The sequence below is a fragment of the Brachyistius frenatus genome, unplaced genomic scaffold (genome assembly GCF_029030835.1).
Source record: "Brachyistius frenatus isolate BFR_SWC_R1_liver_20210118 unplaced genomic scaffold, ASM2903083v1 Contig_244, whole genome shotgun sequence".
Taxonomy (NCBI): Eukaryota; Metazoa; Chordata; class Actinopteri; family Embiotocidae; genus Brachyistius; species Brachyistius frenatus.
Genome location: NW_027210843.1, coordinates 390,293 through 460,300, shown reverse-complemented (window position 1 = coordinate 460,300; position 70,008 = coordinate 390,293). Strand labels below are relative to the sequence as shown.

The 70,008-nt window shown below is 45.7% G+C and overlaps 6 protein-coding genes across 7 annotated transcripts; all 6 read right to left on the bottom strand.

Moving 5' to 3' along the window:
- Nucleotides 1-396: 396 nt before the first annotated feature.
- On the bottom strand, nt 397-4,135 carry crebl2 (cAMP responsive element binding protein-like 2). The gene is made up of 3 exons (XM_069720602.1): nt 3,943-4,135; nt 3,088-3,285; nt 397-1,560 (listed from the first exon to the last, which is right to left on the bottom strand). The coding sequence occupies exons 1-3, from the start codon at nt 3,955-3,957 to the stop codon at nt 1,405-1,407; spliced, it is 369 nt and encodes a 122-aa protein (XP_069576703.1). The 5' UTR covers nt 3,958-4,135; the 3' UTR covers nt 397-1,404.
- A 421-nt stretch (nt 4,136-4,556) lies between these two features.
- tbk1 (TANK-binding kinase 1) lies at nt 4,557-12,556 on the bottom strand. Its single transcript, XM_069720607.1, has 21 exons — nt 12,442-12,556; nt 11,945-12,051; nt 11,709-11,849; nt 11,510-11,639; nt 11,238-11,419; nt 10,984-11,144; nt 10,793-10,903; nt 9,941-10,120; nt 9,666-9,862; nt 9,516-9,574; nt 9,272-9,363; nt 8,994-9,095; nt 8,808-8,886; nt 8,054-8,175; nt 7,895-7,971; nt 7,647-7,686; nt 7,424-7,525; nt 6,434-6,530; nt 5,758-5,858; nt 5,579-5,650; nt 4,557-5,472 (listed from the first exon to the last, which is right to left on the bottom strand). Exons 2-21 carry the CDS (start codon nt 12,029-12,031, stop codon nt 5,433-5,435), a joined length of 2,172 nt encoding a protein of 723 aa, XP_069576708.1. The 5' UTR covers nt 12,032-12,051; nt 12,442-12,556; the 3' UTR covers nt 4,557-5,432.
- A 4,371-nt stretch (nt 12,557-16,927) lies between these two features.
- lrp6 (low density lipoprotein receptor-related protein 6) lies at nt 16,928-41,876 on the bottom strand. Its single transcript, XM_069720608.1, has 23 exons — nt 41,590-41,876; nt 35,482-35,878; nt 31,594-31,791; nt 30,928-31,124; nt 30,146-30,277; nt 27,843-28,239; nt 27,604-27,775; nt 25,771-25,987; nt 25,345-25,634; nt 24,884-25,110; nt 24,629-24,813; nt 24,169-24,495; nt 23,854-24,056; nt 23,551-23,762; nt 23,280-23,470; nt 21,846-22,055; nt 21,331-21,456; nt 20,997-21,233; nt 20,765-20,875; nt 20,036-20,266; nt 19,570-19,706; nt 18,957-19,054; nt 16,928-18,576 (listed from the first exon to the last, which is right to left on the bottom strand). Exons 1-23 carry the CDS (start codon nt 41,642-41,644, stop codon nt 18,276-18,278), a joined length of 4,851 nt encoding a protein of 1,616 aa, XP_069576709.1. The 5' UTR covers nt 41,645-41,876; the 3' UTR covers nt 16,928-18,275.
- A 1,634-nt stretch (nt 41,877-43,510) lies between these two features.
- Nucleotides 43,511-52,082, bottom strand: mansc1 (MANSC domain containing 1). Of its 2 annotated transcripts, none has more exons than XM_069720618.1 (4): nt 51,429-52,082; nt 48,686-48,993; nt 46,074-46,214; nt 43,511-45,477 (listed from the first exon to the last, which is right to left on the bottom strand). In XM_069720618.1, the coding sequence occupies exons 2-4, from the start codon at nt 48,918-48,920 to the stop codon at nt 44,390-44,392; spliced, it is 1,464 nt and encodes a 487-aa protein (XP_069576719.1). In that variant the 5' UTR covers nt 48,921-48,993; nt 51,429-52,082; the 3' UTR covers nt 43,511-44,389. The 2 variants fall into 2 exon arrangements, with proteins under 2 accessions (XP_069576719.1, XP_069576720.1); XM_069720619.1 differs by having other exon boundaries at nt 51,581-52,082.
- Nucleotides 52,083-53,174: 1,092 nt separating this feature from the next.
- Nucleotides 53,175-59,283, bottom strand: LOC138634017 (uncharacterized protein C11orf98 homolog). The gene is made up of 4 exons (XM_069720603.1): nt 59,205-59,283; nt 54,666-54,790; nt 54,478-54,575; nt 53,175-54,134 (listed from the first exon to the last, which is right to left on the bottom strand). Exons 1-4 carry the CDS (start codon nt 59,241-59,243, stop codon nt 54,010-54,012), a joined length of 387 nt encoding a protein of 128 aa, XP_069576704.1. The 5' UTR covers nt 59,244-59,283; the 3' UTR covers nt 53,175-54,009.
- Nucleotides 59,284-60,314: 1,031 nt separating this feature from the next.
- pthlha (parathyroid hormone-like hormone a) lies at nt 60,315-65,189 on the bottom strand. The gene is made up of 4 exons (XM_069720614.1): nt 65,107-65,189; nt 64,863-64,979; nt 61,706-62,239; nt 60,315-61,003 (listed from the first exon to the last, which is right to left on the bottom strand). The coding sequence occupies exons 2-3, from the start codon at nt 64,967-64,969 to the stop codon at nt 61,729-61,731; spliced, it is 618 nt and encodes a 205-aa protein (XP_069576715.1). The 5' UTR covers nt 64,970-64,979; nt 65,107-65,189; the 3' UTR covers nt 60,315-61,003; nt 61,706-61,728.
- Between the last annotated feature and the right edge of the window lie 4,819 nt (nt 65,190-70,008).

Here is a 70,008-nt window from a genome sequence, read left to right as displayed (position 1 = left end):
GTGACTTTCAGCAGAGCTTCTGTTCACGATGTTTTTTTACGTAAAAATTGCAGAAATAAAAAAATATACATATTGTGGAGATTGTTTGAATTTACGTTAAATATTTCTACTGACCTGAACGTTAAAGAAAGATCAGTGAATAAAAACACAAACTTGAAGCAGCGCCGACCCGTCAGCTGACCTCATAAAGGGCCGACACCCTCTGAACCTCAACATGGCCGCCGGTCACAGAGTCTGAAAACCAGGCTGAGATGGTTAAAGAGTGTTTATAAGGAGGAATATTCAGTCAGCGGATCCTCCGGAGGATCAGTTCGACAGGAAGCATGAGTCCAGCAGAGAGGAAGTTAACAAAATAAGAGTGCAACTGAACAGATGATGTTCTGATGAGGTCATCAGTGAGATTCAAACATTTTATTTTCTTTGACAAACAGAAGTTTCAACTTCTAGATTATTTTCTGAATCTTCGACAAAGTGCTTCATCAGATTTAACAAAGTGCTCAAACTTTATGGAGGAGTTTCGTCACCGTGACGACAAAACGACGGAAAGAAGAGCTTCAGATTCAAGAGACAAAAAGAAGTGATGAAGAGCGACACGCTGACTCTTCATCATCATCATCATCATCATCATCATCGTGGAACCGAGCGCAGGGACGTCGGCAAACACTCCGAAAATAATAAAACACGTCATCAGCTGGTCCTCGGACCGGTTTAACACCACGACAGGAAGTCCGCACACGTTCTTTACACGTCACAATAAAAGCGTGGAATCAGAGCTGTAAACTGTTCGACAGAATAAATATACATTAAAAAAAACTTTTTAGATTCAATTCTACAAATTAATATTTAGTTTTCAGTCTGTTGGACACGAAGTTCACTGATTATATCTGGTTTACAAAAAACTGGCGTTACTTTGAAATCCGTCTGGACTTTATTTTTAGTCAGAATTTTGATTTTTAAAGAAATTTCAAAGGAAAGTAAACAAATGATTTTAATGAGAGATTAAAAGGAAAAGTTAAAGACGTTAATCTCTCAAGGACATCAGTTTAATTTGAGTTTTAAAGAATGTTTTCTTTTTGATAAACCGACTCGGCAGGTTCCAGCTCTGAACGTTTGTTTTAAACAAACTTTAACAAATCAGTCAGAAATATCGACGACGACATGAACTGAGCTTTATGACATCATCGTTTCTCCTGCAGAGAAAGTGATAAACATCGTGAATCTTTCTTCCTCTGATCAGAATCATGTGTTTTTATAAACCAGGTAGAAATCGGATGTCTCCTGCTGAAACCATCTAAAACACTTGAACATTTTATTGATGAATGTGTTTGAGGTCCTGATGAAGGACGTGATGATGACGAGAAATAAAGTCTGTTCCTGTGAGGAAGAGGAGGAAGGTCTTCGTCTCTAACTCTGCCCGTTGCTGCTGATGTTGTTGTTCTTGCTCCTGGACGTCTTGGTGCTGCTGCCCCCTGCTGGCAGCTTCTGCTCGTCTCCGGTCAGCAGAGCTTTGATCTCGGACGGGATCTTCCCCTGATCCATCGCAGAGCACCACTGCTTGTACTGCAGAGACACAACGGAATGGATCGGATCAGGGACACGGACGACCAGCTGATCACGCCTGAGAGTCACCATGGCAACAGGTAAATAAAGATTCACCATGGTAACAAGTGAATAAAGATTCACCATAGAAACAAATGAATAAAGATTCACCATGGTAACAAGTGAATAAAGATTTACCATAGTAACAAGTGAATAAAGATTCACCATGGCAACAAGTGAATAAAGATTCACCATGGTAACAAATGAATAAAGATTCACCATAGTAACAAGTGAATAAAGATTCACCATGGCAACAAGTGAATAAAGATTCACCAAGGGAACAAGTGAATAAAGATTCACCATGGTAACAAGTGAATAAAGATTCACCATGGTAACAAATGAATAAAGATTCACCATGGTAACAAGTGAATAAAGATTCACCATGGTAACAAGTGAATAAAGATTCACCATAGAAACAAATGAATAAAGATTCACCATGGCAACAAGTGAATAAAGATTCACCAAGGGAACAAGTGAATAAAGATTCACCATGGTAACAAGTGAATAAAGATTCACCATGGTAACAAATGAATAAAGATTCACCATGGTAACAAGTGAATAAAGATTCACCATAGTAACAAGTGAATAAAGATTCACCATAGTAACAAGTGAATAAAGATTCACCATGGCAACAAGTGAATAAAGATTCACCAAGGGAACAAGTGAATAAAGATTCACCATGGTAACAAGTGAATAAAGATTCACCATGGTAACAAATGAATAAAGATTCACCATGGTAACAAGTGAATAAAGATTCACCATGGTAACAAGTGAATAAAGATTCACCATAGAAACAAATGAATAAAGATTCACCATGGTAACAAGTGAATAAAGATTTACCATAGTAACAAGTGAATAAAGATTCACCATGGTAACAAATGAATAAAGATTCACCATAGAAACAAATGAATACAGATTCACCATGGTAACATGTGAATAAAGATTTACCATAGTAACAAGTGAATAAAGATTCACCATGGTAACAAGTGAATAAAGATTCACCATAGTAACAAGTGAATAAAGATTCACCATGGTAACAAGTGAATAAAGATTCACCATGGTAACAAGTGAATAAAGATTCACCATAGAAACAAATGAATAAAGATTCACCATGGTAACAAGTGAATAAAGATTCACCATGGTAACAAGTGAATAAAGATTCACCATGGTAACAAGTGAATAAAGATTCACCATGGTAACAAGTGAATAAAGATTCACCATAGAAACAAATGAATAAAGATTCACCATGGTAACAAGTGAATAAAGATTTACCATAGTAACAAGTGAATAAAGATTCACCATGGTAACAAGTGAATAAAGATTCACCATGGTAACAAGTGAATAAAGATTCACCATGGTAACAAGTGAATAAAGATTCACCATGGTAACATGTGAATAAAGATTCACCATGGTAACAAGTGAATAAAGATTCACCATGGTAACAAGTGAACATAAAAGTCTTTAAAAGAGGACAGTAGACCTCCTCACCATCTCCAGCTCCTCCCGCAGGGCGCAGATGGCTCTCTCCTTGCTGGACACCAGTTCTTCCAGGTACTGGTACCGCAGCTTCTTCCGGGCCCGGCACTCTCTGGCGCTCTGCCGGCTGCGCTCCAGTTTGGCCTTCAGGTCGATCTTTGCCGGTTTGCGTCCACGTTTTCCCGGTTTCTTCACTTTACCAGCGACCATCTGATGACACAGCAGAAAAATATTCAACCGGAGCCACAGAGACTCGACCAGAGGGAGGTTCTCCTCCATCTGGACCACTTCAGACCTGGTCCAGATTAAAACCTGCAACGTGTGGAGGTCAGACCTGGATTTGGGAAAATTTATTCCAGGTTTGATCAGTGTGGTGGTTTTAGATTAATCCGGTTTAATGTGGTCTGGATGTTAAAAGCAAATCGCTGAAATGTCCTTTTTTTAAAAAAAAAAAATGTTTACAAACTTAATAAAGTTTTGTTAAAGTTCAGACTTTATCTAAAATATCTAAAACACAATCTGGAAGTTAACTTTCCCATCAAGTGACTAAACCATCAGATAACTAGTCTTGTTAGTCACTAACTAGCTGAACATGTTTGAGACGCCAGATGAAATGACGTCAGTTTATTGGTTTCAGATGAAATGACGTCAGTTTATTGGTTTCAGATGAAATGACGTCAGTAACGGATCAATACAAACACTGATAGTTAGCTAACATTAGCTTCAGCTAGCTTCGTCTCTTCCACCTGCAGGTAAACAGACACTAACTAGAACTAACGACGAGACTAACCGACCGTTTTAACGTGAACCAGATAACTCCGTTAACCAGCTAAGGATGGTTAGCGTTAGCAGCCGTTAGCTCCTCACCTTGTTCTCGTCCATGTTGGTTCAGCTGACGTCACCTCCGGTCCGCGGGACGATCAGATGGATCCGAGAGACACGAAGAAGAAACGAACCGAGTCGGTCCGCGGGGAAAATCTACCGAACAGACAAAACAAACAAAACGGAGATCGTCGGTGGGACGTTTTCTCTTGTTTACATCGCGTTTCCTGTCGACGTTACGCGCTTACGTCACTAATTATAGCGCTCGTTATTTTTTTTTAAAGAAATCTTTATTGACTAAAATAAACTTGGACAAACCAGAGCGTAAACAGGAAACACTCAGAACGGTAAAAAAAACACGTTCATAAAATAAATAATTTACTCATGTAAAATCCTAAAGAAATTAAATAATTTAGCTTTGTGTTTTTTCATTTCCACGTTAATTATTTTACTGTTTAAGTCAAATTAATTCATAAATGAAATTAATTGTGGTTTTATTTTTCATTTATTGTATCATAGTATTCATTTTATGTATTTGTTATCAACTAATTTAACTTTAACAATTACAAAAAATGTGTCCAGTTCATGTTTATATTACACTTCTGGTTTTAAAATAACTTTATTGAAAAAATAATTAAAAAGCACAACAGGAGGCGTCATCATTGATCAGATATTGATTTATTTACAGTCGTTTGGTTCTGAATTCTGATTATTGACAAAACAAAACAAAAACACCTTAAGAAGAGAAAAAGATGGTAGATGGGTTATTAATGACCAGTGGAGATATTTCTGTTACTGACCAGCGACAAACTTACAACCAGCAAATATGAACTGATGATGATTATTGATCTGCTATAAATAAACATCTAAATTAATCAGCACTGTTCCACTAAATTGCTTCATATTTTCACTTTAATATGACTTCAATTTACCCATTAATTTACATTTTATGAAGGTATCTGAATGAAATTAAAGCGACAATAAATGGCCTGTGATGTACTTATGTATTTAAGGATTATTTAAAGAGTTTAAGGAATTTTAAAGGGACAAAAATCCCTTTAAACTGACCAGGTGACATGAAATCCACGGTTTTTCAATTGAGGTGAATATTTAAGGATTTAATCCCTTTAAATAGATTTTCATTTGAATCTTACTGCTTTAAGGGATTTCGTATTCGTTCCTTAAACACCCCTTAATTTATGACAATACTGAATGAAAAAAACTTAAATGATAAAAAAAAAAAAAAAACCTTCAAGTTATCAGTTTTAAAGGCTTTTAAGTTGAACGTGTTCCTTTACGAGATGAAGCGGGACGTTAAACGGTTTGTGTTCTGATCTGATGAACGTGTTGCTTGGAGGTAAATTAAAGGAAACGTCTCTGCAGCGTCGAACCGACGGCAAGCCGAAGGAAGTTCACGGCTTCCAGACGAGAGCAGAGGACCGTCCGTACAAAAGCTCCATCTGTCATTATTTACAAGGTAAACAGGATATTTACAAACAAACAGCTTCAGGAGACAAATAGCAGCGAGTCATCGTTCAGCCTCTCAGACCTCCGTCCAGCGTCAGCGTCCCAAACCTGCAGCGCAAATACATCAAAATACAGTTTTATCATTTTTCTGCTCAGATTTGTGAACATAGAAAGTATTTGCAGCCTGTGAGAGTTTCTGTGTTTTGTGAGCGACCTCTCTAAGAAGTGGTTGTTCTCCGCCAGCTCCTTCACTACTCCCTCCATCTCCTCCTTCAGCTTCTTCATCCTGAAACACAGCACAGTCACTTCCTGCACAGCTGACTGATACTGATGATGATGATGATGATGATGATGATGATGATGATGATGATGAAGAGTAAAGGCAGGCCTCACCCCAGCGTCATCTCCACCAGTGTGTTCTGGCTCAGGTAGGCTTGAGGCTTCATCCCGCTGGACACCAGAGGAAGAACCTTCTGAGGCAGCTGTTCCTGCAGCTGCAACACAAACCGCTCAACATTCAATATTACATTTAACTTTACAGTTTAACTTATAATATTATAACAGATTCAACATGAATTTGAACTTGAACTCTTATTTTAATAAATCTGTTGTTGTGTGTTCATCAGTTTGTCAAATAAACAATAAAATAAACGTCAACATTCTTTTTATAAAGAAATTCTGCATTTATTTCTGTATTTAAAATCCACTAAAATACTTTATATAAATATATATTACATTAGTTTATTGCCTTTTAAAAAATTAATATGAATAAAATAGAAACATGAACATCGAAAGTTTTCTAAGGATGAAACTAAACACCTTACAATGCACCAAATACTGTTAAAAATTATTCCTTAAATTTCATCTTATTACATTTTAATGGTATTTGGTAGATTTAAAAATGTTTTAAACAAATAATGAAGCTGATGATTTGACACCTTGTGAAGACGTTTGAAGGAAAACTACAATAAAATCAGTTTTTTAAACTAAAACTACCACAAATTAGATCATCTGTTAAAATGAGCCCCTTCCACTTTGTTTGTTGTCTGTTGTTGTTGTTGTTGTTTACCTTGATGGCCCGCTCCATCAGCATGGTGACCTCCTTCTCGGTGCTGATCAGCTGACCTGACAGGCTGATCAGCTGCTTCCTCACGTGATGAACTTTCCTGAAAAAAAAAGGAGAGAAGAAGCTTCAACACTCGAGTGTTGCCGAGCAACGGAGGGCCCAATCAGAGCAAGCTGAGCCCACTTCCTGTTCGACACATCATTAACTCTTAAAACCCCCAGGCAAGATGGAGATGGTTTGGTTCGGTTAGGTTAGGTTAGGTTAGAGTTAGGTTAGGTTAGGTTAGAGTTAGGTTAGGTTAGAGTTAGGGTTAGGTTAGGTTAGAGTTAGGGTTAGGTTAGAGTTAGAGTTAGGTTAGGTTAGGTTAGAGTTAGGTTAGAGTTAGGCTGGGTTAGAGTTAGGGTTAGGTTAGAGTTAGGGTTAGGTTAGAGTTAGAGTTAGGTTAGGTTAGAGTTAGGTTAGAGTTAGGCTAGGTTAGAGTTAGGGTTAGAGTTAGGTTAGGTTAGAGTTAGGCTAGGTTAGAGTTAGGGTTAGGTTAGGTTAGAGTTAGAGTTAGGGTTAGGTTAGAGTTAGAGTTAGGTTAGGTTAGAGTTAGGCTAGGTTAGAGTTAGTTAGGTTTGAGTTAGTTTAGGTTAGAGTTAGATTAGGTTAGAGTTAGGTTATGTTAGAGTTAGTTAGGTTGGAGTTAGTTTAGGTTAGAGTTAGAGTTAGATTAGGTTAGGTAGTTACTTTATTAATCCCTGAGGGGACATTTTTTCGCTACAGCAGCATACAGGAGCAACAAGATAATAATAGAATAATAGAAAGCAATAAAATATTAAATATAAAATGCACAGTATATACAGTACATATCTATATATATTATATACAAACAACCAAGAACACAGACAACAGTGTTATTGTTGTGTGATGGATTTTGCCAGAGGTGAGTTATTGTACAGTCTGAATGAGTGACAGGTGATGGAGATGAGTGACAGGTGATGGAAACGTTACCTCATCCACTCCTCGCTCTTGGAGATGAAGAGGCGGTACTTCATGGCGCATTCCTCCGTGAACAGAGATCGAGCTTTACTGGCGTGAAGAACCAACTTCTGCCTGTCGGAGAAACGAGAAACACGGTGAGGAGGAACCCTGACGGAGGAGGAACCCTGACGGAGGAGGAACCCTGACGGAGGAGGAACCCTGACGGAGGAGGAACCCTGACGGAGTTACTTACTTATCGAACTTGTGGATCTGTTCCTCGTTGTACGGGAGACCTGAACACAGAACAGAAGACAAAATAAATAATAAGTGAAATGTAATAAAAAGTTCATTAAAAGTAATAAATAATTGACTAAATAGTAATAAATTGTTGCCATAAAGTAATAAATAGTTAGCGAAAAGTGATAAATCATTGAGATAGCTAAAATATTGGAAGAAATAATCAGTATAGCTAACTAGCATGGAGCTGCGGTGTGAACTCACGTCTCTCAGCTTTGTCCTTCTTGAACTGCTGGTAGATGGCCGTGATGGCGTCCAGCAGAACTTTGATTTTCTCCACACTGCAGAGAAAAACTCTCATCGTCAGTCTCTGGATCATCAAACATCCCATAATTTACTGTGTTTGAACACCTGCGGCCTTACTTCCTGTCCTCGGGGTGCGTCCCCACTTGTTGCGTCCAGCCGTCGGTCAGCACGCCGCCGGACAGGAACTTACTCTTGATGTCTTGTGCTGTTCGTTCGATCGGCTCCAACGAGCCGGAGATCTGCACGTAAACAGGTTATGATGTAGTAATACACATAGCAACCAACCTACACCTTAGCAACCACGTGGTAACAACCAACCTACACCTTAGCAACCACGTGGTAACAACCAACCTACACCTTAGCAACCACGTGGTAGCAACCAACCTACACCTTAGCAACCACGTGGTAACAACCAACCTACACCTTAGCAACCACGTGGTAGCAACCAACCTACACCTTAGCAACCACATGGTAACAACCAACCTACACCTTAGCAACCACGTGGTAACAACCAACCTACACCTTAGCAACCACGTGGTAGCAACCAACCTACACCTTAGCAACCACATGCTAATGTCTGAACTACCTGTAACACCTTAGCAACCATACGTTACAAACTACACAAAATACCGTAGCAACCGTAAGCTAGTTCTTTACGAACAACCCAAAACCATATGCTAATTTAAACTGAAACACTTTAGCAAACACGTGCTAGTTGTTTAGGAAGTAACGCCATAGCAACCAGGTGCTAATAAACATCATTTCTAATATTGAGGCCTTAGGAACCACCGAGCTACGTCACGTCCTTCAGGTGGAGTTTGGTTCGTGAAGTAAACCACGAACAAAGATGTAGAAGAAGACGAGGACTCACTCGGAGGACTTTCTTGTGCATGTCGGAGATCTCGTCGTACTCTGAGGACATCATGTTGGCTTGCATCAACACCTCGAACCTGAACACAGCAGCGGAGTCGTCATCTCCTCGTTAATCAATCAACTCTGGACTCGTGGTCTCAGTTCTTCGTTATTGACGGTTCATTAAAAGACGTGATTCACTCACAGCTGCTCGGTCTTCTCCAGCGTCTGCGTGCAGTAGCTGCAGAGGTGGAAGACCTCCGACTTCTTGTGCAAGATCTCGCTGTAGTCCTCCTTCATCAGCTCTCTGCATCAACCGCACAACCAAACCGCCGAGTCATCGTGAGGAACGTCTGTCTCACTGCTACTAACTTCATTCAGGAGTTGTATTGATAACTGACCGACTGACAGATTTACATAAATATTCAGATCTACTTCCTGTTTGTAAAGTTGAAGATGGTCGCCGACAGGAAGTGAACTCACATCAAACCTCGGACTCCTTTTCGCACCAGTTCCTGATAAACCAGCAGAGACTCGGACGTCTTCCACAGGTGTCCCACGTCTCCTGCAAAAGTCTGAGGAACAACACCGGGCAGTTTCAGAACACGTCATGTGACCTGCCTCAGTTCACAGGGTTAAAGACATATTTTCTGACATTTTATGGACCTAAAGTCTCATTTAAAAGAAAGGAGTCCCGAGAGTCTGATGAGCGCTGTTAGTTCGGTACCTTCGCGTAGCTGGCGTCGAGGTCGAGATCGTAACGAGGCTGAACTTTAGGAGGACTCGCTGTGAAAACAGGAAAACAGCAGTTTGAATTTGTAGCTTTCTGTGAATCAACAGAGGAACGTCGACACGGAGAAGATATGAAGGTGCGTACGGTCCTCGAAGATGAGTCCCACGGTGGCGACGGACTCGCGGCTGACCAGCATGATGGGGTTGTCCCTGGAGGTCTTGGGGAAGGTCTTGGCCTGGCGGTTGGGGTCCAGGACGAGGCGGCGGCCCTCGTACAGCAGCTCCTGGTTGTGCAGAGGGATGCTGCTCCTGCGGCTCAGCAGCTCCTGGAACAGCGCCGCCCTGCGGACGAGGAGCGGCAGCGCGTCAGTCCGACCTCCTCGGAGCTCGACGGAGGACGGCGGAGGAAACGGGACTCACGTGTTGTACTCGTGGATGTAGACGTGGTGCAGCGTGGCCTGCTGCAGGCTGAACAGGTAAACCACGGTCCGGTGCAGGATGTCGTTGGTCTCGGCGAAGAACTGGTCGAAGCCCCAACACTTCTCCTGGTCGGCCTCCAGGATGTTGGCGAGGACTGGAGTCAGGAGGCTCTGAAGACCCCTGAAACACCCGGAGACACAACGACCACATCACTTTGAAACTCATGGATGTTCGATGCGTGCACGAGAGGGCGGTGTTGTAGTTCTTAGTGTGACCTGATGGGGGCGGTGTTGTAGTTCTTAGTGTGACCTGATGGGGGCGGTGTTGTAGTTCTTAGTGTGACCTGATGGGGGCGGTGTTGTAGTTCTTAGTGTGACCTGATGGGGGCGGTGTTGTAGTTCTTTATGTGACCTGATGGGGGTGGTGTTGTAGTTCTTTATGTGACCTGATGGGGGCGGTGCTGTAGTTCTTTATGTGACCTGATGGGGGCGGTGCTGTAGTTCTTTATGTGACCTGATGGGGGCGGTGTTGTAGTTCTTTATGTGACCTGATGGGGGCGGTGTTGTAGTTCTTTATGTGACCTGATGGGGGCGGTGCTGTAGTTCTTTATGTGACCTGATGGGGGCGGTGTTGTAGTTCTTTATGTGACCTGATGGGGGCGGTGTTGTAGTTCTTTATGTGACCTGATGGGGGCGGTGCTGTAGTCCTTTATGTGACCTGATGGGGGCGGTGCTGTAGTCCTTTATGTGACCTGATGGGGGCGGTGCTGTAGTCCTTTATGTGACCTGATGGGGGCGGTGCTGTAGTCCTTTATGTGACCTGATGGGGGCGGTGCTGTAGCATGTTGCGTACTTGGACAGACTGCAGGACACCGGCATCTCGGTGCTCCACTCAATCTTCCCGTTCTCACACTTCTGGTGTCCGGAGATCGTCCCCGACGGCTTCTCCGTGATGATTTTATACCTGCGACACAAACACAGGTCAGATAACAGCGAGTTCAACCCGTCGCCGTGGGAAACGCCGGCGGTTCTCGGAGCTCCTACATGACTTCCTTGTTCCTGCGCGGCCCTTCGAACGGTCTGAAGGGGAGGCTGCCGGTGGCGGCGTGGTAGAAGGTGACGCCGATGCTCCACAGGTCCACCGTGGCGCCGTACTTCTTCTGGTGGTCCTTCCTCAGCACGGCGCGCTCGTACATGTCGGGGTGCTGCGGGAAACACACAAAGAAGAGTTAGCGCCGGGTCAAAGGTCAGCAGGCGCACACACGAGGTCACTCAACAGGTGTGTTTGTTTCCCTCACCAGGTATTCCTCGGTGCCGTACAGGGACACGAACTGCTCGTCGTCCTCCAGCTCTCTGGCGGCTCCGAAGTCGGTGAGCTTGTAGACGGAGCGTCCGTCCTCTCCGATCACCCTCATGATGTTTCCTGGTTTGATGTCCCGGTGGACGATGCCGTACTCTCTCAGGTGGTTCATACCTGCCACTGCAGGAGGAGCAACAGCCAATCAGAGAGCAGTAACAGTAATCACTTTATAAACACGCTGTAATGTGAGGACGTGAACGTGTTCCTCACCGACATCGTGGAGGACGATGAGGAACTCGTCCTCGGGGAGTCCGTAGGCGTTGGACGACTCCTCCAGGACGGTGTAGAGGCTCCCGCAGGGGCAGTACTCCATCACCAGCACCTTGTGACGGGTGTTGGACTGAGGAGGAAGACGAGGACGTTAGAGACGTGTTTTCTAACCGGAGGTGAAGTGTCTCGTGGTACCGACCTCTTCCTCCACCGCGAACAGCTTCACGATGTTCTTGTGGTTGAGTTTCTTCAGAACCTCGAACTCTCTCATCTGGACGTCGAGCGGCCGCAGAAAACTCAGGTTGTTAAAAACCTTGACGGCGTACAAGTCGCCCGTTTTCTGCAGACAAAACAAAAACAATCAACACTTTTTGAATCGTTCTTCAAGTTTCAGATCTTCAGTTCAAACACCTCTGATCCAGAAGCAGTTCGTACTTTGTGTCTCCCGCGGTAGACGTTGGCCGTGGCTCCCTGACCCAGCAGGTCTGAGATCAGCCACAGGTAGTTGGTGGTGCTCTGCATCCTGTCGGCTGCAACTGGTCCTGGAAACCGGAAAACTCAGGATCAATAAACCAGCCAGAAGTGATCAGTACATCACCACCAGCTGACCAAATCACTGATCAGCGTCATCATCTGATCAATAAACGTATCAATACATCACACCGGTAAACTAAACCCAGAAGTCCCGCCCACTTCACAAACAAACTGGTAAATAAAAAGCTGGACTGACTGACAGACGTCCATCAATCTACCGATTAACAAAAACTAATAAAAGCTTCCGCAGCGTCGCTCGGTAGGTGATGACGTCACGGTGGGAAATTCCCCTCCGAGGCTTCAAACAATAGAAAAAGGTGCAGTGAGCGCGTGACGTGGCGGTGACGTGGCGGTGACGCAGCAGACGTGAACAGTTGAACGCGTTAAAAGGTTCGAACCTGCCGTTAACGGGACGGTCCGTGATGTCAGAGGGGTCCGCGGGGCCGTTAACGGGACGGTCCGTGATGTCAGAGGGGTCCGCGGGGCCGTTAACGGGACGGTCCGAGGGGTCCGCGGGGCCGTTAACGGGACGGTCCGAGGGGTCCGCGGGGACGACACGAGCCGTTAAAATGTCGGAGCTGCTCTCTGTATTTTCACTTTCGCTCGCGCACGCTCACCGACTCCCGCGTCGAGGCGACCAGCTGTCCGTTTGAACCGTACCGGTACACCGGGGCCGTTAGCTCACGCGCCGAGTCGCCGCGGCCCGTTTCAATGTAATAAACCGTTTCGTTTCTTTTTTGTTTATTTCCTCACCGTTGTGTCTGCGGCCGAGTCCTCTTCTTCCGCTGGTCCCTGGTCACGTGACAGCTGCAGTCTAATCAGCGAGCAGAGGGCTGAAGGGGGTCATTACGTCATTACCATAATACACAGACGAGCAGCGCCATAATAATAAACTGCGCAAAATAACTCAACATGTGGGATTTGTTTTGATCGATCCGCTCTTCAAACTGTTTATATTTTCAACTGCTGCATCAAAAACAACGAACAGCTGAGAGACGCCTCCATGAAGGAGTTGATGCGCCGAACCGGATCCGTTATTACGGTAAAAGAGAAGGAAAAGGAAACCTGGAAATCAACGTCGATACAGATCACTTACATAACTAATAAATACATCTGTGCTGATGGAAAGGACACCACTACAACAACTGCAAATCCCTGCGGGATTAATCTGTTCTCCCTTATCAGGGCTGTAGCAGAGATTTTAGAAACGGTCCCCTAAAATAATTCTTTATTTAATAATTGATTTATCTGCCAATATTTTATTACTTTACCTTTTGGAAGTGTAATATTTCTATAATTCCACTGGTTTTATTTAAATTATACACCTCCAAATCAAAACATACGTTATCTCTGAGGTCGAGACTTCATGTCGTAGTTTTATATTTTTCAGTTTTGTTCCAATTAAATGTAGTTTTTCTGATTTCAGTGACTTTTCTCCTTAAAATAAAGAATCATCACACAGACACAGAGATAAAAGTTCACTCACTTTATATTTAACAAAATGAAAAAAAAAAAAATCAGCATTTGATGAGTTACAACAGCTTATGGTGGCAGCGGGACGGGCTGTCCAGGTCCGCCGGTGCTCCGGGTCATCCTGAAAACAGGCCGCAAACGTTCTCGCAAAACAGCACCGCGAGATCAAAACGGACGAAGGACGACGTTCCAGAAACTAACTTCCGTTTCCCCGCCGACGCTCCGATAAACCCGGAGACAAAAGTGCTTTTCTTTTCTTTTTTTTAATGACCTTTTCAACCGTTTCTACTTCCTGTGAACCTTTTTCATCCACGTTCATCACGACCCGAAGCTGCGACGTTTTAAACTTCACGTTTGGAAATCCGATTCGTGTTCGACGACGAAGTCTGAACGGAGTCGGACGTTTTTCTGGTAAATTATTCCCACAAAGAACTTAAAGTTGGACCTTCACGTGGTTTCCTCTTTGATCCGGTTCTTCCTGATTTAAAAACACTTTCAGGTTTTAAAGGCCGACAGTGAAAAACAAAGTTGTTTTTTTTAAATCTCATCATTTCAGATGCATTTTTTTTTAGCAAAAATTTTGTTTCTTTTGTAGAAATTTCTTTTACATTTCAAACACGGATCAATAACTCGTGATTTTATTCCCAAATATTCCATTATTTCCAAAAAGTTCCACTTTGAGCTTTTACATTTAATTTTGTTCATGTTTGACATCGAAGATCAGATTTTACACATCAAACGGTTTCACAAAAAAAAATAAAAAAAACTCGATGGAAACGGACGACGATGAGATGAGAAGTCAGAACAGATTATTGATCAGAAGGAACAACGTTCTCCGTCAGAGGAAATCATTCACGCAGAAAGTCTCCGACACCAAACAGACGTTTAAAATCAGCTTCATCTCACAAACGTCCGTCACAGTTTCTCTCATTTTGTACCGAAATCAGCTGAAACAACAAAAAGTCCCGTAAAGTGCAGTCAGGAAATGAGAACCTCTCCCAGAACAAAGATTACTGCGACGCTGAAGACCCCCCAGGGAGGGGCAGGAAGTGATCGTACCACAGGAAGTGATCGTACCACAGGAAGTGATCGTACCACAGGAAGTGATCGTACCACAGGAAGTGATCGTACCACAGGAAGCCGCGGCCGTACGGAGGCAGTGAGGCGCTAAAAATCACCGGACACACATCAACTGGACTTTGGCTTCTGGTTTGTGTTCAGATGAGCAACATTTTTTTTTTTTAATTTTCTGCACAAACTGAAGGCCTCAAAATATAAATATTTTTACACTGTAAAAAATGGCACATTTTAAAGTCAAAGCGAAACAAACGAGTCACGATTATGCCAATATTTCACCTCTGGAGGCCATCACAGTCCAAAGACACTGTTTGTTTTAAATGTGTTGTTTGTGTCCGTGACCCAAATCTATAATTTGTGGCATCAGTTATCATATTTTACACCGAAAAAAATGATTATGGACATCATCTGTTCTAAAATTACAAGATCCGAAAAACATCCAGAGAAACTTTGTTGGCTCGATCGTAACAATCGTTTCTAAACAATTTGTTAAAGGAGGAGAAACTTTACTGGAAATGTTCTTATTTAAAAAATATTTCCCCAAAGACTGAATGTTTGTGGGGGTGGGGTGGGGGGATGGGCGGGGGGTGGGGATGGGCGGGGGGATGGGCGGGGGGATGGACGGGGGGGGGGGATGGGGTGGGGATGGACGGGGGGTGGGGATGGGGGGGGGATGGGCGGGGGGTGGGGATGGGCGGGGGGTGGGGATGGGGTGGGGATGGACGGGGGGTGGGGATGGGCGGGGGGTGGGGATGGACGGGGGGTGGGGGTGGGGTGGGGACATCATTTTTCCAGCTTCAGATTTTTTTACACAAACTTCCTGTTTGTCATAAATTGAACATTTCATAATCTTTTGAAAACATTTTCAGATGCAGAAGTTATCAAATCGTGCAGGTTTGGGTTTCTGTATAAAACATGTTTCAGACTTTGGAACGAGACGGAGTCCGAACAGCGTCTGATGTTTGGTGGAGATTTTATATTTGTTAATATGAAGCCTTCATGATAATCTTATGTGCTTTTAACGTGTTTTTAACATGTTTCTGTCCGTAGAGACAGACGACAGTACGGAAAATTAAAAGTCAGAACATTTTTGTACATTTAAGGTTAAAAATGAATCAAAAAACACGAGATGGAGGTTTTTGTTCTTTTAAACGCGTCGGACAAATTCAGGCTGATAAAAATGTTAGTAAAGCGTTAAAGATTGTCTTCGAATTCATGCTGGTGTTATTTTCTTTTCTTTAACGCGACCTTCAGCAGCCGAACAACAAACCGAGTGTCCGACGACACGAAGCGACAGTCGCCTCGAAAAAAGAGCCAGCGGTCGTCACGAGCTCGAAGACACGAACAGATTCACGAAATAACGGCCTGGACGCCGCCGTCTCGTGGCCCGGTGGCCCGGTGGCCCGGTGGCCCCGACATCCGCCACCACGGTTTACAAAAGATTGATTTGGCACAACAGTCCTTCACACGTCACATTAAACCTGGATATGTTCTTCGATTGGACTGATCTGAGATTGTCGCCGTACGTTTGGAGTGAAACTCTGTAGAAAAATATAATGAGGCAATATAAAAAAAGACGGAATGAAAAGTACTGCAAGAGTTCAATGGATAGATTTACAATGATTTTCTATATAGCTTATAAATACGTTATCTACACAATTTGTGGTACAAAAATACTATCGAGCATTTCGTGGGCACTGAGTTCCTCAAAGTAACGACAGCAAAGAAACATGAAGCTGGTCAGGCACAAGGTCGGGTTCTCCACGGGAACGCCGCTTCGTCCACACCGGACGACGGGATTCAAAACAAAACAAAAACAAGTCAACAGGTGAAACTGACGGCTGCAGCCGGTGGTGCCTTCAGGTGGCGTCCGGCATGACAGCGCTTCCACGAGAACGAAACGCGTCCAACACAAGCGTACGTTTTGGTTTAAGTCCCAACCGAACAGCGACGGTCCGAGATGTGAGTCATCGCTTCGGACCGATCGGCCGATGGACCGGACCGATGGACCGGATCGATCGGTCGATGGACCGGACCGATGGACCGGATCGATGGACCGGATCGATCGGTCGATGGACCGATGGACCGGATCGATCGGTCGATGGACCGGACCGATGGACCGGATCGATCGGTCGATGGACCGGACCGATGGACCGGATCGATCGGTCGATGGACCGGACCGATGGACCGGACCGATGGACCGGATCGATGGACCGGATCGATGGACCGGATCGATCGGTCGATGGACCGGACCGATGGACCGGATCGATGGACCGGATCGATCGGTCGATGGACCAGACCGATGGACCGGATCGATCGGTCGATGGACCGGATCGATCGGTCGATGGACCGGACCGATGGACCGGATCGATGGACCGGATCGATCGGTCGATGGACCGGACCGATGGACCGGATCGATCGGTCGATGGACCGGACCGATGGACCGGATCGATCGGTCGATGGACCGGACCGATGGACCGGATCGATCGGTCGATCAGTGGAAACGGTTCCGTGTTGTGTACGGAGGCCCTGAACATGAGCAACAAAAACATAGTTTCACGTGAACGCTGCATTGTTTTGTTCATCGTGCGCTTGACGTAGTTTGTGTAGTTTGTGTAGATTGTGTAGTTTGTGTAGAACCACGTGCGCCACATTAAGTTTGTATTGTGCAACATTTACATTGTGTTGCGCAACACGTAGTCTGGAGCCGTTTGTGGTTGGTCGTGTTCAGAGTGTAGATTGTAGTTCGCTGTATGCAACTTGGAGTTTTACGTAGTTTTTAGTGCGTCTAGCTTCGTGTTTTGTGCCTCACGGAGTTCATCGTGCGCCTTGCGTAGTTTTGTTTTGTCTTGCGTAGTTTGAGTTTGTAGTAAAAGTGGATTATTCTGTGAAAACAACAAGCAGCCAGCGAAGGCGGCGACCGTGTTTGACCCGACCGTTCGTCCTAAACGTTTTGCTCACATCCTCCTCGGGGTTCTGCAGAGTTCGATTGGACCCGACCGGACCAGGTTCTGATCTCGGCAGCGTCGACGGGCTGCCGATCGGATCGATCCATAAATATGTGCCTCACAGTGTTGTTGCTCCGGCTCAGAACCGGCGTCCCGTTTTCACGACTCGGCACGTGACTCACATCTCGTCCGGTAACAGAAGAGGATTCCCGGTAAACACCGAGCTCTGAACACCGAACACCGGCTTCTTCTCCGGCCACCATCCAGTTTACATGGTAACTACAGACAAGATGGCTGCCAAAGCATTGCAGCAGTGGGAGGAGCCTGTTGTGGGAGGAGCCTCCGGTGGGAGGAGCCATTCTCCCGGAGATGTGGGTGTTTTTCATTTTTGGCATCAGATAAGTTAAACGTCCCGTCGGCGGTCTTCGTGTGCTTTTTGTCCTTCAGCCTCGTTCTCCTGCTTTAAGGCAACTTATATTTGTGATGATTTTAATAAAACCTTTTCTTAAAAAAATGTACAAATTTCTTAATACAAACCTCTATGGCGTCATCAGTAAACACTGTATAGAAAATATATAAATATGCTTTTCTCTTTAATGTACAAATGTTCTGGCGCTGCTCTTCCCTTTGTTCCTCCTCCTCTTCTTCAGTCTCTCTTTCCCATTTTTGACCTCATATGCACAATTGCTATTTACAGTGAGGGGGCGGAGCTGTGCGGAGGGTGTGGGCGTGTCTCACGAGGAGTCCGTGCAGGGCGACGGCGGCGGCGGGTAGAGGTGATGGGAGTAGCTGCGCTCGGTGTAAGGCGACGGCGGGCAGCTCTCGCAGTTCTCCTCGGCCGACAGGTACTGGCTGCGCGGCGTCGGCGGCGGCGGGAACGGCTCCGAGTCGTAGTTGAGGTCGCTGGTGTAGCCCTTAGCGGCGGCGCTGGACTTGAGCGGCGCCCGCCGGCCCGGTGTGTAGTCGCTGTCGCACACGTCGGTGCTGCAGGGGGTGGTGGGCGGGGCAAAGTGGCGGTAGGTGTAGGGCCGGTAGCTGGAACGGTTCAACACAAATCAAACATGAACAACCTGCTCGCTATCTTAAAATAAAAAATACTCGTATTGTGACAGTAATCGGTTTGAACACCACGATTATATTAAAATATCCTCCATAATTCTACATTTATCGGCCAGAAACTGTAAAAACTAAAAATTATCTTCAAGTGATCCAACGTCCGACAGTCCTTGAACTCATCAATCTGATCTGAAAACTGTGATATTTTACTTCATTGTTATTAAATGTATTTTCTTTCCCGTCATGGAAATGAGAAGTTTCAGTGAACGCTAACAGACGGAAACAAACAGGTGAGGCGGGAACATCGATCAGCTGTGAGGACGCTACTTCCTGTTTGTCTGGGTGGTGGGCGGAGTTACCTGTAGGACCTGTGTGTGGAGGGGCTGTTGGAGGAGTAACCGAACTCCATGGTGTACTGAGAGCGAACAGTGGCGGGAGACGGAGGAGGGTTCAGGATCTGAAGGAGCAGGAAACAACAGCGACACACTAATGACATCATCAGGTATGACATCATCCTCAACTCAGGAAGTGAGAATAAAAGCGGAGACGTTGTCATCAGTTTAAAGTTAAAAATACGACAAAGAAAAACTGATTAACTCGATATTTACAGACCATAATAAACAGGAAGTCAAACGGACTGTATACTGACGAGAGTTTTGTCTTTTTTTAAGCTTCAACTTAAAACATTTATTATTGAGAACTGAATGAAAGTAGAAGCAGTTCCCTAAACCACCAGCAGGAGGCGGTGATCGACAGCTCAGTGGAGCTGCTGTCAATCAGAAGTTATTCACATCGAACAAATCATAAAATAAAAATCACATAAAAACAAAGAATAATCATCTGATAACGAGCTGATTCTGATAAATCATCTTTACAGCCGATGTATTGATTATAAACAAACAGTCGCGTCTGATATCTGAATGCAGAGCAGTGAAATAAATAATGAATAAATGAAGTAAAATCAGGTCTCACCGGGGGGAAGTAGGTTCCTTTGGTGCTCGACGAGCTGCTCGACGAAGCTCCGGTGACGTGAGCTCGGTCGTACGGAGGCCCGCTGCTCCCGCCCATAATGCTCAGGGAGCCAATCACAGACTTCCCTCTGGACATACCTGTTGACAGGTGAGGAGACAGACGTCAACTAAAAGTTCTGTTCTTCTATTATTATTTATTTAATTTCTTGAACTGATTCGTCTTTTGGTTTCAAATCCAAACCTAAAAATGTTGTTTGACTTTCATGTGAAATCAGAAACTCAAATTTGAAGTTGATCAAACTTTCTATAAAATAAAACTATAAAATATTGGCGCTTTATGAGTTCCGTAGATCAGCTTCAGTTCATATTAATGCAACTTCTGTTTCTGCTGCAGTCAGTTTTAAACTGATGATCAATAACAGATCATCAGGACAAGATGAACCGCGTCTCCATGGCGACCGTCTCACCTGGCAGCGAGCTGGACAGCGAGCTGGGATGCGGGACGTAACCGAGCGGCACCGACGACGATCCGTGGACCACGAAGTCGTTGGTGACCGTTTCGCCGTCGTCCTTCATCTGCGGACACAAGACGCGCTGGCACACGAAGTAGATGGCGCCCACCACGAACAGCGCCATGACGACGCTCACAATGGAGATGATGGTGTTGTTGGGCGGAGGCGGCGGCTCCTCCGTCGGGTCTGAAACCACAGAAGAGGGACGTCAGTTTTATTTTATAGAAATAAATATGACGCCGCCGCGATGAAATGACACTTTTTGGAAAATGAGGAAAAAACTGAGAAAATGTTTTAACATAAGTGAAAAAATTGTATGATTGTTTTTTGACAAATTAATTATTTTCTAAGGAAATTAAGTTTATAGATATAAACAGACAATTTCTAACATAAAAACTGGAATTACATGTTTTTATTAAAGGACGTTTAAAAAAAATAAAGATAGAATTTGTTTTATTTTTGTGTTGATGCAAACAAACACTTTTGTAAAATAAAACTTTTTATTTGATTTTAGCTCAAATTAAATTAACTAAAGAAACTAGGACAAAAAAATAAAGCGTTTTTATTCAATAAAATGTCTGAGTTGTGTTTTCTAATCAGATGAAACGTCTCCCAGAAAACAATCAATCAATAAAAGTCCAATGGAAGTGATTAACTGATCAGCGATCGATCGATCGGACTCACAGCAGCCGATCTCGTCGGAGTTGTCCGTACAGTCCGTGTTGTGGTCGCACTTCTTGTGCTTCCCGATGCACTGACCGTTGGAGCAGGTGAACTGGTCGGCCGGACAGCGGACTGGAAGATGATTGACAGGTCACAAGTGGTTTATTGATCGTTTAAATGTCGGAGCAGAAAAACATCCTACGAATCGTTCTAGTGATTGATTGTGGTCCTGGTTGAGTCCTCCGGCTCTCACCTTCACACTTGTTCTCGTCGGAGCGGTCCTGGCAGTTCATCTCTCCGTTGCAGCGCAGGCTGAGATCGACGCACTGACGGCTGTCGCACTGGAACTCCGACTCGGAGCAGACGGGACAATCCTCCTCGTCGCTGCTGTCGTCGCACTCTGGATACCCGTCGCAGCGCCACGCCTCAGGGATGCAGTCCACCTCGCCGGAGGTGCAGGAGAACTGCTCCGGGGAGCAGGTGGGCGGTTCTGAGGAGGACACGGGGGGAGTCAACACACCTGTTCACCACACACCTGTTCACCTGTTCACCACACCTGTTCACCTGTCCCCCACCAGGTGTCTTACCTCCACAGGACAGCTCGTCCGGCAGCAGCACTAGGTGGACGGGACACGAGCAGCGAGTCGTACCGTCTCCCTTGACGATGCAGATGTGGGAACAGCCGCCGTTCTCCCACGTACACGGATGTTTACCTGCAGGACAGGTGAGTCATGTTGAAGTCAATCCAGGTCATTTTCTAAACATGTTTTAATGTTTGAATTTTTTTTTTATTGTAAATTAAGAACTTTTTTTGACTGCTTTTTATTCGACGCCAGGGTTCATGTTTTTTTAATCAGTATTTAATTTTTCTAATTTAAAGAGTAAAACGAATCAATCAGGTGTTAAAATCTGTGAATAAAAAACAAACATCCTCTCAGAGTTCGACGACGTCTTCGAATGTTTCCATTCGTTCAGTTTAAGTGAAACTATATCTTCCTCTGAGGGGGCGGGGCCAGAAAACGGTTATTTTTTCCTGGTTGTCTGATCGGTCTCCGATCAATACGATCGATGGATCGCTGGATGTCTGCGGCGGTCGACTCACTGTACTCCCTCATGTCCAGCTCGTGCACGGCGTGGATGTCGCTCAGGTAGACGATGCGCGCCTGGATCTTGGTGCGGCCCTCCCTCGTGGTCTTGTCGATGCGTTCGATCATCTGCTGCTGCTTGTCGATCCAGTACAGGTGGTTCCCGAACACCGTCAAACCGACCGGCTGCAGGATGTTCGAGTCGGCGATCACGATCCGATTGGCTCCTGAACAGAAAACAAAAGGTCGGCGGGAAAAACAAAAACTTCAGGAACAGAGGCAACAAAACGGGAGAGGAGCTGAGGGGGGGGGGGGGAAGCGGGGGGAGGACAGTGACACGCCCACGTCAGAGCACAATATTAGAAACACAGCCGTAAACAAACAAACAAACAAACAGTGCTGCTGAAAAGGACCTGAAACACCAGCGAGTTAGCATTTTTAATGTGCGACTTCTTGGCCAGCAGGTGGAGCTCCGACTGAACAGAAGCCCCGCCCACTGTGTCAGGTGATAGATCAATAAAGGTTATTCTGCTGGATTTAAAGATGCGTTTCAGTTCATCAGGAACATGTCAGACTTATTAAACAGAAGACAGTGAGACAAATCGTTTATTAAAATAAAAGATAAAAATGTAAATTTATGCATCATTTCCTCTGCTGAACTGAAACAGACTGAAATCCTTCTTCGATAACAAGTCTGAAAAGATTTCCAACATTAAAATTCGGTTTTACTTTTTAATAATTTATGTACTAATTTATTTATTTATTTCAAATGAAGTCACTTGTATTTAAAAACGTTTTGTCTATACTTCAAATCAGAGAAAACTCCAAGAGAAGAAAGTTCAGTTCAAACGTCTGTTTTTCTTTCTCAAATCCTGTCCAGATTTCTCCCCCCTCTTTTTCTGTATTTTAATATCTCACTAAAATAAATCAGATTAAAACATCCTGTTTGGGAACCAACACGATGTCATCACAGCGAGCTGCTTCCTGTCGGCTCGTTAACGTGCTGCTGTTTTGTTGAGATCCGGTTTAACCTGGATTTATTTAAACCTCCACTTCAACAGCAGCAGAACTGTGTGTGAGCAGCTCCTGACTGCAATGCATCGTGGGAGTTCAGACTAACATCACTGGGTCATTGAGACTGAAGGAAACTTAAAATCAGACAGATTCTCAGGGAGCTTCTGAACTGTCCGTCTCTCGGATTCATGGCTGTTTGTTAGTGTTCGTTTACTTCCTGCTTTGGTTTGTTTTGCTGATATCTGATGTTATTCCAGTTCAAACCGGTTTAATCCAGTTTTTTCTGTTTCAGGTTCAGTCGGTGAATAAAAGTAAAAACACTTCGTCAATCTTCACTTTTAAGTCCAGATGGTGTCAACAAACAACTTTATATCTGTTAAACTCCACCCTCTTCTTAGATCCCGCCCCTTACCTAAACCCCGCCCACTTCGACTCACCAGACAGGTCGCTGCTCTCGATGCGCCGCAGGTCCGAGTCGACCCAGAACAGCTTCCCCACCTCGTTGTCGATGGCGAGCGCGACTGGCTTCCCCAGACCGCTGAAGAACAGAACCTCGCGCTCCGTCCCGTCCAGCGCCGCCCGCTCGATCTTCGGCGAGCGCTCCAGCAGGTTGGTGAAGTACATGTACCTGCAGGACGGAGGAGCAGATGATCAACCCTCCTGGTGAAGATGATGATGGTGATGAAGCCGAGGGAACCGGACACGTACCCTCTCTCTGGGTTGACCACGATGGCCCGGGGCTTGTCGTGCTCGCCCCTCAGAACCACGCCGACCCGGCTGCCGTCGGTGCGCGTCACGTTGATGACGTTGGTGACCTCGCTGGTCCAGTAGATGAAGCGGCTGTAGACGTCGATGCTCAGGTCGTACAGCTGCAGGCCCGGACCGGGACCGCTCAGCGAGCTGGAGACCACCGTCAGGCTCTGAGGGGACCGGAAAGGGTCACACGGGTCAGAGGTCGTGACCTTAAAGAGGTGTGTCATCAGAGCCTGAGCTCCTCCCCCGACGTCCTACCTGGTTCCCGTCCTCCTGGGCCCGGCGGATGACGTTCTGCTTGGAGTCGATCCAGTAGAGCTGCTTGTCCAGCGGGTCGTAGTCAATGGCGCGGACGTTCCTCAGGCTGTGGATGGGCAGCATGATGTCGGGGCTCTGCTGCTCGTCGATCACCATCCGGTTGATGGCCGTCTTCTGGCTGAACAGCAGGAAGGACGTGGGAGCTGCAAGACGGGTGAGACGAGTGAGACGGGAGGCTCGGCGGCGCCCTCCAGAGGACAACATGACTCTCTAGGACCCAGAACCTACTGCTCTCTAGGACCTCCGGCGACTCACCGCTGCAGGTCTTGTTGTCGTAGTTGAGGGAGAAGTGGGCGGGGCATCCGCAGACGAAGCTGCTGACGGGGACGGCGAGACACAGGTGGGAGCAGTGTCCGTTGGTGGAGGCGCAGGCGTTCCAGCCGCCCTGTCGGGACGAATGGAACACCAGGATGTCCATGACGTAGTCCAGGTGGCCCTGGATGATGGTGCGGTTCTGACCGCTGGTCTTGTTGGCCCGTTCGATGCTGCGCTGGCTCCAGTCGGTCCAGTAGATGTAGTCCTGGTACTGGGTGAGGCCGAACGGGTGGGGCAGGTCATCGGCTATTACCTCCCGGTCCTGACCTGGAGAACCACAACGAAACAAGATCTTTATTATTACAGTCCAGAACCAGATCCAAAACATCCAGAACCAGGTACAGAACCAGTCCGGTCCCAACCTGGAGGACCAGAACACGGGCTGGAAGGTTTGGATTACCGAGCATGTTGGAGGACTCAATTAGCGTCGTGTCCAGGTCGGTCCAGTAGAGGCGCCGCTCTGCGTAGTCGATGGTGAGTCCGTTGGCCCGGCCCACGTCGGCCACTAGCGTGATCCGACCCGTCCCGTCCATCGCAGCACGGTCAATCTTCGGCTTCCCGCCCCACTCGGTCCAGTACATGTACCTGCGGAGAAGGAACCCGATTAATATAAAGAACCGGACCGGCAGAGCCCGAAACCGCGAACTGTCCTCACCCCTCAGCCGGATCCAGAGCCAGCGCCCGCGGACTGTCCAGGTCCTTCCAGACCAGAACCTGCCGGTGCTGCCCGTCCAGTTTTGCCACCTCGATGCGGTTGGTGCCGGTGTCGGCCCAGTACAGGTTCTTCCCCAGCCAGTCCACTGCCATCCCCTCTGGGTAGTCCAGACCGAACTCCACCACGTGTTCCAGGGCGCTGCCGTTCATGAAGGCCCGGCTGATGGTCTGCAGGGGTCAAAGGTCAAAGTTATGGACTGAGAAGACAGGTCAGTGGTCAACAACTCCTCCTGTTCTCCCAAGGTTCTCCCCATGTTTTCCCAAGGTTCTCCCCATGTTCTCCCAATGTTTTCCAAAGGTTCTCCCCATGTTTTCCAAAGGTTCTCCCCATGTTTTCCCAAGGTTCTCCCAACGTTCTCCCCATGTTCTCCCAACGTTCTCCCCATGTCCTCAGAAACCCACCTTCAGAGTGATGTCGGTCCAGTAGATGCGGTTGTCGGTGACGTCGAAGTCGAGCGCCGAGGCCTCCTTGACGCCGGTGAGCGGGATGGCCACGTTGTTGTTGTTGGTCTCCAGGGAGATGCGGCGGATGTCGGTGTGGCGGGAGAACAGCAGGAAGGCCTCGGGGACGATGCAGGTTCTCATGTCGGCGATGAGCTCCAGGCCGATGGGGCAGCCGCACTGAACGCCCGCCGGCTTGTAGAGGCAGAGGTGGCTGCAGCCACCGTTGTTTTCCACACACAGGTTGGTACCTGAGGGGGCGGGGCAACACATCACACAACGTGAAGGTAGGATCAAAAATACAAGTCGGTTCCCTGGCTCCTCCCCCAGATGACATCACTGACAGGAAGCACAGCAGACTCAGTGATCAGCTGGTCCTGGACTCACCGAAGACCTGGTGCACGTATGTGGCCTTGAGGCCCATGAGGTCGGGCAGCTGGTCGATGATGATCTCCCGCTCGGCGCTGCGTTTGTGGACGCGCTCGATGCTGCGGCGCTGCCAGTCCGTCCAGTAGATGAAGTCTCCGAGCAGCGTGAAGCCGAAGATGTGAGGAAGTTTGTCCTCCACCAGCACCCGTCGGCCCGACCCGTTCATGTTCATCACCTGCAGGTACACAGAGATGGGGGGCGGGGCTTAAACTCAGCTTCAATACAATTTGTCTGAAACCAAACAAGCTTCAAAATAAAAGTTCCTCTATGACACACCTGACAGGCTTCAAAATAAAACTGATCGATCAGTGAACATTGATCAATACTCTGAACAGAAACCGAGAGCAGGTTGTGTTTCTCTACTGAGCATACTGAGCGCGCTCAGAAGAGCTCGGCCGACCTGGCAGCACATCGCAGCGCCGCTAATTAGAAGCAAGAGCCGGAGCGAACAAACAACAGCAGCATATGGTCGCCACATTTCCTCCTCTTCTCTCCAACTCTGACATCTCACTTCTACGAACCAGCCGAGTCTCCGGAGAACTCGCTGAGGAGAAGTTTAACTGGGAGGGAGAGGAGGAAACACCGAGTGTAATACCACCAAGGGCCACCAGGGGCTGGATCCAAAAACATCTGGAACCAACAGACTCCCATTAAAAAAAACATCAAGTTCTCTCCTGAAATCCAAGGAAGGAAGGAAGGAAGGATCCTCTGATAGGCTGTGAGGCATTCAGGGGACATCAGTAAAATGTAGAAAATAACCTGTTTCTCTCTCCCCCTCTAAACTGCATGAAAACTAAAGAATAAAACTAAACTGACGTCTCGGTGAGTTGATACTTCGTACAAACTTGTTTTAACGGATTATGAGAAAATACATTTTCTTGAAATTAAAGTGATTTATTTATTTTTGTTCACTCTGACCACCTCGCTCAGACCAGTAGAGACCACATCGGTCCAGATCTTTAAAAGGACCTCCTGCTGGTTTATTAAATTCTGAAGGATCCAGTTTCATCAAGTGGATTCATTATTATATCTGTTAACTCTGATTTATTTCACACAAACTGAATAAAAGTCCATATATATTTTTCTGGCGTCAGTGATATTGTAAGAAAAGTGGGCGGGGCTCCAGCTTCTGTTTATATGGAAGTATTTCTCTCTTGTGGCGTTCGGAGGGTTAAACGTCAGAAAATGATGCGAAATATTTGCCACATTCCTCAGAGACAAGTTCAGATGTTAAATTTCCAACTAAGAGATCCAGTTTAGAATCACGTGTTTCATGTTTTTAAACTGGTTCAGACCGGCAGGAGGAGGCAATGTGGATCGGAGGCCTCTGATAGGACCTGAAACACGCAGAGAAACTCAGATGAAAAATGTGAGGAATCTGCAGCGGAGGAGAAACCGGCGAGGCCTGTAATCTGTCCTCGCTGCTATCAGCGACGCCATTGGCCGCTCGCAGCGCAGCCCCGCGTGGCCCGCTGCCATCCTCCAGGCGTCCTCGCTCTCCGGCTCGCAGGAACGCCGCGGATAAATATAAAGAAGTTTCCATCCTCGGACGGCGGCCTCAGCCAAAAGGTCTCCGCTGGTTTGGGAGCTGCGACCGCACCGCGGAGACGGATCCACTTTCTGGGTCTATTCTAAACACAACCGGCCGCAGCTGCAGCGCCGCCGCAATCACTAACAGATGGGGGAGGCAGCCGCAAGAACTGGGTCCTCTCGGGGAGGAGGGAGGGGGGGGGGAGAGGAGGAGGAGGTTCAGAATCATCAACCGGCCCGGTTGTGGACTTGGTGGATCACCTCAATCTTGTCCGTCTTGGCGTCTCCCCAGTAGATGTTGCGCTCCTCGTAGTCCAGAGCGAGTCCGTTGGGCCATCCCAGGGAGGTGTTGACCATCACCAGCCGCTCCATCCCGTCCAGATCGGCCCGCTCGATCTTCGGCACCTCGCCCCAGTCGGTCCAGTACATGTATCTGAGAGAGGAGAGCGGGTCAGAACCGAGTGAGGTGGACGTGTTCGGTCTCCGGACGGCGGACTCACCCGGCCACGGGGTCCAGGACGATGGCCCGGGGCTCGTCCAGGTCCTCCGAGATCAGGATCTTGCGCATGGTGCCGTTGAGCCGGGTCACCTCGATGCGGTCGGTCCCGGTGTCGGTCCAGTAGAGGTTCCGGGCGATCCAGTCGACCGCGATGCCGTCGGGGTGGTTGACCTGCGACGTGACCACGAACTGGGCGTCGGTGCCGTCCGGCAGCGAGCGGCGGATGGCCTTGACGTCGTCGTCCGTCCAGTAGATGTACCCGTCCACCGGGTCGTAGTCGATGGCGATGGCGTGCCGGATGTCGTCCACCTGCAGGATGATGTCGGTGAAGTCGGGCATGTCCAGAGAGATCCGCCGCAGGTCGGTGCGCCGGGCCAGCAGCAGCATCTGGGTCGCACCTGGGGTCAGAGGTCAGAGGTTAAACCTGAGGTCAGAGGTTAATCATGTCAGCTCGCAGACAGCTGATGATCATTTCTAAAACTTCATCACAGATACTTGACTTGACTTAAGTGATTGTATTTTATTGTGAAATGTCACGTCCAGATCTGTTTACTTCGTACTTTCAACTCCGAGAGAAGGACTGATGCTAGTTTGGATCCGCCGGAGGGACACTCACCACTCTCTGCTGTCATTGGTCGTTTCAACTGTCAGTGAAATCCTGACCCCTCCTACTGAACAACAACCAATCAGAGCTTCCGTCCCAATGATCCAATGTAAGATGTCATTCTCAGGTATTAAACAACAGGTAAATAAAACCTGTTATTGAACAGGTAGAAACATCATATTTAGTACAAACATCCGTTAAAGACTACTGCTGATTTATTTTGAGTATTATGCTCCTGCATTTATATTTTGCTCATAAAATGTGTATAAAGTATAATAATTCACGACTTAAACCAACAGGTTTTTGTCTTCTGGAGGTGAAAAACAACTTAAAGTATATATAAAACTAGTTAATCTGCCATTTAAACATCCTCAAACCAACAAATATTGACTTTACCGTCAATAAATCATCTATAAAATGATCCATAATAAGCCTTAAATGACTGATTCAAATGAGCTACACCTTTAAAAGCTTCATAAAAACATGACTCTGCTCCTAGAAGTATATTCTACTGTAACTGCACTCTGACTTCATGACTCTAACGAGTATTTCTACTTTAACTTCGGTGCTTCCTGCAGAGCTTCACCTGACGTGAGATTATGGAGGCTGCAGGCGAACACGCTCGGCTCCACAGAAACAGTTAAAGGCCGGCAGTGAAAGGGGGCTTTGTCTGCGGGGGGAGCATGTGATCCCATCCCTCACAAAGACCTCTCCGCCTCCGCCGCTCCGCAGGCGAGGGTTACTGAACCCAAAAAATGTAAATACAAGAGGCAGAGAGGGGGAGGAGGGGGTGTTGGGCTGCCATTCAAACAGCCAGCCCCGGTGACGGAAGGGGGGTGGGGTTACCACGGCAACAGCAGGTCAGCCCAATACCACCTTAAGCAGCTCGGAGACGAGGTGGTAGGAGGAGGAGGAGGAGAGATGCGGAGCGGGCGCTTTTTCTGAGTTTTTAAATTCGAGGAAAAGCTAATGAGGTTTGGTGCGGAGAGAATCTGCTGGTTGGCCTCCTGCTGCAGCGACACAAAGCTCACGCACACTAATGAATTCAATGTGCCTGTTTGGGCTGAATTCTTGGAAACGGTTACACAAGACAGGCCTTCTTCTGCCTTCTCCTCTTCCTCCCCGAAAATAATAGATGATCTCTGAACTGCTGCGTCGCTCGCTGACGCACAGCAACAAATATTTGGACGCTGCTCTGTTTCCACTCCGAAGCAGCGCTGCGGAGAAGTTTCCTCTTTCACCGGATTACACAGAAACAAATAGACTCAGGGAGCAGTTTATTAGGAACACCTGCAGGCCGACGGGTCCAAAACGCAGCGCTGCTTCTATAAAACACTCTTAGGTTCTGGACCGGGACGTGATGACTTAACTGGATTTTAAATGTTCCTTATATTAAAAATGGAGGGCAAAATATTAGCAGAGATCAATAATAAACATAAAGTCGAGTTTACAGGTGTTCCTAACAAAGTTGCTGTAAGTGTAGATATTTGTTGACTGAGGGTATATAAAAAAATATAGAATATAAATATAAAACAAAAACTGGACGAAATGTTTTTAGTTGTTTTTGACTGACAAAAATCAAATCGACTCAAATTGGACGAAAACTGAATGAACGCTGGAACGCGTCACTGAGCAGGTAAATAAACTGATCAAGGAAAGCGGTGGGCTCAGACTGATGATGATGAAGATGATGTCCTCACCGTCCCGGCAGGTCTTGCCGTCCTCCAGCAGCTGGACTCCGGTGGGACAGGCGCACTGGGAGAAGGGAGAGGAGGGAGACAGCAGGCAGAGGTGGGAGCATCCTCCGTTGTTCAGGGAGCACGAGCTGCCGGCTGCCGACAACAAACACACATCGACTACAGTCAGGTACACGGCAAAGACTCCACGGTAACGCCGCCGTCGCCATGACGACTGCAACCTCAGCATCACCAAATGCTTTTAAAATATCAGACGCAAAATGAGCGAAACATGAAACCACAACCCTTCATAAATCTTTACATGTCTGACTGATTCAATGAGTTCAGACTGAACACAAATGATTTTATATTTAAATATGAGACGTTGAACCGTCTGGATCGAAAAAACTTCTCGTCGCAAAATTTAAAACCTTTCAGAATTAAAAAAAACTAAACTATTTTTATGGATTTAAACTGGATCTTACATCTTAAACTGTTTTAATGTAAACAACATTTTTGAATCAAGATGAACTGCTGTTGATGTTTGAGTCTGAGGTCGACCAGTTGACGTCAAACACGTCTCCAGCTGCAGCTCCACCTGGTGCCACGTGGTACCGCGTGGTGCCACGTGGTGGCTGTTGCCACACCTGGAGGAAGGATGTGCAGCAGCGGGCAGACTGTCTGAGATCAGAGGAGGACGACTGCTGAAACACGAAGCAGCTGCTGAACATCTGGAGACGTCCACAGCGTTCAGGAGGAAGGAGAACAGGTAACCATGGTAAACACGGAGCAGGTGTGTGACTCACAGGTGAGCTGCCTCCCGGCGCTGAAGACGTGAATGTCCATAGGGGAGAAGATGTCAGAGTGGACAACGCGCTGCTTGTCCCCGGTCTGCTTCCTGCAGGCGTGGATGGAGTGGGTGTTCCAGTCGGTCCAGAACAGCGTCTCCTCGTACAGCGTCAGGGCGAAGGGGTGGGGCAGCTCGCCCTTCACCACCACCTCCCTGAGGACACACACAGAGGTCAACACAGGCCCCGCCCAGTGAGGACACACACAGAGGTCAACACAGGCCCCGCCCAGTGAGGACACACACAGAGGTCAACACAAGCCCCGCCCAGTGAGGACACACACAGAGGTCAACACAGGCCCCGCCCAGTGAGGACACACACAGAGGTCAACACAGGCCCCGCCCAGTGAGGACACACACAGAGGTCAACACAAGCCCCGCCCAGTGAGGACACACACAGAGGTCAACACAAGCCCCGCCCAGTGAGGACACACACAGGTCAACACAAGCCCCGCCCAGTGAGGACACACAGAGGTCAACACAAGCCCCGCCCAGTGAGGACACACACAGAGGTCAACACAAGCCCCGCCCAGTGAGGACACACACAGAGGTCAACATGAGCCCTGCCCAGTGAGGACACACACAGAGGTCAACACAAGCCCCGCCCCTGAGTCCCAGCCGGTACCTGAAGGACCCGTCCAGGTTGGAGCGGTGGATGAAGTTGTGCTTGGCGTCGGCCCAGTATAACTTCTGCTGGCCGTAGTCCAGAGTCAGTCCGTTGGGCCAGTAGATGTCCCGGTCGATGATCATGGAGCGGTTGGTGCCGTCCATCCCCGCACGCTCGATCTTTGGGATCTCCCCCCAGTCCGTCCAGTACATGAACCTGACAGGAAGACATGAGCACCAACCAGTCAGAGAGGAGGACATCAGCGTGAAACTGAGCAGCTGACAGGAAGTGAATGAGATAAACTGCAGAACCACGACAGAAAGCATCAGTGAGTTTTTAATAGTTATTAAAGAAGAAGAAGAAGAAAAGTCACAGCTCAGTTCATTTCCTGTTTGAAGACGACGAGCGCCTCAAGCTCGGTGACGGCGTTTACAGTGATGCTGCTGTTGCCAGGCAACCAGCAGGGGAGGCGACTGAGGCAGAGGAGCGGTTTGTACAGAAAACAATGCTGCACCCGTTTAAACCAGGAAGTAAGCTGCTGCTGTAACGAGACTTCAAAGTAAAAGCGGGAGGATTCATCGAGACTGAAGTTTAGCTTCACAGAGTGACATCATCAAAAGGCTGATCCATCCTGATTCATCTCTGGTCACTGAGCGAAGCTTAAACTGGTTAAAACAGGTGCTGACTCATTTTCTTTTTCAAAATAAAACTCTGGAGGGGGTTTGTCAGTTTTATTCTGAAAGAAAAAAACTGAGAGAAAAAGATGTTTTTTTTAATAATAAACTGATTTAACAAACTCGAACGTCGAACTCTGAATATTGTTATGTTATTATTATTAGTCTCCTTCTTTGGGGATGTTGATGTGTTGAATGTTGAATGTTATCCTTTAATAACTGTCCAGATGAAACGGAGCGAGCTGCTCCAGGTTCCCTGTTGAAGAGGAGCTGCCCGGTGATGAAGACTCTGCCCGTCTTCATCAGACACCTCGGCGTCTCAGGTCGACTCACAAACATTCCTGCTGAACAATGCAGCCGTGCAGCCGTCCCTCTGCACAAGAGACGCTTTGTGTTTGGTACCTGATGCATTAATCATCCCGCTGAAGCCACGCCAGCTCGGCGTTCCTCCGGGGAACGTGGAGAACCGGCAGAACTACGCTCACTGGAAACTCGGCTAGTCTCCGGGTCTGACGTTCAGACGCAGGAAAACACAAATCTGAAGAACTGTCGAGATAATAATCAATAAGCTTTAAATGTCTTCTGTTTTCTGTCAGTTTCACGTTTCAGCCTCAAATAAACTCTGGTGAATTTTTTAATTTTTATTTTATACACTTTATTAATCCCCGAGGGGAAATTTCTTTGCTACAGCAGGGGGGAGCTGCTGCAACAGGCTGCCACTAGCGCAGCGGCAGGTAACCTGACCTGAGGTGCATGTTTTTTTTTTTTGGATGATGGGAGGAAGCCGGGGAACCCGGAGAGAACCGACGCAAGCACAGGGAGAACATGCAAACTCAGCACAGAAAGGCCCAGGACCGGATTTGAACCTGGAACCTTTTTGCTGTGAGGCGACAGTGCTAACCACTGCACCACCGTGCCGCCCAAACGAGTGAATAACGAGTGAACAGAAGAAGTGTCAGAAAATCTGAAAACAAGTTTTAAAAAACACGTACCAATAATGAGGATTTCTGCACGTTTCCATGGAAACATGAGTGGTTTCATAGAGAACCAGCAGGTGGCGCTGAATAAAAAATGATGGAAATCGGTAATTCCATATCAAATATTAGTATATTATTTGATATAATCAGATATTGGTATAATATTTGATATGGAATGTCAGATTTCCATATCAAATATACTAATATTTGATATAATCAGATGAATCGTTTAATCTATAAAACCAGATGGAGGAAACAGAAACATCAGGTTGGACTCCGCCCCCTTCTTCTTCTTCTGTGCTTCAATATCTCGAGTGGAGAGAATCATTTCTTTGTGTATTCAAGTTGATGTTTATAAAAGTTAAAAGGGTTCAAAGGGTAAACGGGAACAGATAAAAAAAAATCGTGTTCTTGACTGAGCGAACAAAAAAGGGCGGGGCCTCTTTGTGGCATTTAAAGGTCCAGATTTCCTGAATGAAAACACTTCGTTCACGTGGAAACTATTATCAACATCCAGACTTTCCCTGCGAGCAGAGGGAAGAACCCGAACCCCCGACAACCCGGTTCTACCAAACACAAACGGAGGGGAGGGAAGAACCCGAACCCCCGACGACCCGGTTCTACTAAACACCAACGGAGGGGAGGGGAGGGAAGAACCCGAACCCCCGACGACCCGGTTCTACTAAACACCAACGGAGGGGAGGGGGGGGAGAACCCGACCCCCGACGACTCGGTTCTACCAAACACCAACGGAGGGGAGGGAAGAACCCGAACCCCCGACGACCCGGTTCTACTAAACACCAACGGAAGAGAGGGAAGAACCCGAACCCCCGACGACCCGGTTCTACGAAACACCAACAGAGGGGAGGGGGGGGAAGAACCCGACCCCCGACGACCCGGTTCTACTAAACACCAACGGAGGAGAGGGAAGAACCCGAACCCCCGACGACCCGGTTCTACTAAACACCAACGGAGGGGAGGGGAGGGGGGGAAGAACCTGAACCCCGACGACCCGGTTCTACTAAACACCAACGGAGGGGAGGGGGGGAAGAACCCGACCCCCGACGACCCGGTTCTGCCAAACACCAACGGAGGGGAGGGAAGAACCCGAACCCCCAACGACCCGGTTCTACCAAACACCAACGGAGGGGAGGGAAGAACCCCAACCCCAACCCCAACGACCCGGTTCTACCAAACACCAACGGAGGGGAGGGAAGAACCCGAACCCCCGACAGCCCGGTTCTACCAAACACCAACGGAGGGGAGGGAAGAACCTGAACCCCGATGACATTTTTACCTGCCACATGGCGGCCAATCAAACGGAGACAGGAAGAGTTCCATGAATAGAAACCCAAGAGAGACGAGGAGGAAGACGAGGAAGACGAAGAGCAGCAGCACAAAATTTAAATAAAACTAATGAATGCATTACACACGCTTTTATCTGAGTCCTCATGGATTTACATCCTGATGGAGGAGGAGAGAGGAGAGAGATGAGAGAGGAGGAGGAGGAGGAGGAGGAGAGAGCAGGATGGAGGAGAGATGAGAGGAGAGAGGAGAGAGGATGGAGGAGAGAGGATGAGGAGGAGGAGGAGAGAATAGGAGAGATGAGGAAGGAGGAGAAGAGGAGAGAGGAGGAGAGATAAGGAGAGAGGAGGAGGAGGAGAGAAGAGGGGAGGAGAGATAAGGAGAGAGGAGGAGGAGGAGAAGAGAAGAGGAGAGAGGAGGAGAGAGGAAGAGGAGGAGGATGAGAAGGGACGAGGAGAGAGGAGAAGAAAGAGGAGAAGGAGAGGAGAGAGGAGGATATAGGAGAGAGGAAGAGGAGGACGAGGAGGAGAGAGCAGGATGGAGGAGAGAGGATGAGGAGGAGGAGGAGAGGAGAAAGGAGGATGGAGGAGAGAGGAAGAGGACGAGGAGCAGGAGAGAGGAGGATGGAGGAGGAGGAGAGAGAATGAGGAAGAGAGAAGAGAAGACGAGGAGGAGGAGGAGCAGGAGGGACGAGGAGAGAGGAAGAGGAGGACGAGGAGCAGGAGAGAGGAGGATGGAGGAGGAGAGAGGATGAGGAGGAGAAGGGAGGAGGAGGAGGAGGAGGACCAAAAATGTATAAAATAACCCAAAACATTTTATAAACCTTCATGGACGCCTTCGTTCCTCCCAACACCTCTGAGCTCTTCAGAACCTCATCAGGATGGAACCAACACCCAGACCGGTACCAGCTCCACCTTCCCAGACCCAAAACCCCCTGTAGCCGGACTCACCCTCGCTCCGGGTCCAGGGCGATGGCTCTCGGCTGGTCCAGCTCTTGCCAGAACAGAACCTTCCTCAGAGACCCGTCCAACTCGGACACCTCGATCCGATTGGTCTCCGAGTCGGTCCAGTACAGTTTCCTCCCCAACCAGTCGCAGGCCAGTCCGTCCGGGGAGGCCAGGCCCGGCACCACCGTCTGCACGGTGCCGGCCCCCGACCGGTTGAAGGAGGTGCGTTTGATGGCCTCCTCGCTCACATCGCTCCAGTAGATGAGTCCCTGCGAGAAGACGTAGTCCACGGCGGCGGCGTCCTCCAGCCCGCCCACCACCACCGTGGCGTTGGCCTTCTCGTGCGCTGCGTCCACGATCCGAAGGTCCCGGCGGTTGGCATACAGCAGCAGCGGCTCCCCTGGAGGACGCCGGAGGACACGCCGTTAACGCAACAACACACACACTTTAAACAAGGTTCAAAAACACGTACCAATAAATCCATAAAGCACAAAAACACACTATTTCAACTATTTATAAAAAACATTAATAAATTGTTATTGAACATAAATACACAATTTAAACTATTAAAAATAACACGTGAAAATAAATCATTAGCGCAGATATATAATTTAAATTATTTTAAAAACACACATCATTAATGCACCAATACACACAATTTAAACTATTAGAAATGTGAAAACCATCAGGGAGCTCAACGTGATAAAAAGAGTCTAACGTGACAAATGTTTCCAGAACAGACCGTCTGTGACGGAAATAAAGAACAAAGAACACATCTGCCTTCAGAATAAGACCTTTAAATCACATTCAACACTCAAACTAAGTTCAGTCTCTTCCAGCTGGAAGTGGACAAAACTCATTGAACATGTTCCTCATTACATCAGAAGACCACATTTCCCACAAACCCCGTCACTTCCTGTTGTTGCTGGTTAGCTAGCAGCAGTAACCAGCAGTTTGTTTTGATGGTGAGAGGAGAGGGGGCGGAGCCTCGCTGGGTGGAAATTAACACTTATTTTGGTAATAAAGTCAGTTTTATTTTGAAAGGCAACTTTATGACAGCAAACTTTTACCAGAGTTTGTTTTATGTTTTTTTTCTGCAGGAATTTAGAAAATTTGCTGCTGTAGATTTTGTTTGAATTTGCGTTAAAGTCCCGTCGTTAAACAGCTGGAGTCACAAACGACTCCTGAAATCTACCAACAACATGAGGACCACAGCTGATGTCTGCAGCCTCCTCCTCCTCCTCCTCTCCTCCATGTTGTCTCTTTAACACCCTGCACCACGGTGGAGGAGTCTCAGCATGCGGTCGGCGTGTGAACACGGCGAGCAGCAGCCGGGGACTCTCCGCTTCCTGTCGGTTGCGTCCTGGCACCAAGCCTGACCCCCCCCCCCCGGCGCTGCAGGCGACCAGCGGATCGGAGGGGAGGCGACCCCATCGCTCGCTGGGAACTTCCTTCACCAAATATTTACTGAGGCATCAAACTGCAGACCGCCGGCTACTGACAGGCTGCACAGAGACCAGGAAACTACACACAGCTGCAGGTCGCCTCCAATCACTGATCAATACGTCACTGATCCATCAACACGTCACTGATCCATCAACACGTTCACTGATCCATCAACACGTTCACTGATCCATCAACACGTCACTGATCCATCAATACGTCCACTGATCCATCAACACGTCCACTGATCCATCAACACGTTCACTGATCCATCAACACGTCCACTGATCCATCAATACGTCACTGATCCATCAATACGTCCACTGATCCATCAATACGTCACTGATCCATCAATACGTCACTGATCCATCAATACGTCCACTGATCCATCAATGATCCATCAATACGTCCACTGATCCATCAATACGTCCACTGATCCATCAATACGTCCACTGATCCATCAATACGTCCACTGATCCATCAATACGTCCACTGATCCATCAATACGTCCACTGATCCATCAACACGTCACTGATCTGATCCATCAATACGATCCATCAACACGTCCACTGATCCATCAACACGTTCACGATCCATCTGATCCATCAATACGTCACTGATCCATCAACACGTCCACTGATCCATCAACACGTCCACTGATCCATCAATACGTCCACTGATCCATCAACACGTCACACTGATCCATCAATACGTCCACTGATCCATCAATACGTCCACTGATCCATCAATACGTCCACTGATCCATCAACACGTCACTGATCCATCAATACGTTCACTGATCCATCAATACGTCACTGATCCATCAATACGTCCACTGATCCATCAATACGTCACTGATCCATCAATACGTCACTGATCCATCAATACGTCCACTGATCCATCAATACGTCCACTGATCCATCAATACGTCCACTGATCCATCAATACGTCCACTGATCCATCAATACGTCCACTGATCCATCAATACGTCCACTGATCCATCAATACGTCACTGATCCATCAACTGATCCATCAATACGTCACTGATCCATCAATACGTCCACTGATCCATCAATACGTCCACTGATCCATCAATACGTCCACTGATCCATCAATACGTCCACTGATCCATCAATACGTCCACTGATCCATCAATACGTCCACTGATCCATCAATACGTCCACTGATCCATCAATACGTCACTGATCCATCAATACGTCCACTGATCCATCAATACGTCCACTGATCCATCAATACGTCCACTGATCCATCAATCCACGTTCACTGATCCATCAATACGTTCACTGATCAATCAATACGTTCACTGATCCACCAATACGTTCACTGATCCATCAATACGTCACTGATCCATCAATCCATCAATACGTTCACTGATCCATCAATACGTTCACTGATCCATCAATACGTCACTGATCCATCAATACGTCCACTGATCCATCAATACGTCCACTGATCCATCAATACGTCACTGATCCATCAATACGTCACTGATCCATCAATACGTCCACTGATCCATCAATACGTCACTGATCCATCAATACGTCACTGATCCATCAATACGTTCACTGATCCATCAATACGTCCACTGATCCATCAATACGTCACTGATCCATCAATACGTCACTGATCCACTGATCCATCAATACGTCACTGATCCATCAATACGTCCACTGATCCATCAATACGTCCACTGATCCATCAATACGTCACTGATCCATGATCCATCAATACGTCCACTGATCCATCAATACGTCACTGATCCATCAATACGTCCACTGATCCATCAATACGTCCACTGATCCATCAATACGTTCACTGATCCATCAATACGTTCACTGATCCATCAATACGTCCACTGATCCATCAATACGTCCACTGATCCATCAATACGTCCACTGATCCATCAATACGTCACTGATCCATCAATACGTCCACTGATCCATCAATACGTCCACTGATCCATCAATACGTCACTGATCCATCAATACGTCCACTGATCCATCAATACGTCACTGATCCATCAATACGTCACTGATCCATCAATACGTCACTGATCCATCAATACGTTCACTGATCCATCAATACGTTCACTGATCCATCAATACGTCCACTGATCCATCAATACGTCCACTGATCCATCAATACGTCCACTGATCCATCAATACGTCACTGATCCATCAATACGTTCACTGATCCATCAATACGTCCACTGATCCATCAATACGTCCACTGATCCATCAATACGTCCACTGATCCATCAATACGTCACTGATCCATCAATACGTCCACTGATCCATCAATACGTCCACTGATCCATCAATACGTCCACTGATCCATCAATACGTCCACTGATCCATCAATACGTCACTGATCCATCAATACGTCCACTGATCCATCAATACGTCACTGATCCATCAATACGTCACTGATCCATCAATACGTCCACTGATCCATCAATACGTCCACTGATCCATCAATACGTCCACTGATCCATCAATACGTCACTGATCCATCAATACGTCCACTGATCCATCAATACGTTCACTGATCCATCAATACGTCCACTGATCCATCAATACGTCCACTGATCCATCAATACGTTCACTGATCCATCAATACGTCACTGATCCATCAATACGTTCACTGATCCATCAATACGTTCACTGATCCACCAATACATTCACTGATCAATGACCAGATCAGTTCATTAATAACAACAATCAATGACCGGATCAGTTCATTAATAACAACAATCAATGACCGGATCAGTTCATTAATAACAACAATCAATAACCTGATCAGTTCATTAATAACAACAATCAATGACCGGATCAGTTCATTAATAACAACAATCAATAACCTGATCAGTTCATTAATAACAACAACAATCAATAAACTGATCAGTTCACGATCAATCAGATCATTATTCATTATTGAAAGGTGACATCATAAAAAAAAAGGATTTAATTCTGTTGTTGTTGTTTATGTTGTTGGATTTTAATTGTTGTTTTAATCTAAATTAATTTGAAAAGTTTTACCGTTTTATTCTGTTGTTTTTACTCCTGAGAAAATGTGGTTTATAAATAAATTCACTTCCACCTGTTAAATGTTCCTGTTTGAGTTCTTTATCTGAAGTAGTAGAACTTTAGTAGTTTAACATGGAACTTCCTGATAGAACTTTGTAGTTTGGCTTTCTGGAAGAAATGATATTTTCTTGATTCTTGTTGTTCTGGTTTGAACCCTCATGTTGAAATGAACTTATTGTAAGTCGCTTTGGATAAAAGAGTCAGATAAATGAAATGAAATGAAATGTAAAGTAATTAAATGTAATGTAAAGTAATGTAATTAAATGTAATGTAAAGTAATTAAATGTAATGTAAAGTAATGTAATTAAATGAAATGTAAAGTAATTAAATGTAAAGTAATGTAACGTAATGTAAAGTAATTAAATGTAATGTAAAGTAATGTAATTAAATGAAATGTAAAGTAATTAAATGTAAAGTAATGTAACGTAATGTAAAGTAATTAAATGTAATGTAAAGTAATTAAATGTAATGTAATTAAATGCAATGTAAAGTAATTAAATGTAATGTAAAGTAATTAAATGTAATGCAAAGTAATGTAATTAAATGTAATGTAAATTAATGTAAATTAAAAATGTAAATTAATGTAAATTAATTAAATGTAATGTAAAGTAAGGTAATGTAATTAAATGTAATGTAAATTAATTAAATGTAATGTAAAGTAAAGTTATTGTTGGATTCTGTGATTATTCAACTGAACATTGTTCTGAATATATAAATGCACTTTATTCTTTGAATAAGTTTTGTCATGCTCTTCATTGGTTTGTTGTTTTATTTCTTGTTTTTAGTCTAAATTTGATTTATTGGAACATGTTTACTTTTATTCTGTTGTTTTTACATAAAACATCTAGAAAAAAGCTGCATAAATAAATAAATTCACTTTGAAACCAAAATACAAATAAATTCTTTACACTTTTCATTATGTTGTTGTTGTTTATCCGTTTCCACTTTAATTCTTGCTGTAATTTAATTTAAATATTTAATCTTTGTTTTTCCTGCTGACTGACTGTCAACAAAGTGTTGTTTAAATAAAGTTGTTATTCTTACTACATGAGGATAATTCATTAGCCAACCTGTTAGCTTCCTGCGGCTAACGATAGCATTTGTTGTGCTAACTGCTGCTAGCTGTTTATAAGTTCTACAATACAAAGTTAGCATGCTAGCAGGAGCTGCTAGGTGCGTTTAAATAATGATAATAATGTGATAAAGGGTTCCAACATGAGGCCGGCGGGTCGCAAACACTCCGCCGGGTCACAAACACTCCGCCGGGATGTTTTCCAGTTAAGTGGGTTAAATCTCGGGCTGTTCGTGGTTCCGTCCTCCGGCCGGGATCAGGCTCCGTTAGCAGGCAGGCTAACGTTAGCTCCGCTCCGGAGACCGGAGGCCCGAGCTCCGACGACCCGCCGAGGAACCTCCTCCCCCGGCGGACAACACCACTTTTAACCGAGGACACGTCACCCGGAGGCGGGAAGAGGAGCCGAGGAGCCGAGAAGAGGAGGCGGGAAGAAGCCGAGAAGAGGAGCCGAGAAGAGGAGCCGAGAGGCCCGCGGGCAGAACAACTCACCTCGTACGAGAAAACCAAAAGTACACAACAACAGAGTCCGCAGAGAGACTCCCATCTTCTCCCGTTTCGTGGCGGAGCGCCGCGTCTCCTCAGCGCAGAGCTCCCATCGCTGCTCGCTTCCTCCGGCGGAACAAAAGGCGGATTTACAGCAATATTCCGGTCGATTCGGCTCCGATGCGCGTTAAACTGCGGCCGCTTCCATCCCGACTGTTCGCTGACTGCGTCGGTTCAACTCGGCTCACATTGTCCTGCAGGAGATCCGCCGTCTGCTTCCGCTGAGAGGAGCTGCTTCCCCTCCACCCCCTCCCCCCTTTACCCCCTCCACCCCCCCTCTCCGCCCCCCCTCACGGCTCCACCGACTCTATTGTTGTCCGGGGCTTGGATACCGTCACGCCGCGGAAACGCCCCGCAGAACCAACACCGAACCCAGCCGGACCCCCGCGGACCCTGAACCCGTCCTGCGGGACCTGAACCCGTCCTGCGGGACCAGTTCATCAGGTGGACCCCGGAACATGAGGCCCTCCGAGGAGCCATCAAACACGAGCCCGTTATTAAACACCTCATGTTACAAACTGTTTGTCTAAATAATCTGATGTTTAAATGTGACAAATTAAACCACATTTGCTTCTTTTTTATTTCTCAGGTGTGCTACAGGTGGTGGCAAAGCCGGGACCGTGGGGGCCATGACCCCGCCCCCTGCCTGTGGTGATGAATATTTTTTAACCAGGTGTGACATTAAGACTCTCAGGTTGTTTCTGGTCCCTCACAGGATCTCTGAAGCGTCCTGAATATTTATGAAACATGATTCCCGTAAAGATCCTAAACTGAATGAAAGTTAATGAGGTTGTCAAAAGAAACCGGCTTCCTGAGGAGTAAACTTTGTCCTATTTAGCTGATTATTGCACCTTTAAATACACCAATGTGTATTTCTGTGTATTTTTAACTCTTTACTTTGTTGTATTATAATGCATTTCATTTATATATTATTTTTCTAAACCACAAATTCATAATTTTATCAAAAAACTTCATAAACATCAGTTTACAATTCTATCAGTAAAGAACCAACGACAAGTTCAAAAATCAATTTTTTTTTAATCCTTACAAGAACAAAACATCAAATCCAAAACTTATTAAAAGCATCACTTCACAAAAACAAGACTAAACTATTGCCATGAAATAATTAGAGTAAAAACCAAAGCAAGAAGTGAAAAGAGCTCGTCAGTGCAGCGTCAGTTCGTCGGGCTGCTGCTGCCACCTGCTGGTGGCGCCACGCCGCAGCAGCCTGCACATGACGTCCAATACAAATATAGGAAAATAGTGCGCGGCCGTGTCCTCTTACCTAAAAACAATCAGATATCTCAAAAGAAGCAGATCATATTTATCAAAAAACACAATAGTGCATCAATTCTGAAAGGATTGCATCCATCGTCTGAATCTCGGAGAAAGATGTGGACAGAATACAAAAACAACACAGTGAGCGTGAGTCTGACATCGAGACTGATTCGGTGATTTAAGAAGCAATCACAGGCTCGTATGGCTGAAGCATGTGGGAGTAAGAAGACATGCAGGTGTATACACAGAGGGTCGCGGCCCCCGTGGCGAAGACGGCCTCCGACCCACCAGGTCCGATCTGAGCCCGCTCACACCGAGTCCCTCCAACACCAGAACCACTTCAGAGGCTTCCTGAGATTCGGGGGTAAAAATATTGCTGTTTGTTCTTTGTTCCTTCGCCAGCTGAAGTTTCTCCACAAGACACGGATGAGCGAGTCGGCCGCAGACGACTCGATGATTACCGGACGACTACGAAGCTGTCGGAGCAGTTCGACCTTCTGACGTCACGGCTGAAGGTCGTTGGGACGCCTCGAGAATAAAGCCGATAAAAATTTAAGATATAACAACCACTGAGAGTCCGATTGTGGAACCGAACGACGTGAAAATGAGTCAAACTCAAAGTAAAAAAAAAATTGGAATCTACGGAAACACTTTGCAGTCAGAAAAGAAAAAAACACATTGGAGGAATTAACTCGACATCTTTTCTTGTAATTTAAGTCAAAACTACAAGAAAGGACCTGCAATTAATTTTCTTTTTATGAATATAATATTCTTCTGAACTTGTCAGTTCACAAAGTGCAATAAAAAAGTTCAGAGACTTCGTACGAACAGATTATTTCAAAATTATTTCATAAATAATTGAAGGAATAATTTATTTATTGTTTAAGTTATAAATTAGGAATATGAGCCAAAATATTATATTTTTTAAACTTAAAAATTCAGTTAATTCATGAGAATTTTGTCCGTTTTTGATGTTTTGTTGTTTTTTTGTGTAGTTTTTCTAGAAATGCAAATTATAATTTAGTTTGTGTTATTAACAAATTAAACCAAATTAAACTTAATCTTAAATTAACTCACTTAACCTTGCTTAAATCATTAGTCAATTATGATGTCATTACAATAAATGTTCAGGAGGCGGAGCCTGAACTTAAGTTGATGTTGATTTAAATCGACAAATTATTTTATAAAAAATAACACAAGAAGCTAATTTAATTGTCAAAACCGCACGGGATTATTGTTGTTTACCACGAGCTCGACCCAAAGACCAGAGCATCGTTTGTTGTTTCTATTCAAATGCAAATAAAGCAACGACTCCAGCCAATCAGAGTCCAGTATTCTCAACACAAACTGAAGTACGCGCTCCGTTGTTGTGACTTGTGCTATAAACAAATTAAACTGAATGCTAACAATCTGACCCCACGCTAACCATCTCTCTTCGCTTCTGTTACGAAAACAGTTTTTCCCGCCTTCACACCTCGTAGTGCAGATCGTTGAGCTCCAGTCTTGTGTAATGTCGCCGGTCGAAGGACTCCATCGCCTTGCGGCCGCCGACAGCCAGAGCCAGCATGAGCACGGCGAGCCCCAGCACCATGAACGCCACCACGCCGCTCTTCACCGCCCCGCGCGTCGCCACCGGGTTCCCCCGTCCGCCGCTGGAGTTCTGGGGGGCGTGGTCAGGTTGGAGGGCGTGGTCGGGTTGGGGGGCATCTTTGGGCACGATGATGAGGCTCCCTGCTGGAGTTGTTGTGGTAGTGGACGGCTCGGTGGTAGTGGTGGTGGTGGTGGTGGTTGTAGTTGGAGAAGGGGCAGTGGTAGTGGTGGTGGTGGGTGTAGTAGTAGCACGGGTGGTGCTGGTAGTTGTAGGAGTTGTTCTAGTAGTGGTGGTGGTGGTGGTAGGAACTGCAGTGGTAGTTGTAGTAGGAGTTGTTGTGGTAGCTTGAGTGGTTGGATGGAGTTTCTCAGGAGTTCCATGTTCAGCTTCTCTGGTTTCAGGTACAACAGGAAGTGAGGGGGTGGAGCTCTGAGTCAGCTGGGTGGTGGTGGTGGTGGTGGTGGCGGCGGCAGGATGACCTTTTCCTTTCTTGGTGGGTTTATTTTGCTTTTTGCTGTTTTTGTTTGGCTTTTTGGTGGTGGTGGTGGTGGTAGACGCTGCTGCTGTTGTTGTTGTTGTTGTTGTTGTTGTTGTTGTTGTTGTTGGGGTGGTAGTTAATGATGAGGTTACTTCTGGCATCGTAGCAATAAGGATGATGGGAGGAGGTGCTGTCGTGGTGGGCAGCGCCTGTGTGGTGGTAGTGGTTGGTGTCGTGGTTGGCGGTGAGGTTGTTGTTATTGTTGTGGTTGGTGTTATTGTTGTTGTGGTGGTTGGTGTCGTTGTGGTGGTGGTCGATGTTGTTGTTGTGGTGGTCGGTGTTGTTGTGGTGGTGGTCGGTGTTGTTGTTGTGGTGGTCGGTTGCGTGGTTGTGGGTGTGGTCGGTGCCGGTGTGGTGGAGGTGGTTGGTTGTGTGGTGGTTGTTGTGGTGGTGATGGCAGGTCTCACTGTGGTCGGATGAATTAAACCTGTGTAGGAAATAAACCAACGCGCAGCGTTAACACTTTGTTGAAGAGATTTTTGGCCACCAGGTGGCAGCAGAACTCTACAGTCTGTCAACTTCCCCTCTCAGATCATGGTGTTGTCAGCATGTTGCCAGCAGCAACTTCCACGACTGAAAAATGCAACCAAAGCTACAGCACTAAAAACTGTAGTTCTTTAAATAACCACTAGAGGCTCCATCTGTGATTCAGTCCCCACAGAAATAAACATGCAGAAATAAAAAACATAAAATATAAACAAACATGTTTTTGTAAAGTAAGCATTAAAACAGAAACTACTTGTTGATTAATCAGGTGAGGTTAATTCTTTGGAAGGTTCGTAGACATGAGAGGAACCTTTCAGTGGTAGATTTTACTGACTCGAATATTTAATGGGTTAAAACCTGTTGTATTGTACATGAAAATGATCTTCACCTCCACTCATCTGCGATGAGGACATAAGTTGCATCGACAGTACAAACTGACATCGTCGGCGTATATAGATCTCTCACAGTAGTGACATCATGCATTTTGTGATTCCCTTTGAAATCACAGCGTTCCAGAGAAAAGAGGGATTTGTTTACCTTTGTAGATGTCGTAGGTGTTGATGCCGTCCGGCGCCTTCATCAACGGACAGTCCTGCTCCGTCGGGCAGTGGAACAGGAAGCAGTTATCTTCACCGGCATGTTTGTTGCCGTTGAACACGGCCATGTTGCACCTGGCACCTTCAGAAACACAAAGTTGAATTTTAGCATTTAAGATCTTTTTTATTTTACCGTGTAAATGAAGAAGCACATTGACCTGATTGGACGTGGAAGTGATTTATGATTTTTAGTCGTGAAAACAACAGAGAACAGTAAAATATCAGCTGGTCCAACCCACTCCTCCTTAAAACCCAATATCTTCATACTTTACCCTAAAAATATCATTTCAACTTTAAATAATTCACAAGTCCTCCTGTTTTGTTGGCCTCAACGTTTCCATGAAGGTTTTGTCTTTAAGGTTTTTGGGTCTAATTATTATGTTCTCAAGCTTTTCCAAATCTTTGGAAAATTTTATATCGATATGGTAAAAATGAAGGTAAAAAATTATGAGAAATTATAAATTTTTAATCAAAAAACGTATATTTTGCTTGGGGGAGACTCTGTAAGACCTCCACCACATACATGTGCCGAAGTCTTCCACAAACCTGAGGAAAACACAGTTAGTGATTTACAGAATCTGTAAACTGCATTTGAAGAAAGCGATTTAATTAGTCCACGAGGTTCAATCTGTAATGTGATAAAACGGACATAAGAAATACTCTGACATTTTACTGAAAAGTAAAAATGCTTTAAACTTATCTATGTTAACAATCTATTAAACTATTAACTGTGCTGAATGACCCTGTCAGACTGTTATGTAATTATATTAAATTATGATTAGCGATGCTTTAACACACAGGCAGCAGTTGATGCTCAATTTAACCACTTTAATCTCCAACTGATGTGTTGAATGTGTCATCGCAGAAAATCTCCCTCTGAGAGGCAGAAGTATGAAACACCTGAGTGACTCCGGTATTGTCGTGAACCTCGTTACGTAACGTCTCCTGATAGTTCTTCCCACCTGAAGTCTCACAGCTCTGATTTCCTTCTGAGTCAAACAACCGTCTAATTTCATAACGTGTCCGAGTTGTAACTGGTGACGTCTGTTCTCGGAGATGAAGATTCTCACATCACAGCTGGATGGATGGAGCTGCATGTCTCTGCTCTGTGATTGTCGTCTCCACCAACAGTTCTTCTCTTCTATCTCTATGCTGTCCTTTTCTCTTTCTGCTCTCCTCTCACCCCAACTGGTTGAGGTAGATGCTCCGCCCACCTCTGATCCTGGTTCTGTTAACAGATGCTCCGCCCACCTCTGATCCCGGTTCTGTTAACAGATGCTCCGCCCACCTCTGATCCCGGTTCTGTTAACAGATGCTCCGCCCACCTCTGATCCTGGTTCTGTTGGAGGTTTCTTCCTGTTAAAGGGAGTTTTTCTTCCCTCTGTTGGAGGTTTTTCTCACTAAAAGAGGAGTTTTTCCCTCCTAGTTTATGTGGGAATTGTTGAATTGTTGAATTGTTGAATTTCTCTGTATAATATTGTAAAGTTCTGCTGTAAGGACTTTAATGTGTTAAGTGCCATGAAATAACCTGTGTTGTGATTTGGAGCGAAATAAATAAAGTTGAATTGAATCACAGCCCGAAACACCATGAAAACAATCTGACTTTGACCCACTTCGGTATTTTTGCAGGCAGCCGGCGCCGCTCGGTCGCAGCGTGAGACCCCGTCAGTGTTCACGCATCGTTGGGCTGAATAATATTTAAGCATCAAGGTCAGAGATGAAACTTTACTTTTCAGAGTATCACGACGCGTTTCTTCTATCGACTCCTCACTGGAGGAGATATTTTGCTGGTTCGATCAATAAGTTCAGGGGGAGTTCCTGAACGCAGCACGGTGATGCACACGGAGTCGGAGGATCAATAACCTTCATGAGGACGTATACAGAGTGTCGTCTCAGTTCACCACGTTAACCGGACCGCTGGTACGTGAACATTAGTGATGTCACCACGGACCTGAAGCTGAAGCAGAGAAACAGAAAATCTTCAACACGCCTGCTTACAGCCGAGTGTTCCTGAGCCCATGCAGTGTTTTCCAACACAGAATCGAGGCTGTTTTTTGTTTTTTGGGGGGTCAAACTCTGTAAATGGTCAACAGAGACTCTTGAAATGTTCAGAAAGTCTACGGTGATGAAGCGACGTGTTCTGATGGATGTTGACGTTTCAAGAGGGGCGGAGCTACACTGTCCGAGACCGAAGAACTCCACTGGGACCTTCTGAGGCGTTTGAGGGGAAACATGATGACACTTCGCTCACAGTGGAGAGGAATCAGTGGAAATCACTGCGTGGGCTCAGGAACACTCGGCTGTAAGCAGACGTGTTGAATGTTTCTCTGCTCCAGTTTCAGGTTTCGTGATGACATCACTAATGTTCACGTAGCAGCGGTCACGTTAACGTGTTGATCAATAACTGAATACTTCCTCATGGAGGTTATTGATCCTCCTGCTCCGTGTGCAGCACCGTGCTGCGTTCAGGAACCCTCTGAACTTATTGATGGACCCTCGTATTGTGAGCTTCTCGAACATCTCTGGCTCCTGAACCTGTGGTTCCAGTATCACCTGGTTTGACCTCCTCGGAGCAGCAGGAGAAGACGCAGTCCCTCTCTGAGCGGACCACCCGGGCGTCCATGGCCGTCGCCGGTCTGGTCGGCACCAGTCTGACGTTGACGATGGCGTTCTGGTGCTGTCTGGAGAAACACGTGTCTGGTTCCACCGCTGACACAGGAAGTGATGTCATAAGTAGGAGTGCGGCAGCGGCGGAGACGAGCAGCCGGAGCGTCCTGGAGGGAGTCATGGCTGCAGGAGATCTACTGTCGGATCAGGAAGGCCTCAGAGTCCAGAGCAGAGCACAGATCCTCACAAACGTACTGAGGAGATACAAAAATCACCACTTCACTGTTTGTTAAGATCCTTGAAGGTACTTTGAGTTTCTCTGACTTTCTGTACAAATAATAAAGTTTGACTGATGTCATCACTTTTCATTTTAAAGTGCAAAAACAGAAAATAATCACAGCAGACGTTAGGTTGATTTTTTTTTTAGTCCAACATTTCAGCACGACATCACGACTTTATTGAACTTTTTCTGAATCTTCAAAAACCCGTCTGTTCGTCTCGGAGTCCCAGATCTGTCTCGGCCGAAAACAATAGATCACAAAGACGCTAAATTAGAAAGTGATCAGTGGAGGAAAAAATAGAATCCTATAAATGGAAGCTGCTCCTGAAGGAGGCGGCGGAGCAGCTTCCATTTATAGATTTCTATTGAACGTGAAAGAGGTCGTGAGACGTGTCGGAATCAGGCTCCACGGAAACGAAATTAAAACCTGGTTAGAGAAAAATCAAATGACACTCGCAGGACTAGTCGAAGAGCTCCGTGTCAAACGTTATGAGACGAAATGTAACCGAGAGCGAACAATATTTTTACCTCCGAAATGTGAAAACACTGAAGTACGGTCAACGTACCAAAAATCTAACGTACAAGACGTCCGCTTCTTGAACACGTTACGCCGTCGACAGTCGTATTCAGCAGAAACTCAGCGCGCTGTCAGACTGAACCTCCATCAGATGCTCGGTGGCTCGTTTGAGTCCACGGAGTCGGACTTTAGCCCGTTTCTCCGGGACGGCGTCAACAATTCACCTTATCTGCTTTACAGCTGCAGCTATCTGACCTGCTATCACGGTTCGGTGACCAGGCGCACCTTAGTCCTCCCGTCTGCACCTTATTACGAACCTCTGGTACGAAGAACGACGTCACCGTTCATGAAATCAATCGGTTACGTAACGTTTTTTTAGGATTTTAGGATTTTATACACTTTATTAATCCCCGAGGGGAAATGTCTTCACTACAGCAGGGGGGCTCTCAGGGGGGAGATGCTGCAGCAGGCTGCCACTAGGTGGCGCCAGGTAACCTGACCTGAGGTGCATGTTTTTGGATGATGGGAGGAAGCCGGAGAACCCGGAGAGAACCCACGCAAGCACAGGGAGAACATGCAAACTCCGCACAGAAAGGCCCAGGACCGGATTCGAACCCGGAACCTTTTTTGCTGTGAGGTGACGGTGCTAACCACTGCACCACCGTGACGCCGTTTTGATGTTTTTCATAGTAAAACATTAGTGATGAGAAAAGAAGTTTTCAGCGTCCCGAATCACGAGAATCCGCATCATCATGAGATTCGTTCAAAAGTTTCGTTAATCGAATCTTTCGGTGCGACACGTTTGATCCTCCTGATCCAGAACATGTTACACAAAGGCGCCAAACTCTGTTTACAATTCTTAACATTGTAAAAGTTTCCTCGCTGAATATCGAAGAAAAACTAACTCCGTTTTTTGAAGGACTGTTAAGTCTTTTAAACTGATCTATAGTTCGGGTTTATTCTTGAATAAACGGATGAACATTCAAAGTTTGTATTTGTCGGAGAACGACGAAGAACTTGAAGATGTGCGTTTGCGTTCATTTCTCTTTTTTAAGTGACGCGACGTACAGAATCAATAATCTTCTGCTAACTGTGCTAACGTTAGCAGCTAGCTCCCTCACAGTGAATATATCCCAACGCATTCACTTAAAACCAAGCAGCAACCCACTGTGACTTCACCAGTGTTTGTGAGCCCCCTATTGGGCCTCAGTGGTATTACACTTTAAGCCATTTCTGTATTTTATATGGTCTGCGCTTACAACTTAACTCAGAAATGAACAAATCGCTTCAGTGATTCAGTTCTGTTCGTTCTTTTGGACGAAAACGTCACAAGACTATAGAACATGAAGACAAGTTTGGAAGCACAAAACATCAACTGTCGCATATCGTGTCCATGTACCACCTGCCCTACGAGCACAAACACCTGAACTGCTTTTAATTGTCCTATTTAATCCGTTATGTGACGCCTCGGCAGGTTTAATGAGGGCAAAGCGAAGTGGGAGCTCTCCGACATACACGTGCGAAACAGGTTCGATCAGGCGAACTCAGGCGAACTCAGGCGAACTGAACTTCGCGTCGGTGTCGCGCTGACCAGTTCAGGACTAAACAGGACGACAGAAACAGAAAAAACAACACGAGGAGAAACAAACAGGAAGAAAATGAGCTGCAACTACAGAACATCAACATCTACTTTCACTGAGCTGTCGGTGGTCTGTTCGCTGCTGGAGGCGAATGATTAGTCGACTTCTTCAGGCGACGGCGAAGCGGCGTCGGTGTGAACAGCTGAAGTCTGGTTGGCAGCTTGAGGCCATAAATCCCCGTTAATAAACTCGTGTTGTCAAACGCAGCTGGAGTCTCTGAAACGGTGTTTGAAAAACAAATGTTTTGGGTACCTGTTCGGCTGAGCGACGGTCCGGACGACCTGCCCGACAAACGCGCCCGTACTGGTTGTAATGGTGCGGAGGTTCCCCGATCACGGAGCCTGAACCGGGACACAAAGCGGAGCGATGTAAACCGAAGTAAAACCCGGTTCCACGGTTTCTACCTGAATGTTCACCGGGGACGCAGATTAACTCTGCGCCGCCTCCATCGTCCCTCCGTCGGGCGGTGAGCGGCTGATGAGTCGGTGTCGGACTGGAAGAAGCACCAGCAGCGTTTTTCATCCAAACCAGTTCAGTCCCAGCAGGAAGCTTCACCCATCCCGAGAGGACATGTTGATCAAAAAACAACCGGCAGCTCGGTTCGGAGGACGTTTATCTTCTGCGTTAAATGGAGGATGTTAAGACGTCATGTCGGCGGTTAAAACGCCGGAAAGCCGCTCAGCTGCTTCTCGCTGCTCCGGATGATGAAGGACGGAACATGATGGCTGGTGCGGAAGATCTGCTGCTGCTCTCCTGAGTCTGACCCATTTTAGTCTTTGTCCTCTGGAAGGGGGAGGGATGGAGCCCGCATCCCCAAATCTGGAGTAAAACACCGTCTGATGGCTACAAAACCAAAAATATCACGTTCAATGTTCAATAAAAAGCTCCTTCGATGCCTCAAACCTTCAGAGTTTTACACAAAAAAACGGTTTATATAAGAGATTTATAGGCAGCCTCATCAGTAATTGATGCTGATCATGAACAATACATGTGGATGAAAAAACAGCAGCTCACATCTACATGTAGAGGATGTTTGAGATGATATCACAGATCAATACTTTATAGGAATCTATGGAAAACCGTTAAAGACACAGAAGTAGGACATAAATCAAAATATGGACTAAATCTATATAAAGTATTGAAGCCCAATTAAAGTCTAAAAAGACATTAAAAATAATCACATATTAATAGAAAAATATAGACTGTTGAAACCCCCCAAAATAAAAACAAAAACATAGAGTCAAATTGTGGACGATGTCCTCTAAACTTATGGAAGTCAATTAAACCCCCAAATTATACAAAAATAAGTACAATATTTCAATATATCACATGTCGGATTAAATGTATGGAAGCCCTCTGCAACCAAAAAAGATAAAACAAAAATATTAGAAGTGAAGAACAGATCAATTTTCATAGTGTCAAAATTGCGACATTAACTAGCTCATAATAATGAGAATTAAATAAAAATTAAGTCAAAAGTAATTTGATTTAAGACAACAGATTGACCGCTATTTCATAATCATTTTATTACTCTTTATATCTTTTAAAACATTTTAAACTTTCCTGTGTTTCCTCAATATGACTTACACTACATTAATTAAATAAAGACATGGAAAACAAGAGTGTTCTTCATTTCTGGCCATCGACACCATCAGTCAGGATTTAAAGTAACAAAATATTGACATTTAAATCAATACAATAATTTGGTATTTCACAAATATGATGTAATGAAACCAAACTGTTTTTATTAGAAACACAAATCAGAATTCTTACATTTCAAAATTCCGTCAAACTGAATTAAATTTGCAAAATTATCATAATCAAAATTTTGAACGAGAAACATTCAAACATGTCTAAAGAAACCAAACGCATATAAAATCACAGCAGAAAATATTCCACAAGTCTGAATAACATTTGATAAAACTGCTGCGTCGGCGGTTTTAATTCATTAAGTCAACAACAAAGAAAAATACAGAAGCGAACCAGACTTCATATTTAAAACAGATTATGAACTTGGAAACTGCTGCTGATGTATTTCAATAAATCAGAATAAAACAAACCTGTTTAATAAAAAACAGAAAGATGCGACGACCACAGAAAACGTGACGTAAAGTTGTCAATATACGGAAGAAAAAAAACGTACGAATAGATTAACTTCAAAATACCTTCGGTGGATCTGAATGAAGAAACAAGTTGTGACATGAAGGAAGTTTTTATCATATCAAGTCAAAATTATTTCAAGAAAAAAAAGAACATAAACGCGAGAATCTCTTCAAATTAAAATTAGTAAACAGAATTTATTACTGTGTTGAAAACATTTTTGATGATTTTTTTCATAATTACCTTGTGAAATAACATTTTTTTCAACATCTCACATCACGACTTCATTTATTCAGATTTATCTCGTAGCCGTGACTTCGACAGCGGTTTTTAATCAGTTGATCAACATTTAGTTTAAAAAATGTCACTTAAATATGAAAAATGTTAGTTAATGTCACCAAAACATTAGATTCTTCTGATGAAGTCTGAAATACCCAAAAAAATAAATTCAGTTTTCTTGACTGAAGATAGAATTTTTTTTATAATTTATCACCATCGAGCAGCTAAAACCTTTTTTTTGACGAGAGACCAAAACGATTTATTATTAAAATGTAGTTTGATTCAACAAAACAACTGTTGCACATCTACAATTTGTATTTTTATTGTTAATCTTTTTCAAACTATCTTCCCTGTTTTGACATTAATGGGCTTCCGTACGTCGCCGGAACAAACGTCAATCAATCGTCTGTTCGGACTTCGGACTCGTTCTGAGAAACAAAACGTAAATCTGACATCATTGGACGTCGTCCATCTCGACGTCGACCTGGACTCCCGACGCGTTCTTCTTCTTCGTCTTCGTGGTCGGCGCTGACGAGGAGTCCTGCTGCTTCTTCTTCTGTGGTGCTGCTGCCTTTCCGACTGCAGAGATATTTTAGAGTTTTAATATCTCAGAAAAAAAATCTCCATCAAACATTTGAAACTGAACAGCATTTTTTTTTTGTTTTCCAGAAATAATGACAAATGCTTTTTAATCTTATATCTTGTTTCTACATCAAAAACTTCCAAACCTTAATTTAATGAAACCAGAAACGCTAAAAAACATTTGAACCCAAATTACATGACATTTCATTTAGCTGACGCTTTTATCCAAAGAGACTTCTGAAAGTCGATCGAGTTTAAAACAGTTTCATAACAATAAGTGTGTTCAAATCAACCAATCGGTGGGTGTTTGAGAGGAGGATGAGGTCGTGGCGTTCTTTACCTTCCATACCGGCCGTCTCCTGCTGGAGGCGCTGCAGCTGCTTCAGCAGCTTCCGCTTCTTCTTCCCCGACAGCGTGATGTTCGCTCTCGAACTCGAACTGCAGGGATAGAAAACAAAAACACAGTGACGAGACGGGACGACGCGGGTGAAGGAGGCGAGTAGCCACGGTGACACGTTGACCTCTGACCTCCTCTTCTTCAGGTGATGGACGGTGATGAGACCTCGGTCCACCACGGCGCCGACGATCTGGTGCCTCTTCCTCTTTTCTCGGCTCAGAACTCGACGGCGCTTGAAGAGGTTCCTCCCCAACTCCTGAAAAAAATGATTCAGGATGTCAAAAGTTTGACACGTTTCAGCTGAAACAGTCAAATAAAAACAAGAAAACAAGAAAAACAATAAAATCAATAAAACAAGAAAAACAATAAAATCAATAAAAACAGGAGAGTTTGTGTTAAATTCACCAGCAGGTCCGATTCTGATCAGTTAGTGTGAAAAACTACCAAACAGATCGGGTCCAGACTACATCCCAGCCTGCTCCTCCTTCTCCTCCTCCTGCTCCTCCTCCTCCCCTCTCCCTCCTCCTCCTCCCCTCCTGCTCTTCCTCCCCCCTCCTCCTCCTCCCCTCCTGCTCCTCCTTCTGCTCTTCCTCCCCCCTCTTCCTCCTCCCCCTCCTCCCCTCCTCCTCCTCCTCCTCCTCCTCCTCGAACAGTAGAACTTTAGTATCTTCTAATAGAACTTTGTAGTTTGACTTTCTAGAAGATAAATGATATTTTCTTGATTCTTGTTCTGTTTTGAACCTTCATGTTTAAATGAACTTATTATGAGTCTTTGGATAAAAGAATCAGATAAATGTAATGAAATAAAAAAGATGGATTGGTAGATCAGACCACAACCTGGTCCTGCTGACTCCCAGGTATGTCCCCCTGGTGCAGAGGCAGCCTGTGACCACCAGGACTGTGAGGAGGTGGACACAGGAGGCTAAAGACGCCCTGCAGGACTGCTTTGGGTCCACGGACTGGGACGTGCTGTGTGGACCACATGGGGAGGACATCAACAGCAGGACGGACTGTATCACAGAATACATCAAATTCTGTGAACACACCACCGTACCATCCCGGACTGTAAAATGCTTCCCCAACAACAAGCCATGGATCACCAGTGACCTGAAGGTGCTTCTTAATAAGAAGAAAGCAGCCTTCAGGTCTGGGGACAGGGAGGAGCTCAGGAGAGTGCAGCGCCACCTGAAGGAGAAGATGAGGGAGTGCAAGGACTCCTACAGGAGGAAGCTGGAGGCCAAACTCCAGCAGAACAATGTGAGGGAGGTGTGAAGGAGATTACTGGGTTCAAGGGGAGAGAGAGAGACAACCAGGGGGAACCTGGAGAGGAACAACCAGGGGGAACCTGGAGAGGAACAACCAGGGGGAACCTGGAGAGGTCAAATGAGCTAAACTGAGAGTTCTGGGAGAGGAGGTGGACATGGTGGAGGAGTACAAGTACCTGGTGTCTCCATGACAACAGACTGAACTGGAAGACCAACATCAACGCTGTCTACAAGAAGGTGATGAGTCGACTCTTTTTCTTGAGGAAACTTCGATCCTTCAATGTGTGCAGCAAGATGTTGGAGATGTTCTACCATCTGTTGTGGCCAGTGAACTGTACTTCGCTGGGGTCTGCTGGGGGAGCAGCATTGGAGCCGGAGACACCAACAGACTTAACAAGCTGGTTAAGAAGGCCGGCTCCATCATCAGCTACAAACTAGATAGTCTGGAAAAGGTGGTGGAGAGGAGGACGCTGAACAAACTATTGTCCATATTGGATAATCCTGACCACCCTCTCCACCTGCTGCAGGGACAGAGGAGGACGTTCTTCAAAAGACTCCTCCAGCTCCGCTGTCACAAGGACAGATATAAGAGATCATTCTTGATACAGGAGATCATTCCTGATACAGGAGATCATTCCTGATACAGGAGATCATTCCTGATACAAGAGATCATTCCAGATACAGGAGATCATTCCTGATACAGGAGATCATTCCTGATACAGGAGATGGTTCCTGATACAGGAGATCATTCCAGATACAGGAGATCATTCCTCATTCCAGATACAGGAGATCATTCCAGATACAGGAGATCATTCCTCATTCCTGATACAGGAGATCATTCCTCATTCCTGATACAGGAGATCATTCCAGATACAGGAGATCATTCCTCATTCCTGATACAGGAGATCATTCCTGATACAGGAGATCATTCCTGATACAGGAGATCGTTCCAGATACAGGAGATCGTTCCTGATACAGGAGATCGTTCCAGATACAGGAGATCATTCCAGATACAGGAGATCATTCCTGATACAGGAGATCATTCCTGATACAGGAGATCATTCCAGATACAGGAGATCATTCCTCATTCCTGATACAGGAGATCATTCCTGATACAGGAGATCATTCCTGATACAGGAGATCGTTCCAGATACAGGAGATCGTTCCTGATACAGGAGATCGTTCCAGATACAGGAGATCATTCCAGATACAGGAGATCATTCCAGATACAGGAGATCATTCCTGATACAGGAGATCATTCCTGATACAGGAGATCATTCCAGATACAGGAGATCATTCCTGATACAGGAGATCATTCCAGATACAGGAGATCATTCCTGATACAGGAGATCATTCCTGATACAGGAGATCATTCCAGATACAGGAGATCGTTCCTGATACAGGAGATCGTTCCAGATACAGGAGATCGTTCCAGATACAGGAGATCGTTCCTGATACAGGAGATCGTTCCAGATACAGGAGATCGTTCCTGATACAGGAGATCGTTCCAGATACAGGAGATCATTCCAGATACAGGAGATCATTCCAGATACAGGAGATCATTCCAGATACAGGAGATCATTCCAGATACAGGAGATCATTCCTGATACAGGAGATCATTCCAGATACAGGAGATCATTCCAGATACAGGAGATCATTCCTGATACAGGAGATCATTCCTGATACAGGAGATCGTTCCTGATACAGGAGATCATTCCAGATACAGGAGATCATTCCAGATACAGGAGATCATTCCAGATACAGGAGATCATTCCAGATACAGGAGATCATTCCTGATACAGGAGATCATTCCAGATACAGGAGATCATTCCAGATACAGGAGATCATTCCTGATACAGGAGATCATTCCAGATACAGGAGATCGTTCCTGATACAGGAGATCGTTCCAGATACAGGAGATCGTTCCAGATACAGGAGATCATTCCTGATACAGGAGATCGTTCCAGATACAGGAGATCGTTCCTGATACAGGAGATCGTTCCAGATACAGGAGATCATTCCAGATACAGGAGATCATTCCAGATACAGGAGATCATTCCTGATACAGGAGATCATTCCAGATACAGGAGATCATTCCAGATACAGGAGATCGTTCCAGATACAGGAGATCATTCCAGATACAGGAGATCGTTCCTGATACAGGAGATCGTTCCAGATACAGGAGATCGTTCCAGATACAGGAGATCGTTCCTGATACAGGAGATCGTTCCAGATACAGGAGATCGTTCCTGATACAGGAGATCGTTCCAGATACAGGAGATCATTCCAGATACAGGAGATCATTCCAGATACAGGAGATCATTCCAGATACAGGAGATCATTCCAGATACAGGAGATCATTCCAGATACAGGAGATCATTCCAGATACAGGAGATCATTCCAGATACAGGAGATCATTCCTGATACAGGAGATCATTCCTGATACAGGAGATCATTCCTGATACAGGAGATCGTTCCAGATACAGGAGATCATTCCAGATACAGGAGATCATTCCAGATACAGGAGATCATTCCAGATACAGGAGATCATTCCAGATACAGGAGATCATTCCTGATACAGGAGATCATTCCAGATACAGGAGATCATTCCAGATACAGGAGATCATTCCTGATACAGGAGATCATTCCAGATACAGGAGATCGTTCCAGATACAGGAGATCATTCCTGATACAGGAGATCGTTCCAGATACAGGAGATCGTTCCTGATACAGGAGATCGTTCCAGATACAGGAGATCATTCCAGATACAGGAGATCATTCCAGATACAGGAGATCATTCCAGATACAGGAGATCATTCCTGATACAGGAGATCATTCCTGATACAGGAGATCATTCCTGATACAGGAGATCATTCCAGATACAGGAGATCATTCCTGATACAGGAGATCATTCCTGATACAGGAGATCATTACTGATACAGCTATAGCTATTACTGCTATTTTATTGCTTCTCTATTGTTCTCTTACTATCTTGTTCCTTCTGTAGTGAAAATATTTCCCCTCCGGGATTAATAAAGTAATAAAGTAACTAACTAACCTACAAAACCAGCTCAACTTGATCTGAGAACACAACACGGGCTTCAGATCCGGTCACAGACGTTAACTAAAGACTTTAAAGTCTTTAAAGACTTTAACTTTTTTACATCTGTAATTAAACAACAACCAACTTTGAACCGTGTTTATCTTCTTTAGCTGTTCATGCTAGCTGTTAGCATCGAGCTACGTCTCCGTCAGCTTCGTTAAAACGGACAGAAACTTCAACTCGTCTCATTCTGGAGCTTCGAACCCGCAACATGAACCTGAACATGAACCTGAACCTGAACATGAACCTGAACATGAACCTGAACATGAACCTGAACATGAAGATAAATCGGTGTTTCTTACCGTTTTCGGTCTGTTTATTTTCCCTCCTGGAGGCGACATGCTGCTTCTCCCGCATGGACCGGAACACTCCGTCTTCTTCTGCACCTTGAATCCCGGCAGACTTCAGGCCTCACAGTTCGTCACTGCCCCCCTGCGGTTCTGGCTGCGCATTACAGCGAAGCCAGGAGCAGATTTTAGATCTTTACTGGAGCAAAAAATGACTAAACACCAACGAATAATCTCAATAAAACTGTATTTCATTACTTACAAACAGTTTTATTTTAATATGATGGAATGTTTTAGCACGTTGGTTTATTTGAAACAACTCAAACACAGTAAAAGAAGTAGATACACAACCAGTAAAATTAAACATACAAGACATCCAAAGCAGAGCGATAGAAAAGGTGGCCAAAGAAATTTTTTTTCTTTTATAAATTGAAAAAGGTTTCAAAAAATGAGAAATTAGGAAAAAAAAATAGATTTTCTGGGTTCTTTAATTAATAATAATAATTTAAAAAAAATCTGGTCCAACTGGGTCTGGATGAATTAGCCATTTTTTCTTATTAAAATAAAATCAGCTGGCCATCATTCAGTGGTTAATACTGACACCCAGTGGCCACATGCAGGTACTACAGCTCTACACATGATGCAGATGTATATTATTTTATGTTATATTATCATAAGATGCTATACCAACAAGTTTGCCATTATGCTTTTGGTTTTATTTGTTATATTCATATTTTATCATTTAAAAATAAAAACATAAATGCTATTTTTGAACTGCTTTGTTGTTAAAACTGGAGCTTCGATGTCGAACCCTGATGAGCAGATGATCTCCTGATGGTCTGTGTTTTCATAAATAACTAATTTTAAGAACCGATAGAAGAGAGGAACCTTTTGAGGACCGAGTACAGAACCCTGAGGGACACCAATGTTCAACTTTATAATACCGTTAGATTATTTTGATGTTTTTCTGCCCCCTAGTGGCAAAAAACAACCAATACAACCTTTATTAAATGATTTGAGATTCTCTACCATTTAATAAACAGAACTGTGAACCAACAGCATGATGATCATCAGATATAAAACAAAGCAACAGTGAAGAAACGAGACCGAGAGTTTACTGTCAAATGTTTAATCCATTCAGTACAGAGTGTTTATCTCAGTGCAAGTGCCAAAAACAACAATGTCGAGCCGTGTTCGGTTTATGTACAAATATGAAGTCTGGCGTAGAGAAGCGGGTCGTGGAGGAGGCCGAGGGCGGCGGGAAGGTCGCTGACAACAAACGGCTTCAAACGGGCCGAAAAACATCCGAAAAAAACAACAGAAAAACAGCAGCAGAGAAACAAAAAAACGGGACGTCTGAACAGAAGAACGAAGACCAACCGAGAGGACAGAGTGACGACCGTTGTTTTTTTTTCTTCATTTCAATCAACCACATACACAAGTCAATGAACAAAATTAATGGTATATATATTTATATTTATATATCTAAAGTGCATTATGGTACAAAAATATAGAAGGTCAGCAGCACCTCGATACATTTACAAAATAAATACACCATTCAGACAAAATAAATTACCGCAAAAAAAAATATCCGACATAATTGGAATAAAAAAAGGACAAAGCAAGGATTCACAAAGATTAAAATCTGTCGCCCCGCAGAGCATCAATAAGTTTTCTATTATCATATTCTGCTATCTATTCTGCTATATTTAGAATATTTACAGACAATAAATATTTTCCAATTTCTTTCCAAACAATCGCCGCTACAGGAGGCCGTAACGGGAGCATTTAGGAGTCCGGCGGTCCGAAAGGTTCTGAAACACAAAGAGAGAAATGGGTCAGTTCACAGGTTCATATCTTCACTGTCAGTTAGAAACATCGCAGACTTTCACGGTTCCCTGTTTGGTTTTCAAAAGTAAAAAAGCTAATTTCACCCAAATATTAGCTGGTGTGTGATTCCTCTGACAGCCACAGGGGGCACTAAGGAACCCATTGTTGGAGGTGTTTTATAAGTGTGGAGGGGGTTCAGGTCCAGGGGTCAATCAGACACTTATAGCTCTCTTCCACTGCCGGTATCGGATCGGTTCTACTTCATGGTTCTCCATCGGAACTCCTTTTGGTAGCGGGGGAACTATTGGGGAACCAAATCCAGAAAATTACCTGGTAGCTAAAGAAATGTGAAAAACAACCAGAAAGAAACATAAAGACGGTTTTCTACAGAAAGTTCTGAGAACTAATTTCCAGGACGGGAAAAGTTTCGTATAATCAGTCTGCTGGCGTACGAAAAGACGACGTCTCGGTCAGAACAACGTGTTTGTTGTTATGAAGAAAACTGAAATATTCAACTTCCTACAGGTGCAACGATCTCGTTTCCCTTCAAAATTTTTGTTCGGAATTTCTTTAGAAGTTCTTTGAAAAAACATCTGAAACGTGAAAGTCTGAAGTTTAAAACTCCCGTCGGATCATTTCTGGTTCCGAAGGCTTCACCTTCATCACCGAACGTCTTCGTCACTCACCTTCGTCAGAGGCTGACGGTGTTTCAATGCAGCGCCCTCTGCAGGCCGAGCAGAGACCTCCACTCCAGGTGGAGTCCGCTGCCTTCGTCCTCCGGCCTCCAGCCCAACGAACGCGCCCTCCTCTTCCTCTTCTCGCCCTCCCTCCTCTTCCCGGACCGCCCTTTCTTCTTCTTCTTGCCGGGCGCCTTCATGGCGCCGTCCTTGTACGTCTGCGACTTGTTGGTCTCCTGCGGCAGGTTGGTTCCCTCCTCCTCGTCCAGCCGGAAGCTGACGGGGAGGTTCTTGGTGCCTCCGGGCGGTTTGGAGTGCAGCGTGCTGCCGGTGGTGCTCAGGTTGATGCCCGAGCTGACGGCCGGCAGCCCGACGCCGGCACCGCTGCTGCTCCCGCCTCCTCCGGCGGTCCGGACCGGGAGGTCGCGGATCTCGGCCGTGTGGACTTCGTCCAAAAGCTCCTGCAGCCACATGCGCCGCTTAAAGTCCTGCAGCGTCCGGCCTTTGTCGTGCATCAGCTGGGCGTGACTCACCGAACGTTTTCTGTAGAGACATCGCAGAAAAGATTCAAAGGATTAAAACGAAGTAAACACACGTCCGTGACTTTTACACCAAACTTCTTTGAAATTTCAGACACTTTCAAGATGTTGTGACTCATCAATAAAAACTCGTTATAATATTTACACAGATTCTGAGAACACAGCTTTGTTCTCCTGAATGGAGTCCACATACTTTGGATTATGTAGGGTAGATGTTTGACCAGCAGGGGGCAGCACGAGCAGAAAAGTGTGGGATTGCTTCAGTATTTCAATTCGTTTCTGTCTCATCTTTATGAACTCTCAGGTCGTTTTGTTCATCAATCTGGTAGGCCACGCCCACAAGAGCTGGCACTCCCGAGAAAACTCAAAGAATAGTTTATCATGAGATATATTCATATAATTTATGTGCTGAATTTGGTACAGATGTTAAAAAATATTAAAAAATAAGGCTACAAAACAAACTCCATTGAAATTTGGGGGAAGTTTAGAAACTTCCGAAGTTATGACGTTGCTGTTTTGACACCAATAAGGTACGAGTCACGTGACGTGTGACTACAAGTCTGATATGTACATATGATCATATCTTCAGTCAAACATTTAAAACCTTTGCAGGCTCCAGTGAGATTTGAACTCTCGACCTCTGGTTTACAAGACCAGTGCTCTAACCCCTGAATGATGTGCATTGGCCACGCCCCTTCAGGATGTGTAACTCCACAACATACATGCCAGTCAGACTGAAAAACTGTCCAGTAAGAACACACTTCCTGAAACGTCCACACGATGGCGCCAAACACACAAGAAACACAGCCGCTGTTCAAACTGGATGTTCTTCAATAACCGCTCACACCAGACTCCGCTCACATTTCCTCCGGGAGGAGCTGCGATCTGCCCTGTGACTGATGAAGAGGAGCGGCGCTCTTCGCCGGTGCTCCCACCAGATGGCCGACCTGTTGTCTTTCAGCTGCAGGAGGATTTCGGGTCTTTGCTTTGCTGCGGTGTCGTTTTACTCCGAGTCCTAACTCTTAGAAAAACAGGCCGTGCTCGGAGTCTGGGAACCACCGAGGGCCGAACACTTCAGGTGTCTGAGCACACAAACAACAGGGACCCCCCCCTCCCTTTTCTTCTCCTCCTCCTCCTCCTCCTCCTCCTCCCATCGATGCTTCGTGGAGGTTTTTGTTGTCGGAGTGTTTCTGCTGAATAATAATATCCTGACCTCTGAGGAGCCGCTGTGTTTATATGCATACAGATATTTCCTGTAAATCGCAGCTCTGAAGGCAGAAAAGACTCTTTGAAAAGTGATCTGGTTCTGATTTACTGTTAATAAGGCTCACATCAAGGGGTCTGGTTCCTCACGCTGGTGGTTCCTCACGCTGGTGGTTCCTCACCCTGGTGGTTCTTCACGCTGGTGGTTCCTCACCCTGGTGGTTCCTCACGCTGGTGGTTCCTCACGCTGGTGGTTCCTCGCCCTGGTGGTTCCTCGCGCTGGTGGTTCCTCGCCCTGGTGGTTCCTAACCCTGGTGGTTCACCTTCCATTCAGGAGGCGTTAACATCCGACCATGAACCACCGAGACAGCAAGACCGGACGGACAGAACCATCCTCAGGAGTCTCGGATCAGATCCAGGAAGCGTCTCAGAGATCTTTATTCTAACTGCATCAAACGGAGCAGCAGGTCGGGTTCTGTCCACAGCTGAGTCCAGAACCAGCACAAGAGTCCAGAACCAGCACCAGAGTTCAGAACCAGCACTATTCACCACTTCAGGAGGCAAGGGAGGACATTGGTGGAGGGGACAGACGAGACCCAGAGAGACCCAGAGAGAACCAGAAAGACTCAGAGAGAACCAGAGAGACTCAGAGAGACCCAGAGAGACCCAGACAGACCCAGAGACCCAGAGAGAACCAGACAGACCCAGAGAGACCCAGAGAGAACCAGAGACCCAGAGAGAACCAGATAGACCCAGAGAGAACCAGTGAGACCCAGAGAGAACCAGAGAAAACCAGACAGACCCAGAGAGAACCAGAGAGAACCAGACAGACCCAGAGAGAACCAGACAGACCCAGAGAGAACCAGTGAGACCCAGAGAGAACCAGAGAAAACCAGACAGACCCAGAGAGAACCAGAGAGAACCAGACAGACCCAGAGAGAACCAGACAGACCCAGAGAGAACCAGTGAGACCCAGAGAGAACCAGAGAGAACCAGACAGACCCAGAGAGACCCAGAGAGAACCAGAGACCCAGAGAGAACCAGATAGACCCAGAGAGAACCAGTGAGACCCAGAGAGAACCAGAGAGACCCAGAGAGAACCACAGAGAACCAGAGACCCAGAGAGGATCTGAAAGAATTAGAGACTTTGAGAGATAGTCAGAAAGACCCAGAAACAATCTTAAGAGAGATCCAGATAGAACCAGAGAAAGAGTCTCAGAGAGTCCAAGTGTCTCAGAGTTCCTGGTGGCGGGTCGATGCCGTTCATCTTCCTGCTTTCAGTAAACACTCAGGTGGTGGAGCGCTAACCAAACATCTGCCAGCACGTTTCACACATCAATATTTTCCAGCCTCAGCTCGCCCACCGAGCCGACACGGACCCAGCAGGACCCAGCAGGACCCTGCAGGACCTCAGTAGGACTTACATTCTGCTGCTGAGGGCGTCGATGGGCCGTCCGTGGTGCGGTACCGGAGAGCACAGCAGGAACACGGCCAGGCACCACTGCTGCAGGACTCTCCTGGAGCAGAACATCTCCGGGTCTCTGAGGGGAAACAAAACCAGAACATGAACCTGCAGGAACCGGTCCACAGACGGTCCACACCAAGCCACAACAGAACCAACACCCTACACAGGAGGAGGAGAAGGAGGAGGAGGAGGAGGACACTTACGTTCCCACTGAGCTGTCAGTCCTTCACAAACACAAATTAAGTCCTTTGTCAAAGTTTCCAGAGTCAGAAAAGAGAAAATCCAGGTGATGAAACGCTAGAAAAGCAGAAAGTAGAAGACGTCCAGCAGCTCGTCGAGTCGGTTAAAGATCCGTTAAAGAGCGTCGGTCCGGCTGCAGCTCTTGAAGGTGAGACGGGCTGCGCTGCTGCTGCTGCGGCTGCAGGTCGCATCTGCTGCATGCTGCCTGAGAGCTGGAGCAGGTCACAGGAGACGGGAGGGGAGGACTCGTTAAGAAAGAGGAGGGCCCCGGTGGGGGTTGGGGGGTTGGAGGGGAGGAGGAGGAGGAGGAGGGGAGGACACAACAGGAAGGTGGCGCTCGAGCAGCACACGGACTCTCAGCTGCAGCTTCAACATCAACTCTGAACGCTTTCATCTCTAAATGTTTGACTTTGCTGCTGTGATGCAACGACACAAAGAGTTTGAAGAGTTTAAAGAGTTTGAAGAGTTTAAAGAGTTTAAAGAGTTTAAAGAGTTTAAAAGTCATGTGGACGATTAAATATTAAAAACAAAAAAAAGTTAAGTTGTTGGATTTTTGCAGTTTATGTTCTTTTGTAAAAGTTCAGTATGCAGCAGAGCAAAGGGAGGATTTAAACATCTTTTTATGTCATTAACTAAATTATCAGGAGGGACTCCGTTTACACTCCGTATAGCACCCCGTTTGCACTCCGTATGCACTCCGTTTAGCACTCCGTTTGCACTCCGTTTACACTCCGTATAGCACTCCGTTTACACTCCCTATGCACTCCGCATAGCACTCCGTTTGCACTCCGCTTAGCACTCCGTTTGCACTCCGTTTGCACTCCGTTTACACTCCGTATGCACTCCGTTTACACTCCGTATAGCACTCCGTTTGCACTCCGTTTGCACTCCGTTTACACTCCGTATGCACTCCGTATGCACTCCGTTTAGCACTCCGTTTGCACTCCGTTTACACTCCGTATGCACTCCGTTTGCACTCCGTTTAGCACTCCGTTTGCACTCCGTTTACACTCCGTATAGCACTCCGTTTACACTCCCTATGCACTCCGCATAGCACTCCGTTTGCACTCCGCTTAGCACTCCGTTTGCACTCCGTTTGCACTCCGTTTACACTCCGTATGCACTCCGTTTACACTCCGTATAGCACTCCGTTTGCACTCCGTTTGCACTCCGTTTACACTCCGTATGCACTCCGTATGCACCCCGTTTACACTCCGTATAGCACTCCGTTTGCACTCCGTTTGCACTCCGTATGCACTCCGTTTACACTCCGTATAGCACTCCGTTTGCACTCCGTTTACACTCCGTATAGCACTCCGTTTGCACTCCGTTTACACTCCGTATAGCACTCCGTTTACACTCCGTATGCACTCCGTATGCACCCCGTTTGCACTCCGTTTACACTCCGTATAGCACTCCGTTTGCACTCCGTTTACACTCCGTATGCACTCCGTATGCACCCCGTTTGCACTCCGTTTACACTCCGTATAGCACTCCGTTTGCACTCCGTTTGCACTCCGTATGCACTCCGTTTACACTCCGTACAGCACTCCGTTTGCACTCCGCATAGCACTCCGTATGCACTCCGTTTGCACTCCGTATAGCACTCCGTATGCACTCCGTTTGCACTCCGTATAGCACTCCGTATGCACTCCGTTTGCACTCCGTATGCACTCCGTATGCACTCCGTTTACTTTACACTCCGTTTACACTCCGTTTGCACTCCGTATGCACTCCGTTTACTTTACACTCCGTTTACACTCCAGCGCTTATTGGACCTTCCAGCTGCTCCTTTCCTTCGTCAGTGATCGGATACAGAATCTATTGTTCCTCAAGTCTTCACTTGGTGCGTAAAAAAAAGTCAACGTTTGGGCGCAGGATGATTCGTGCCAGAGAGGATCATGGGTGATTCGTGCCAGAGAGGATCATGGGAGGAGTTTTCTCCCCAGTTTGTCTGCAGATTAGTCGAGTTCCTTCCAGTTTACGAGTTGGACTCGGTTCAGGAACACGAAGTCCGGGCCGAGAACAAAAGGAGGAGCGTGGAGGTCCGGCGGCGGGAAACTGGACCCGTCGTCGCTCTCCCGCTCCGTGCAGCTCTTTACCTGCTCGTCAACAGGTAGGAGGGAAGTGTTTCCTGGCAGCGGCGCCGGTCGGGTCCGAGCCAGGAAAGCTGTTTTACATTCTCAGAAAATTGCTGCGTTTTGGCAGCGAACCACATGCACAAAACAAATGTCCGCTTTTAATCTGTGCGACTGCCCCCCTACCCTACCCTACCCTACCCCCCCTTACCCTCCCCCCTGCTTCTGAAAACAATTCTCTTCACAAAGCCATGTACTGTTAACGTCCCCCCCATCGGTGGTCCTGCCCCCCCCACAACGACCCGTTCCCTCAGGAGACACACTTTTAAAAGCTGTTTCTGATTAACAGACTTTTTAAACATCTGCAGCTATTTTTACAGTTTCAATCAGTTTCATACAAAACGGTCAAAATGTGTAAATATGCTCACGGAGCACTTTATTAGGAACACCATGAATTATCACTTTTACAAACCGTGTATGTTCTCAGTTTTTCTCGATGCTGCCAGACTTTTACCTTCACTTCGTTATTACCATCAGTTGGATCGTTCTTCCGGATATTTAAGGACGTAATCTCTATTTTATTTTGATGGTGACACAATGAACAAGTGAGCAGATCGCAAATTCAAAAAGTGCCGAAAAAAAATTGTTCGTACAAGGAAACAGTTTTACCTGCAAACGCGGAATCTAAACGTATGTTTTCGTTGCATTTGAACGAATTGTTCGCCCTCATTTCTACAAACTTTTTCATTACGTTTAATTTTCCATTCGTCTGTGACCCTGTAAATATGAACTAAACACTTTTCAAAATTGTGCCTGCGATGTTTTTTACAGCAACACAAACGTATGTTTTTATAAATTCATAATGTCTGAAATGCAGAAGTTCATTAATCTAACGCAGCAGCCCGAGAAAAACGTTGTCATGGGAACAATAAAGTTTATCATGCTCATATTTGAATTCCGCACAGCAAACGTTCCTGCTGACTCTTTAAATGAAGTTTTATTTCCTGATTGTGTAATTAAAGTTCAATTTGTGTGTTTTTAACTCATTTTAACTTTCTTAATCCTGTATTTTAAAATTTAATTTTCATCATCCCTACATTACGTCGCTGACCTCAGTGACATTTACCTATTTAAAAAGGGCTTAATTAGAATAGATTCATTAATAAAGTTATATTCCAATGAATATGAAAGTGATTCGAGGGTCATTCTGAAGAACAACTCAAACTCTTTTACCTGAACAACAAAGATGTGACTCGTCATTAAAGCGATCTGTCAGTTCACAACGATGTAATGAAGTACATCATCATCATCATCATCATCATCATCATCATCATCATCATCATAAATCCATCCAAAGACTCTGAAGTCTAAAAGAGTTGTTTCGGCGTGAACGAGGTTCGATCGTCCTACAGCCTCGTTCACCTGCAGCTCACCTCCGCATGCTCGGAGACAACACGTCCCACCGGAGACATTCAGGGACGAACTGTTGGTGTTTTGTTGGACAGACAGAAATGCTGAAACGCCTTCTCCTACTACTCCTTCTTTTTCTCCTTCTACTCCTTCTTCTCCTCCTTCTACTCCTTCTTCTTCTTCTTCTCCTTCTACTCCTTCTTCTTCTTCTCCTTCTACTCCTTCTTCTTCTCCTTCTACTCCTTCTTCTTCTCCTTCTGCTCTTTCTTTTTCTCCTTCTACCCCTTCTTCTCCTTCTACTCCTTCTCCTCCTTCTACTCTTTCTTCTCCTCCTTCTACTTCTTCTTCTCCTCCTTCTACTCCTTCTTCTCCTTCTACTCCTTCTTCCTCTCCTCCTATTCCTTATTCTCCTCCTTCTTCTCCTTCTCCTTCTATTCCTTCTTCTCCTTCTACTCCTTCTTCTTCTTCTACTCCTTCTACTCCTTCTTCTCCTCCTTCTCCTCCTTCTTTTTCTCCTTCTACTCCTTCTTCTCCTCCTTCTACTCCTTCTACTCCTTGTTTTTCTCCTTCTACTCCTTGTTTTTCTCCTTCTACTCCTTCTTCTTCTACTGCTCTCATTCACGTTAAACATCTCGCGCCCACTACCGGAACACATGCTTCCACCACCTCCAACACCTCCACCACCACCACCACCAACACCTCCACCACCACCACCAACACCTCCACCACCACCAACAACACCTCCACCACCTCCACATACTAAATCATACTTTATAATCTATCTGGCTTCTGTGGTTTTTAAACCAGAAAATAAAAGTCAATTTTCGAACGTGAAAAAAATTTGGCACGTAAAGAAAAAGCATCTTTTAAAAGTTAAAATACCAAAAAATTACCAATTTCCAGTTTCTTAAATGTTACATTTTGTTGTTTTTCTTTCTTATATGTTTGTAGATAAAATAGAATTTAATAGATCTAATTATTTCTGCGATAAATACACAGTAGATGAACTGATGTTGATGTAAATGCTGGATTAAGTTTCGGGTCAGCTGTAACGACTGCGGTTTGGCTTCGGTTCGGATCCGTTCGTGTTCCTACAAATAAACGATTCATAAAAATGAATAAATCAGATTAGCCTTGCGCAAGTCAAACTGTTATTAATTCAGTGCCTTTCAGTGGTTATTATTATCATTAATCATCTCTGACTCACAGCAAATTATAAAGTGACTAAATTAGTGACACGACTTTGACTTCCCTCATCGGATGTGTTCAGTTTGCTGTTTTTAATATTTTTAATATTTTTCCGTACGTTAAAGTCAACTAAGAAACAGATGTCTAAACTTCGGAAAAACAGGAATTGTTTTTGTGCTGCTGATAATC

Bases quoted from the DNA above. Each gene is read 5' to 3' on its own strand.
- crebl2 (XM_069720602.1), bottom strand. The intron at 1,561-3,087 runs GTGAGGAGGTCT...GTGTCTCTGCAG, and splicing joins TGCGGGAGGAGCTGGAGATG to TACAAGCAGTGGTGCTCTGC.
- tbk1 (XM_069720607.1), bottom strand. From the start codon at position 12,031: ATGCAGAGCACCACCAACTACCTGTGGCTGATCTCAGACCTGCTGGGT. The intron at 7,687-7,894 runs GTGAGTTCACAC...TTCTGTGTTCAG, and splicing joins GAAGGACAAAGCTGAGAGAC to GTCTCCCGTACAACGAGGAA. The intron at 5,651-5,757 runs GTGAGGCCTGCC...GCTGTGTTTCAG, and splicing joins CTGGTGGAGATGACGCTGGG to GATGAAGAAGCTGAAGGAGG.
- lrp6 (XM_069720608.1), bottom strand. From the start codon at position 41,644: ATGGGAGTCTCTCTGCGGACTCTGTTGTTGTGTACTTTTGGTTTTCTC. The intron at 25,111-25,344 runs GTGGGTTTCTGA...TGACCCCTGCAG, and splicing joins GGACCGACATCACTCTGAAG to ACCATCAGCCGGGCCTTCAT. The intron at 18,577-18,956 runs GTAACTCCGCCC...GAACCGTTCCAG, and splicing joins TCCACACACAGGTCCTACAG to CTACCGGCCCTACACCTACC.
- mansc1 (XM_069720618.1), bottom strand. From the start codon at position 48,920: ATGACTCCCTCCAGGACGCTCCGGCTGCTCGTCTCCGCCGCTGCCGCA. The intron at 46,215-48,685 runs GTGATACTGGAA...GTGTTTCTGAAG, and splicing joins CTCCGAGGAGGTCAAACCAG to GTGCCAGGTGCAACATGGCC. The intron at 45,478-46,073 runs GTAAACAAATCC...TTTCCTACACAG, and splicing joins CACCTACGACATCTACAAAG to GTTTAATTCATCCGACCACA.
- LOC138634017 (XM_069720603.1), bottom strand. From the start codon at position 59,243: ATGTCGCCTCCAGGAGGGAAAATAAACAGACCGAAAACG. The intron at 54,791-59,204 runs GTAAGAAACACC...CATTTTTTTCAG, and splicing joins AAATAAACAGACCGAAAACG to GAGTTGGGGAGGAACCTCTT. The intron at 54,576-54,665 runs GTCAGAGGTCAA...CTATCCCTGCAG, and splicing joins CATCACCTGAAGAAGAGGAG to TTCGAGTTCGAGAGCGAACA.
- pthlha (XM_069720614.1), bottom strand. From the start codon at position 64,969: ATGTTCTGCTCCAGGAGAGTCCTGCAGCAGTGGTGCCTGGCCGTGTTC. The intron at 62,240-64,862 runs GTAAGTCCTACT...ATGTCTCTACAG, and splicing joins GACGCCCTCAGCAGCAGAAT to AAAACGTTCGGTGAGTCACG.